Genomic DNA, 72,089 nt, shown 5'->3' with positions numbered 1-72,089 from the left:
CATGTTGGCTGAAGTGCCCAATGATCTTTGGGCTAAGAGCAAATATGATGTGGGGTTGATAAAAGGCTGTGAACCAGTAATTGTCACCCCTAAATCAGACTTTTGTCCATGTAAAAAACAATACCCTTTTAAGCCTGAAGCAATTAAAGGGATTAAACCTGTTTTTCAATCTTTTCAGAAAACAGGCGTTATTGTTCCTTTTGAAAATTCACCTGTGCTTACTCCATTGTTTCCTGTTAAAAAGATTAAAGATGCTGGCCAGCCAGATGAATGGCGTTTTGTACAGGACCTCCAAGCGGTGAATGCTGCAGTTCAGCCACATGCTCCTACTGTGCCCAACCCACACACTATTTTGTCTCAAATTACATCAGATGCACAGTTTTTCTCAGTGGTTGACTTGTCGCCAGTGCACCCTGATAGCCCATTTTGGTTTGCTTTTTAGTTTGAAGGGAGATCTTGGACTTTTACCCGGTTATGCCAGGGGTACTGTGAAAGTCCCACTATTTACAATGCTGCCCTCAAAGCTAGTCTGGATTAACTTCAATCAACCACAGGCTCTGCTCTTTTGCAGTATGTGGATGACATCCTTTTATGTGGTCCATCTAAACAACAGTGTGAAAAAGACAGTGAATCTGTTGAAACATCTTCCTTCTTATGGCCATAAAGCCAGCCTTTCTAAGTTACAGTTTGTACAGGACGAAGTCACCTTTTTGGGTCATGTGATTTCTAAGGATGGGCGCTCACTTTCTCCTAAACGTGTTGCTGCAGTTCAGATCATTCCTAAACCGGTTACTAAAAAACAGCTTATGTCATTCTTAGGTATAACATCTTACTGCAGGAACTTTATTCCTAACTACTCTTTTCTCGAAGCTCTCTTAGGTGCTCTTATCCATGGTAAAGGCAGCTGCAGTTCTGACATGCAGCTCCAGCCTTTAGTCAGCTTAAGCTGGCTCTTCAAACAGCACCAACACTTGGCATTCCAGATCCTCATAAACCTTTCATACAGGCAGTTGATGAGAAGCATGGTTGTATGACATCTGTTCTTATGCAGGAACATGGGGCAGGCAAAGGCCAGTGGCTCATTTCTCAGCAAAACTGGACTCTGTGGCTGCAGGCCTGCCTGGTTGTCTTCGTGCTGTTGCAGCTGCAGAGAAAGCTGTCCTGGCCTCCCAAGATATTGTGGGCTACGCTAATTTGACTGTTTTGGTTCCTCATGCTGTTGCCTTTATTCTTCTCGAGCAGAAAACTTCACATCTTTCAACTGCTCGTTGGCTCAGATACACCTCTTTGATATGCCAAATGTCACTGTTAAACGTTGTACTGTTCTGAATCCTGCTACTTTGCTTCCGACTCCTGAGGATGGGGAGCCTCATGACTGTGAAGCTGTTTTGGAACAAGTTTGTACACCCCGACCTGATCTTTTAGAGACTCCTCTTCCAAACTCTGACATGATTCTTTTTGTAGATGGATCAGCTTTGCGTGATCCAGCCACAGGTACTAACTGTGTTTGGTTTGCAGTATGTTCTTCACATGACACTTTGTTGTCTGGTTCTCTTCCTAAACATTTCTCTGCTCAAACTACTGAGCTTATTGCACTTACTGAAGCTTGTAAGTTGGCAGCTGGTAAGTCTGTCACTATTTACACAGATTCCAGATATGCTTTTGGTGTTGTTCATGACTTTGGTGCGCTGTGGAAACACAGGCATTTCCTTAAATCAGATGGTAAAACTATTCTGAACTCCAAGCAGGTTTCTGATCTTCTTGATGCGATCCTTTTGCCTACAGCAATCTCGGTCTGTAAGTGTGCGGCTCACACTAACTCAGACAATCCTGTTGCTTGTGGCAATGCCAGAGCTGATGCTGCAGCTAAGCAAGCAGCTAAATCTTTTCCTGTTTTCGCTTCCCTCTCTTTGCAGGCAGAAGACTCCCTCACAGATCTCCATGCTTTGCAAACTTTTGCCTCTGCAGATGAAATTTGGTCCCCTGGACGCATTTGGTCCTCTGTGGGTGCAACTTATATGGATGGTGTTTGGATGGGACCTGATGGTAAACCCTGTCTACCTAAACATTTTTTTCCTCATTTTTCAAAATTGACACATGGGTTGGACCATGTGTCAAAAGGGGGGATGCTGAATGCACTCACTGCTCAGTGGTTCACAAAAGGGTTCAGTTCATATGCGCAAAAATACTGTCAGTCATGTATGGTTTGTGCCACACATATTGTAGGAAAGGCATTACACACATCGCAAGTTGCACACCCTCCATCAGAGAAACCTTTTGAACATTTGATGATGGATTTTGTTGAACTCACACCAGCTGAAGGAAAGAAATATGCACTAGTAATAGTGGACGTGTTTAGTAAATGGGTTGAAGTTTTCCCTGCAAAACATGCAAACAGTAATGCAGTGACTAAAGCACTGCTAAACAGAAATCATTCCTAGATGGGGCATTCCAGAGAAGATCAGCAGTGATAATGGCACACATTTTGTAAACACTGCATTGACTGAGGTTGGTAAATTCCTGGGAATAACCTTGCGCACACATTGTGCTTATCATCCACAGAGTGGAGGTGCTGTGGAAAGAGAAAATGGTACATTAAAGTCCAAGTTAGCCAAATGTTGTGAAGAAACAGGTCTGCCATGGAAAAAAACATTACCTATTGTGCTTACCTACATGAGAATGAGAATCAGAGCTCAAGTGAATCTCAGCCCATTTGAAATTTTATTTGGCAGACCTCCTAACCTGGGATTGGGACCTGTAACCAGACCCCTCCCTTCCACAACTGTTTGTGATGATGCTATGTTGTCTTACTGTCGAAACCTTTCCACTGTTCTATCTCAAGTTTCACAGACAGTAAAAGCAGCCCTTCCAGCCACAGAAAACACACCACTCCAACCAGATGACAGGTGGTGAAGGAACTTCGCAGGAAACATTGGAAGTCCAAACGTTGGCAAGGCCCGTTCCAGGTGCTACTGGTCACTCATACAGCTGTTAAAGTTGCAGAGAGAGCAACCTGGATTCATGCCAGTCACTGTAAGAAGGTACCAGAACCAGTAGATGACTTCCACCCTGACATACATCAGCCTAACCAACACGCCCGGAAGGACAAAGATAAGAGTCAGCAGTAAAAGCTGTACTCCACCGGTGTGTTAAGTGCTAGTAACCTCTGACACCGAAGATTGAAACATCCTTACTGAGACCTGTGATGAAGATGATCATACACATGCTGTGAACCATGGAAGAAACTGTTTGTTGTTTGTATTTTCTTATTTGTAACCAGCATGTGCACATTGTATCTTGATTTCACAGGAAGCAATAATACAGGGCTGCTGTATTTGTATGTGTGAAAGGCCTCATTGTATGTATCTCACCAAATGATTCAAATGACTCAAAGAACTTTTTTGCTTTCAAAATTTTTCCTCTAGTGACGCTGACTTAGAGAGGGATGAAGATAATCATATTTAATTGTTCATGTTTTGATTGTTTATCATTGGACCCTTTATCACTATGATGCCTGCATTTTAAACTCACGTTGTGTGCAAATGCAGGCTGATGTTTTACAGATAAAGTTATTATTTTCCTTGTTTCTTTTGGGTTGATTAATATAATGGTATTATTATAATCAAAAGGGAGGAATGTAATGGAAAATAATTCTTATATGCATTGCATTGAGTGTTACTGTGTATAACCTGCAAAACACTGAGCTGCAAGGTACCACCCTGCCCTGTTTTCTTAAATTCCTCTTTACAATGGTGGGCTTGTTATTATGAGATAGCTACACTTTAGGGGGGACAGGGTTAGGCTGGTATTTACGAGTGTGTCTGGGTAACCTCAACTAATGGTTGGGGAGGAAAGTTAGAAGAACAATCAACTATACCCAAAAACAGATGACGTGATGAGTGGGCAATATAACTGTGTGTTTTTGCTTCAGTGGTCAGAGCAACTCTGTATTCTGTACTGTGTTGTTCTCTCTTGCAAGATATTATTATTAAAGCCTCTTATCTCCTCAAAAGAAAATAACTGACTCCCCAAGTGCAAGTGTCAGGACAAATGATCAAACTTCTCCAAGCTTCAGTCTGCAGAGAGGTACAAGACAGGGTTGCCCACTTTCGCCCTCACTTTTTGCTATTTTCATCGAACCTTTAGCAGCTGCTATCAGACAAGATAGAAATATTAAAGGCATCCAACCCCAAAATATTGAGCATAAAATAAGTCTTTATGCTGATAATGTATTACTTTTCCTTCAGAACTCACAAACGTCTCTCACTCACACGATCACACTCATAAATAAATTCTCAGCACTTTCTGACTACTCTATCAATTGGTCTAAGACCACAGTTCTGCCCATTAACTATAGGGACCAGAATATACCTGCGATCACTCTACAGTCAGGAAATATTAGATATTTAGGAATAAACATTTCCTCCAGGCTCTCAGGGCTAACAAAGCTAAATTATGTGCAATTATTAAAGACAGTAGAGGACGATCTCTCTCGTTTGAAGTCCTTACCTATATCACTTATGGGGAGAGTTACAACCATTAAAATGATGATACTACCAAAAGTTAACTATTTGTTCTCAATGATCCCCATAAAACCATCTGCTACTTGGTTTAAGTCACTAGGTTCATGCATCTCCAAATTTCTGTGGAAAAACAAACCACCACGTATTAGTTTAAAAACCCTACAGAAGACCAAGGACAGGGTGGATTAGATTTACCTAATTTTCAGCACTATTCCTTAGCCAATAGGTTACAGTATATATCAAAATGGTTTAAACCTAGCCCAATAGATGAACCATGGATAAATATAGAACAAGCATTGTGTGATAATCTGGAAATCTCTGACCTGCCACTTATTAGTCAAAACGTAAAAAATCACAAATGTTTCAAAAGCATTAACATCAGCACCTCTCTGACAGCCTGGTGGGAATTTCTTAAAATAACATAGTCTTCACTTGTCCCGTGTAAGCTTACACCCATCTGGAACAATCCTGACATCCTGCAAAACAAAAAAATGCTAAACTTTACTCTCTGGAAGATCAAAGGAATCAAACATCTGGAACATATAATCCAAAATGGACATTTTATTTTATTTGATGAGCTCATATCACAACATGAGATAGGCAGCAATAAATTCCTAGAATATCAACAACTTAAGTCTATAATAAAAAAGAAATATATCCTCCACCAACCAGACTTACAACTCCCGATTAGGGTAGTAGAATTTCTAAGCATCTGCACCCCAAAACTACTATCAAAAATATATAAATTATTGTCTAAGATAGATGACACAATGTCTCTACCGTCCTCAAAATGGGAGGCAGATTTATCCATCAGTTCTAGTCATAGCTTCTGGCCACATATATGTTTGAACACCTTCAGAATGACTCGAAATCCTAATTTACAGCTCATACAATACAAAATTCTTCATAGAACACACTATACAGGACAAAGGATGTTCAGGATGGGTTTAACACACTCAAACATCTGCTCACATTGCACAGATAACACACCTGATGATTATGCACACGCTTTGTGGTTTTGTGCGCCTGTCCAGAAGTTCTGGCTTGAAGTCTGTGCGGACCTATCAACATGACTAAAGTGTAGCATTCCTGCATGCCCCACACTGTGCATACTGGGTGACTTAGACAACATCAATGTGGAATTTAGCTTAGCACACATGATCCTCACAGTGTTATGTATAGCAAAGAAAACTATTCTCATGAACTGGAAAGCGAAGAACAATCTGTGTATTAACCAGTTTAGAAATTTTCTTTTAGATTATATTAGCATGGAAACAATGTCTGCTTCCTCAAAACATCAATTGGCTGAATTTAATTCTCTCTGGTCCCTTCTGATTAGCTTGATCACATAGTGGTGGTGGTGGGTTGCTGTCCCGTCGCTCTGGGCGGTTGGGTGTGTGCTGGGGGGGGCTGTGTGGCTTCGGGCGTCTGGTGGTCTCTCGGGTCGTGGGGAAATACAGCAGCCCTGTATTATTGCTTCCTGTGAAATCAAGATACAATGTGCACATGCTGGTTACAAATAAGAAAATACAAACAACAAACAGTTTCTTCCATGGTTCACAGCATGTGTATGATCATCTTCATCGCTGGTCTCAGTAAGGATGTTTCAATCTTCGGTGTCAGAGGTTACTAGCACTTAACACACCGGTGGAGTACAGCTTTTACTGCTGACTCTTATCTTTGTCCTTCCGGGCGTGTTGGTTAGGCTGATGTATGTCAGGGTGGAAGTCATCTACTGGTTCTGGTACCTTCTTACAGTGACTGGCATGAATCCAGGTTGCTCTCTCTGCAACTTTAACAGCTGTGTGAGTGACCAGTAGCACCTGGAACGGGCCTTGCCAACGTTTGGACTTCCAATGTTTCCTGCGAAGTTCCTTCACCACCTGTCATCTGGTTGGAGTGGTGTGTTTTCTGTGGCTGGAAGGGCTGCTTTTACTGCCTGTGAAACTTGAGATAGAACAGTGGAAAGGTTTCGACAGTAAGACAACATAGCATCATCACAAACAGTTGTGGAAGGGAGGGGTCTGGTTACAGGTCCCAATCCCAGGTTAGGAGGTCTGCCAAATAAAATTTCAAATGGGCTGAGATTCACTTGAGCTCTGATTCTCATTCTCATGTAGATAAGCACAATAGGTAATGCTTTTGTCCATGGCAGACCTGTTTCTTCACAACATTTGGCTAACTTGGACTTTAATGTACCATTTTCTCTTTCCACAGCACCTCCACTCTGTGGATGATAAGCACAATGTGTGCGCAAGCTTATTCCCAGGAATTTACCAACCTCAGTCAATGCAGTGTTTACAAAATGTGTGCCATTATCACTGCTGATCTTCTCTGGAATGCCCCATCTAGGAATGATTTCTGTTTAGCAGTGCTTTAGTCACTGCATTACTGTTTGCATGTTTTGCAGGGAAAACTTCAACCCATTTACTAAACACGTCCACTATTACTAGTGCATATTTCTTTCCTTCAGCTGGTGTGAGTTCAACAAAATCCATCATCAAATGTTCAAAAGGTTTCTCTGGTGGAGGGTGTGCAACTTGCGATGTGTGTAATGCCTTTCCTACATTATGTGTGGCACAAACCATACATGACTGACAGTATTTTTGCGCATATGAACTGAACCCTTTTGTGAACCACTGAGCAGTGAGTGCATTCAGCATCCCTCCTTTTGACACATGGTTCAACCCATGTGTCAATTTTGAAAAATGAGGAAAAAAATGTTTAGGTAGACAGGGTTTACCCTCAGGTCCCATCCAAACACCATCCGTATGAGTTGCACCCACAGAGGACCAAATGCGTCCAGAGGATCAAATTTCATCTGCAGAGGCAAAAGTTTGCAAAGCATGGAGATCTGTGAGGGAGTCTTCTGCCTGCAAAGAGAGGGAAGCAAAAACAGGAAAAAAATTAGCTGCTTGCTTAGCTGCAGCATCAGCTCTGGCATTACCACAAGCAACAGGATCGTTTGAGTTAGTGTGAGCCGCACACTTACAGACCGAGATTGCTGTAGGCAAAAGGATCGCATCAAGAAGATCAGAAACCTGCTTGGAGTTCAGAATAGTTTTACCATCTGATTTAAGGAAATGCCTGTGTTTCCACAGCGCACCAAAGTCATGAACAACACCAAAAGCATATCTGGAATCTGTGTAAATAGTGACAGACTTACCAGCTGCCAACTTACAAGCTTCAGTAAGTGCAATAAGTTCAGTAGTTTGAGCGGAGAAATGTTTAGGAAGAGAACCAGACAACAAAGTGTCATGTGAAGAACATACTCTAAACCAAACACAGTTAGTACCTGTGGCTGGATCACGCAAAGCTGATCCATCTACAAAAAGAATCATGTCAGAGTTTGGAAGAGGAGTCTCTAAAAGATCAGGTCGGGGTGTACAAACTTGTTCCAAAACAGCTTCACAGTCATGAGGCTCCCCATCCTCAGGAGTCGGAAGCAAAGTAGCAGGATTCAGAACAGTACAACGTTTAACAGTGACATTTGGCATATCACGGAGCACAGAGGTGTATCTGAGCCAACAAGCAGTTGAAAGATGTGAAGTTTTCTGCTCGAGAAGAATAATGGCAACAGTATGAGGAACCAAAACAGTCAAATTAGCGTAGCCCACAATATCTTGGGAGGCCAGGACAGCTTTCTCTGCAGCTGCAACAGCACGAAGACAACCAGGCAGGCCTGCAGCCACAGAGTCCAGTTTTGCTGAGAAATGAGCCACTGGCCTTTGCCTGCCCCATGTTCCTGCATAAGAACAGATGTCATACAACCATGCTTCTCATCAACTGCCTGTATGAAAGGTTTATGAGGATCTGGAATGCCAAGTGTTGGTGCTGTTTGAAGAGCCAGCTTAAGCTCACTAAAGGCTGATTCTGCCTCAGGAGTCCATGGAACACGATCAGCTGACTGGAGCTGCATGTCAGAACTGCAGCTGCCTTTACCATGGATAAGAGCACCTAAGAGAGCTTCGAGAAAAGAGTAGTTAGGAATAAAGTTCCTGCAGTAAGATGTTATACCTAAGAATGACATAAGCTGTTTTTTAGTAACCGGTTTAGGAATGATCTGAACTGCAGCAACACGTTTAGGAGAAAGTGAGCGCCCATCCTTAGAAATCACATGACCCAAAAAGGTGACTTCGTCCTGTACAAACTGTAATTTAGAAAGGCTGGCTTTATGGCCATAAGAAGGAAGATGTTTCAACAGATTCACTGTCTTTTTCACACTGTTGTTTAGATGGACCACATAAAAGGATGTCATCCACATACTGCAAAAGAGCAGAGCCTGTGGTTGATTGAAGTTAATCCAGACTAGCTTTGAGGGCAGCATTGTAAATAGTGGGACTTTCACAGTACCCCTGGCATAACCAGGTAAAAGTCCAAGATCTCCCTTCAAACTAAAAAGCAAACCAAAATGGGCTATCAGGGTGCACTGGCGACAAGTCAACCACTGAGAAAAACTGTGCATCTGATGTAATTTGAGACAAAATAGTGTGTGGGTTGGGCACAGTAGGAGCATGTGGCTGAACTGCAGCATTCACCGCTTGGAGGTCCTGTACAAAACGCCATTCATCTGGCTGGCCAGCATCTTTAATCTTTTTAACAGGAAACAATGGAGTAAGCACAGGTGAATTTTCAAAAGGAACAATAACGCCTGTTTTCTGAAAAGATTGAAAAACAGGTTTAATCCCTTTAATTGCTTCAGGCTTAAAAGGGTACTGTTTTTTACATGGACAAAAGTCTGATTTAGGGGTGACAATTACTGGTTCACAGCCTTTTATCAACCCCACATCATATTTGCTCTTAGCCCAAAGATCATTGGGCACTTCAGCCAACATGGGTATCGAAGACAAATCTGTTTCAGATAAAAAACATGCTTCAAAATGTGATTCTGTGGTAGGAATTAAGTCCACAGTTCTTTGACAATGCATTGTACTCAAAAATGTTTTTTTGTATGCTGACAATCGTTCAGAAAACATCAAATTTGGATCAGCAGGTGAAACAGTCCACTCCATTTATTTCTGACATGTAGCAACAAACTCTCCCACACCTTGTCACTGCCAGTGTGTACGTTTGGCCAAGGAAATGTGAGGGCGAGTACCACAAACATTAAAAAAATCGAAGTGCTCTGGAGTGAGCGACACAGCCAATAAAGTAGGCGCACATATTTTTTCACTTCTTCTCATAGTCATTGTCAGGCCCCAAAGAAATGTGTGATGTGCAGTGCAAATCAGTAGGTTGCATGAAATCAGAAAGGGGTGAAACTAACACTTTTGCTTCTTCCACTAGTTGTTGTGAAAAAGGAGAGCTGGGAAGTTTCCACTCATAAGCATATGTAAGTGCCGATGAATCAAACTGCACTGCTGTGAAAACTTTGTCAGGCTGTAACATAACGTTAACACCCTCTGGTGTAGAAGTTAAAATAATGCCTAATTTAAATATTCGGATCATAGCTCTGATCCCACACGTCCCCGTCTTCGACTTCGGCCTCGTCCTCTGTTTACACCAACTGCGTAATACATGGTCATGGCTGCCAAATGCAGCTCCTTTTCACACTTGTCCCTTTTGGTTGTCTTACGCGTCTCAACTTGGTTATGAGCATGGCGAGCATATCGGCGAACGTCAGCCAAACGAGGACCCTCACACCATCCCACGTAAATGTTCTTTACTTCAGTGGCGACATCTGGCATGAGGCCTTTAATTATTGCATTGCATGCAATACTCTCCCATGGTCCTGATTCATTACCCAAATCCCTTGGTCTCTGATGACCGCTGTGCTTGCTGACTTCCTCAAGGATGCGGTGTACAAAATCATCAGTCCCTTCACCAGGTTTCTGTTTGCAGGTGTAAATGTGGGACATATTGATTTTGGTTGGAAATTGAGTGGTGATGGCTTGACACAGTCTTTGGTTGGCTGCTTCATATTGAGCGTTATCATTATGTCCTCGTTCACTGTTGGTAGGTCGCAAATCCAGTTGTAGCATACTGGCCTCTATTTCGCAGAGGTCGGACGGTTTGAACTTTTTTGCCAATATGCGACGCAATTCAACCCCAGTCGGGCAGAATTGTGCGCAGAAATCTCGCAACTCGTCAGCAAAATGGGGTCCAGAAATCTCTGGATCTGGTAAGCATTGTTATGCTTCCATGATGTCAGTCTCAGTCCAGGGTCGATAAACCAGTAATGGTCCAGTGGGAACTGCAACTTTAACCATAGGCATGGTTTGAATCTGGTTTTGTTTTTTCTCACGTTTAGATCTCTGAAGTCCAGATTGTGGGTAAAGGATTTTTGTCACTTGCGTTAAAAGTTCTTGGGCAGGTACGCTGGAGAACCAAACGTCTTCCTTTTCCTCATCATCAGACCTATGTAGCTGATGTTGTGAGAATGATGGAATTTCTTCCCGAGGGAGGATGGAAGAAGTCCCTTCTTCCCGAGAGCCAGAGGCTTGTGGCAGGGCTGGCTGTTGTTGTTGCAGGCGTTGTGGAGGGCAGGAGTCCAGGTCTGGATCCGGCACAGCTAATACTAAATTATTATCATCATTCCGTCATGGCATTTGTTTAACATTTTCCTTTCTTTCTCTTAATACACTTTATTTTTTCCAAAATTCTATACCTTTCTTACTTCTTATTTAAACTTAATTTTCTTTTTTTTTGCTTCATCTCTTTCTCATATTTGCAAAACTTTTCTTCTAATTTTCTTATTTCTAACATACTAAAAGAACCTTCTGGTGGAAAACCTCTTGACCATATGTCTTTTTCATTTCATCATGCTTAGGTCCCCCGGTAGGGTCAAAAGTCTGAGACCTACTGTTTCCCATTGTCAGACTTGGAATGGGGAAATATATTCCTTCACTCAAAGGACGTCTCCAATGAGGACCTTAATCTGTACTCACACTTCTTCGGAGTACTTCACACTTCTTCGGACTGCTTCAAAAGTTTCACTTACCCATGAAATCTCTGTCTCACTAATGACACAACCGGGAAACCCTCTTTTATTCAAATAAAAACTAAAAAGCAGTCCTATCGTCTCAGACTATCATGTCTGTTTTATGAATTTAAGGGGCTAAAAAGTTTTGTTCTCGTTTTTCTATGATTAACCGAATGTATGTGAGAGTCCAAACAGACAGAAGGGTTACGGCCGAGCGCTGGACCTTCCTACCCGGCTGGGGTATATGTTCTTGTATGTTGTCTGACTGTTTGATTTGAATGTGTTGTGTAAGTGTCCTGTTGAATGTTACATGTTTGGGCTTTGACACGCTTCACTGTGGTTGTTAACTCTGTGGTGTGTCCTGAAATGTTATATGTTTGGGCTGTGTGACATGCTTAATGCTTTTCAGTAGCAACCCACTTATTCATATATAGCAACTGACAACATAAGAAGTCCGGACATACTTTGATAGTAGTTGTAGAAGTATCCTTATTGATAATAGATAAACTAATTCATAGTGATAGAACAGTAGATGAACAGGTGCCTGCACATGTCTCATGAAAATAAAATGGGTGTATGATTGCTGACGGCAGAGCAATACTGCCAAACTTATGAGTTCTTGTGGCAAACTTGATTCAGTGTCTTGACGTGTATACGCTGTTTCGCTGACTTGTCACAAGAAACAAAGTGTGTTTGATAAGATCCGACCATTTTATTACGGGAGGATCAGTATGTATGGATTCTGATGTGACTGATAAACCCATTCGTATCTTAAGCATAATCTAATACGTGAGACAACGCCCTGGCACACAATCAAAAAAAAAAAGAGAGAGAGCGGTTTTGTGTCCCCACAGTCCATAATGTAGAAAAGAGAGAAAAAAGCCTTTCTGATTTGGTGTGTGTGCTCACAGTGCAGAGTGTAGAGAAAAGAGAGAAAAGAAAGCCGTTTTGGTGTCACGGGTGTTGTGACTTACACACACATTTCTGAATTGAGAAAGGAAATTATTTTAGAGAAAGCACTAGAGTTTAGATCCCACATTTGTTGATAGGCATTCATTTAATTTTTCTTTTAATCAGTTTTAAAGTGAATACTAACTGAGAAATGAAAAAGGTGAAGAGTTTAGAAGCTTGGTTCAAGAGCAAAACTTGGTTTATGATCAGCTGAGTCTCTAAACAGAACAGAAAAGGGCTTCATCGAACATTTAAAAAAGATTCAGATTGTTAGAATATCCAGAATTTATAGGAATGGTGGTGATTACTCTTATTTTCTAGAATGGAAATAACTGCACCATGTCTGTTTTATGAATTTAAGGGGCTAAAAAGTTTTGTTCTCGTTTTTCTATGATTAACCGAATGTATGTGAGAGTCCAAACAGACAGAAGGGTTACGGCCGAGCGCTGGACCTTCCAAAAAAGATGAGACAGGCTGGACCTGTGCCATACTAGTTAAGACCTGCCTGTGGATAACAGGTTCTTTAAACTCTCACACACACAAACTCACACATGTTCGCACACATACACCCATACACACACACATTCTTGAACTTGCTGCAAGATTAAACATTTGCATTAACTGACTCCAGCAACTCTGAGTCTCATTGAGAGACTTTTCTCAACAATTGGGTCCTCAAACCAGATCTCAACGTTTTTTCCGCTTTCCAGGGTCGGAGCTGAAACCGTGCACGGGGGAGTCCAGTACTCCTAATGAAAGACCCCCTGCTGAATTGCAAAATTAGGGGCCAGTGTCCACTGAAAGGGGGAAAAAGGGACGAGATCGTACTTTTGAATCAATGGCCAGAAGCCATTGGCAGTGCAGGCATCAACAATAATGGTGTTATTTCACCCATTAACACTTAAGGTACCTCATGCAGTGGCTGTGATATGGTTACTTAACAAAATATCTTTAGCAGACATCTCTCCTACATAACAGTTCTTCTTTCACAGCCACACCTTGTTGTCGAGAGATGTGCTACACTTAATCCATCCACACTGCTACCTACCCCACAGATGGAAAGCCTCATGATTGCATGTCAGAAATAACCATCAGTGTTTTACCCAGGCCAGACTTAACTGATATACGTTATGAAAATGCAGAAATAACTATATTTATTCAACAGGTCAAGCAAAAAACCCTGATGGCACAAATGCTACAGGATTTGCAGTAGTAACAGAAACTGAAGTTTTCTTAAAACAACCACTACCAAAAAATTACTCTGTTCAAGCAGTCGAATTGGTAGCTTTAACTGAAGCTTGTAAATTAAATAACAAAAAGGTTGTTAACGTTTACACTGACAGTCAGTATGCCTTCTCAACTGTACATGTGTTAACACAGCATTGGAAAAACAGGTATGTTGACATCCACAGCTAAATGTATAAACTACAAATATTTTAGCATTATTAGATGTTATTCAATTGCCATCTACAATAGACTCGTATGAATGACCGGAAGGAAAACCATACTGCCAAAGAATTTGTTTAAATATGCTGCAGTATTGAGCCACGGACCATGTCATGTCTCAACAGGAGGGATAGAAGCAATAATGAACAAGGTTTTTACAGCATATGGTTTTACTAATTATTGAATTTTTTTTTTTAGAATAAATAAATGAATAAAGTTTTGTCTAGCAGGTCAAATATGTGCAAAATACATTCCACAGGGCAATCTAAGACCAAAACGAAGATAACTCCCTAAGCCAGTGTATCTTTTTCAACATATTTGTTTGTATTTCATTATTTCATTATTGTGTAGATTTCATTGAACTAAATTAATGTTAAGGGAAACGATTCTGCTCAGTGACAACAGAGGTTTTTACCAAATGGTCTGAAATATTTCCATGTGCACAAGCAGATGCACTCTCAGTAGCAAAATCACGCGTAAAATAACTCATTTCTAGATTTGAAATTCCTGAAAAGATCTTCAGTGATAATTTGACACACTTTGTAAACTATGTCATCTCACTGATGGCAAAGAACTTAAAATAGATCTTAGAAACCACTGTGATATAGAAGGTTTCGCTAACACATTGGAATTGTTTTACTATTTACATATGCATGTGCAGTGAAGAATTGCTTGCTGCTGATAAATGCAAAGAAGAACAGCTTACACATAGATGCTCACATATAGGCTGCTGAATGCAATGAAGACCTGCTTATCCAGTAAAGTTCAATGTCAATGTGTAATATTCAATTAGGATTTGCAAAACAGTGAAGTTAAACAATGAATGGGTCCATAGTCGGTATGAGAAGACTACAGGAATATTTACCTGGGTGTACGTTCAAACAGAGATGAGAAAATTGCGATAAATTATTGTTTGTTTGTTTGTTAGTATGTATATGAATGTTATGTGTATAAACTGTGTTGAGTTGTAGTTACTCAGTAGTGTCTCAGTGAAACAACCGACGGGGGAAGCCTTGCGGTGACAACAAAAGCAGTGTTTTACTGATCAGTCAAGTTGCTCCAGTGTACTCCATACAAACTGGTTGGCTACTGAAGGGATAGAAAATGGGGAATACTTGTTTTAAAGCAAACAAGGAATTAGATGGGAAAAATACATGTTTTAACGGGACCCAGACAATATTAAATACTCAGACAGATGGGAGAAGAAGTGTAGTTTTGTAGGAAATCACAAAATTATTACATAAAATTAGTGAAATCAATTGAAGAATGCCTTTCTGAAGAGCTGTTTACCACAGATGAGCAGCTTTGCGACCAAGCACATTGTAGATCGCTTTACTGCCAAAATGATCTAGTTTAATGGATTGGTTTAGACATGCATAACAGCATTTTAAGAACAAAGAGAGAAACAAAAAGGGACAACACTTCATGGTGGAAGGTGATGTATAAATAACTGTGTATATGATGAAGGAGAGACCATTTGAGCAGCACAGCCATTTCGCAGCACAGGGACAGCAGTCCAAGTTAAAGGATCTCCCACGTGGTATCACCTGTCACACTGTGTCAAGGCATCAAAAGAAGAAAAAATCACCAAACTCAAGGACAAAGAGACGAAGACTCCGGTGAACGAAGAGAGAGGACTTACAAACCAGAAATACAAAAGGATGCTCGATATCAAGATCCAGAAGAAGAGGCTAACAATGCCACGAACACTTACGATGCTGGGAATGATGCCAGCAATGAACAGAGAAGAAGATTCAGTGTCATCAATCTGCAACACGTGCCTCTAATGAGGGGGTGAATATAGAATCCTCAACGATTACAACGTCTCTGGGAACTGTGACAACAACAAGGTTTAAACCATTTTGATATATATTGTAACCTATTGGCTAAGGAATAGTGCTGAAAATTAGGTAAATCTAATCCACCACTGTCCTTGGTCTTCTGTAGGGTTTTTAAACTAATACGTGGTGGTTTGTTTTTCCACAGAAATTTGGAGATGCATGAATCTAGTGACTTAAACCAAGTAGCAAATGGTTTTATGGGGATCATTGAGAACAAATAGTTAACTTTTGGTAGTATCATCATTTTAATGGTTGTAACTCTCCCCATAAGTGATATAGGTAAGGACTTCCAACGAGAGAGATCGTCCTCTACTCTCTTTAATAATTGCACATAATTTAGCTTTGTTAGCTCTGAGAGCCTGGAGGAAATGTTTATGCCTAAATATCTAATATTTCCTGACTGTAAAGTGATCGCAGGTATATTCTGGACCCTACAGTTAATGGGCAGAACTGTGGTCTTAGACCAATTGATAGAGTAGTCAAAAAGTGCTGAGAATTTATTTATGAGTGTGATCGTGTGAGTGAGAGACGTCTGTGAGTTCTGAAGGAAAAGTAATACATCATCAGCATAAAGACTTATTTTATGCTCAATATTTTGGGGTTGGATGTCTTTAATATTTCTATCTTGTCTGATAGCAGCTGCTAAAGGTTTGATGAAAATAGCAAAAAGTGAGGGAGAAAGTGAGCAACCCTGTCTTGTACTTCTCTGCAGACTGAAGCTTGGAGAAGTTTGATCATTTGTCCTGACACTTGCATTTGGGGAGTCAGTTATTTTCTTGTGAGGAGATAAGAGGCTTTAATAATAATATCTTGCAAGAGAGAACAACACAGTACAGAATACAGAGTTGCTCTGACCACTGAAGCAAAAACACACAGTTATATTGCCCGCTCATCACGTCATCTGTTTTTGGGTATAATTGATTGTTCTTCTAACTTTCCTCCCCAACCATCAGTTGAGGTTACCCAGACACACTCGTAAATACCAGCCTAACCCTGTCCCCCCTAAAGTGCACCTATCTCATTATAACAAGCCCACCATTGTAAAGAGGAATTTAAGAAAACAGGGCAGGGTGGTACCTTGCAGCTCGGTCATTTGCAGGTTATACACAGTAACACTCAATACAATGCATATAAGAATTATTTTCCATTACATTCCTCCCTTTTGATTATAATAATACCATTATATTAATCAACCCAAAAGAAACAAGGAAAATAATAACTTTATCTGTAAAACATCAGCCTGCATTTGCACACAACGTGAGTTTAAAATGCAGGCATCATAGTAATAAAGGGTCCAATGATAAACAATCAAAACATGAACAATTAAACATGATTATCTTCATCCCTCTCTAAGTCAGCGTCACTAGAGGAAAAATTTTGAAAGCAAGAAAGTTATTTGAGTCATTTGGTCTTTTTCACACTGTTGTTTAGATGGACTACATAAAAGGATGTCATCCACATACTGCAAAAGAGCAGAGCCTGTGGTTGATTGAAGTTAATCCAGACTAGCTTTGAGGGCAGCATTGTAAATAGTGGGACTTTCACAGTACCCCTGGCATAACCGGGTAAAAGTCCAAGATCTCCCTTCAAACTAAAAAGCAAACCAAAATGGGCTATCAGGGTGCACTGGCGACAAGTCAACCACTGAGAAAAACTGTGCATCTGATGTAATTTGAGACAAAATAGTGTGTGGGTTGGGCACAGTAGGAGCATGTGGCTGAACTGCAGCATTCACCGCTTGGAGGTCCTGTACAAAACGCCATTCATCTGGCTGGCCAGCATCTTTAATCTTTTTAACAGGAAACAATGGAGTAAGCACAGGTGAATTTTCAAAAGGAACAATAACGCTTGTTTTCTGAAAAGATTGAAAAACAGGTTTAATCCCTTTAATTGCTTCAGGCTTAAAAGGGTATTGTTTTTTACATGGACAAAAGTCTGATTTAGGGGTGACAATTACTGGTTCACAGCCTTTTATCAACCCCACATCATATTTGCTCTTAGCCCAAAGATCATTGGGCACTTCAGCCAACATGGGTATCGAAGACAAATCTGTTTCAGATAAAAAACATGCTTCAAAATGTGATTCTGTGGTAGGAATTAAGTCCACAGTTCTTTGACAATGCATTGTACTCAAAAATATTTTTTTGTATGCTGACAATCGTTCAGAAAACATCAAATTTGGATCAGCAGGTGAAACAGTCCACTCCATTTCTTTCTGACATGTAGCAACAAACTCTCCCACACCTTGTCACTGCCAGTGTGTACGTTTGGCCAAGGAAATGTGAGGGCGAGTACCACAAACATTAAAAAAATCGAAGTGCTCTGGAGTGAGCGACACAGCCAATAAAGTAGGCGCACATATTTTTTCACTTCTTCTCATAGTCATTGTCAGGCCCCAAAGAAATGTGTGATGTGCAGTGCAAATCAGCAGGTTGCATGAAATCAGAAAGGGGTGAAACTAACGCTTTTGCTTCTTCCACTAGTTGTTGTGAAAAAGGAGAGCTGGGAAGTTTCCACTCATAAGCATATGTAAGTGCCGATGAATCAAACTGCACTGCTGTGAAAACTTTGTCAGGCTGTAACATAACCTTAACACCCTCTGGTGTAGAAGTTAAAATAATGCCTAATTTACACATGAGATCACAGCCCATCAGGTTAATGGGACACAACTCTGATAACAAAAATGAGTGTTTGAAGGAGAGCTCATCGGGAGTGACAACACGCAATGGGCATTGTCATTTTCTCCTTCACAACCTGGCCTGATGCAGACATACAGTAAACGTGGTTTCCACTTAATTTTGGAGGACAATCAAACTCCCCTGACGTCACTACTGATGAACATAAGTTCCTATATTCTGAGAGAAATATCTTTGCTCTAGGACGGAAATAGCATGCAAAACTTTACTACGTGAATCACAGTCGGCAAGCGTTGCTTCACTACACAGAGCAGGAAAAATGTGTGAGTGTGTTTGTGCTATCACCCATTAGTGGAGGCTGCGCTGCCGTGTGACGTCCAGAACCTGCCTCCCACCCTCAGTCAGCCTTTTGCCCAATTTCATCACTTTTTAGCTGTGGACAGTCCTTCTTCCAGTGTCCAGTCTGGCCACAGTAAAAACAAATATTCGGATCATAGCTCTGGCGTGGCCCATTTTGACCTCCTCTCCCACACGTCCACGTCTTCGACTTCGGCCTCGTCCTCTGTTTACACCAACTGCGTAATACATGGTCATGGTTGCCAAATGCAGCTCCTTTTCACACTTGTCCCTTTTGGTTGTCTTACGCGTCTCAACTTGGTTCTGAGCATGGCGAGCATATCGGCGAACGTCAGCCAAACGAGGACCCTCACACCATCCCACGTAAATGTTCTTTACTTCAGTGGCGACATCTATATAATATTGTCTGGGTCCCGTTAAAACATGTATTTTTCCCATCTAATTCCTTGTTTGCTTTAAAACAAGTATTCCCCATTTTCTATCCCTTCAGTAGCCAACCAGTTTGTATGGAGTACACTGGAGCAACTTGACTGATCAGTAAAACACTGCTTTTGTTGTCACCGCAAGGCTTCCCCCGTCGGTTGTTTCACTGAGACACTACTGAGTAACTATAACTCAACACAGTTTATACACATAACATTCATATACATACTAACAAACAAACAAACAATAATTTATCGCAATTTTCTCATCTCTGTTTGAACGTACACCCAGGTAAATATTCCTGTAGTCTTCTCATACCGACTATGGACACATTCATTGTTTAACTTCACTGTTTTGCAAATCCTAATTGAATATTACACATTGACATTGAACTTTACTGGATAAGCAGGTCTTCATTGCATTCAGCAGCCTATATGTGAGCATCTATGTGTAAGCTGTTCTTCCTTGCATTTATCAGCAGCAAGCAATTCTTCACTGCACATGCATATGTAAATAGTAAAACAATTCCAATGTGTTAGCGAAACCTTCTATATCACAGTGGTTTCTAAGGTCTATTTTAAGTTCTTTGCCATCAGTGAGATGACATTGTTTACAAAGTGTGTCAAATTATCACTGAAGATCTTTTCAGGAATTTCAAATCTAGAAATGAGTTATTTTACGCGTGATTTTGCTACAGAGAGTGCATCTGCTTGTGCACATGGAAATATTTCAGACCATTTGGTAAAAACCTCTGTTGTCACTGAGCAGAATCGTTTCCCTTAACATTTATTTAGTTCAATGAAATCTACACAATAATGAAATAATGAAATCCAAACAAATATGTTGAAAAAGATACACTGGCTTAGGGAATTATCTTCGTTTTGGTCTTAGATTGCCCTGTGGAATGTATTTTGCACATATTTGACCTGCTAGACAAAACTTTATTCATTTATTTATTCTAAAAAAAAAAATTCAATAATTAGTAAAACCATATGCTGTAAAAACCTTGTTCATTATTGCTTCAATCCCTCCTGTTGAGACATGACATGGTCCGTGGCTCAATACTGCAGCATATTTAAACAAATTCTTTGGCAGTATGGTTTTCCTTCCGGTCATTCATACGAGTCTATTGTAGATGGCAATTGAATAACATCTAATAATGCTAAAATATTTGTAGTTTATACATTTAGCTGTGGATGTCTACATACCTGTTTTTCCAATGCTGTGTTAACACATGTACAGTTGAGAAGGCATACTGACTGTCAGTGTAAACGTTAACAACCTTTTTGTTATTTAATTTACAAGCTTCAGTTAAAGCTACCAATTCGAGTAATTTTTTGGTAGTGGTTGTTTTAAGAAAACTTCAGTTTCTGTTACTACTGCAAATCCTGTAGCATTTGTGCCATCAGGGTTTTTTACTTGACCTGTTGAATAAATATAGTTATTTCTGCATTTTCATAACGTATATCAGTTAAGTCTGGCCTGGGTAAAACACTGATGGTTATTTCTGACATGCAATCATGAGGCTTTCCATCTGTGGGGTAGGTAGCAGTGTGGATGGATTAAGTGTAGCACATCTCTCGACAACAAGGTGTGGCTGTGAAAGAAAAACTGTTATGTAGGAGAGATGTCTGGTAAAGATATTTTGTTAAGTAACCATATCACAGCCACTGCATGAGGTACCTTAAGTGTTAATGGGTGAAATAACACCATTATTGTTGATGCCTGCACTGCCAATGGCTTCTGGCCATTGATTCAAAAGTACGATCTCGTCCCTTTTTCCCCCTTTCAGTGGACACTGCCCCCTAATTACCGCAATTCAGCAGGGGGTCTTTCTTTAGGAGTACTGGACTCCCCCGTGCACGGTTTCAGCTCCGACCCTGGAAAGCGGAAAAAACGTTGAGATCTAGTTTGAGGACCCAATTGTTGAGAAAAGTCTCTCAATGAGACTCAGAGTTGCTGGAGTCAGTTAATGCAAATGTTTAATCTTGCAGCAAGTTCAAGAATGTGTGTGTGAATGGGTGTATGTGTGCGAACGTGTGTGAGTTTGTGTATGTGAGAGTTTAATGAACCTGTTATCCACAGGCAGGTCTTAACTAGTATGGCACAGGTCCAGCCTGTCTCATCTTTTTTGGAAGGTCCAGCGCTCGGCCGTAACCCTTCTGTCTGTTTGGACTCTCACATACATTCGGTTAATCATAGAAAAACGAGAACAAAACTTTTTAGCCCCTTAAATTCATAAAACAGACATGGTGCAGTTATTTCCATTCTAGAAAATAAGAGTAATCACCACCATTCCTATAAATTCTGGATATTCTAACAATCTGAATCTTTTTTAAATGTTCGATGAAGCCCTTTGCGGTTCTGTTTAGAGACTCAGCTGATCATAAACCAAGTTTTGCTCTTGAACCAAGCTTCTAAACTCTTCACCTTTTTCATTTCTCAGTTAGTATTCACTTTAAAACTGATTAAAAGAAAAATTAAATGAATGCCTATCAACAAATGTGGGATCTAAACTCTAGTGCTTTCTCTAAAATAATTTCCTTTCTCAATTCAGAAATGTGTGTGTGTAAGTCACAACACCCGTGACACCAAAACGGCTTTCTTTTCTCTCTTTTCTCTACACTCTGCACTGTGAGCACACACACCAAATCAGAAAGGCTTTTTTCTCTCTTTTCTACATTATGGACTGTGGGGACACAAAACCGCTCTCTCTCTTTTTTTTTTTGATTGTGTGCCAGGGCGTTGTCTCACGTATTAGATTATGCTTAAGATACGAATGGGTTTATCAGTCACATCAGAATCAATACATACTGATCCTCCCGTAATAAAATGGTCGGATCTTATCAAACACACTTTGTTTCTTGTGACAAGTCAGCGAAACAGCGTATACACGTCAAGACACTGAATCAAGTTTGCCACAAGAACTCATAAGTTTGGCAGTATTGCTCTGCCGTCAGCAATCATACACCCATTTTATTTTCATGAGACATGTGCAGGCACCTGTTCATCTACTGTTCTATCACTATGAATTAGTTTATCTATTATCAATAAGGATACTTCTATAACTACTATCAAAGTATGTCCGGACTTCTTATGTTGTCAGTTGCTATATATGAATAAGTGGGTTGCTACTGAAAAGCATTAAGCATGTCACACAGCCCAAACATATAACATTTCAGGACACACCACACAGTTAACAACCACAGTGAAGCATGTCAAAGCCCAAACATGTAACATTCAACAGGACACTTACACAACACATTCAAATCAAACAGTCAGACAACATACAAGAACATATACCCCAGCCGGCATTGCTCCCTGCCTATTTTCCTACAACTCACTATGTGTGCGCACACCTTTATTCACAAACTCTTCAACTTATACTCTTTTACCGAAGCTGCTACAGCTCGATTGGCCAAATACCCTTAGATCCTATTTCGGTGAATTTGACATCTGCCTTGTATGTAACAGATTAGCGGTTTAGCAGTTCTAATTTAGTTTGAGTGAAGGAAATCATTTTATAGCAAAATCCAAAATCGTGAAGAACTCATGAAAGTAAGCTTATTCTCGGATTCTTGAAACTTTAGATTTGCTCTTTCTTTTACTGCAAAGTACAACGTTGAGCAGCACTAATGAGTTGTTTCTATTTTTGGCAGGCTTTACCTTTGCGGGTGAAGCCCTTTCTGTCTGTGCAAAAGAAATCTTGTTACTGTGCAGAGTGACTTCTCTGAGTAGAGTCGCCTTACTTGTTGCGACTGTGCCGATGTTCGAAGCTGGAGTGCAAAGTTGTTGCTTGAATGGTGCTCGCTGGAGCGTGTGGTAGTGTAAAGTTATACCATTTAAAAGGGCTGAAGAGTGCTCAGTGCAGCGGGTGGGCGGAGGTGCAAAGTGACACTATGGCCATAAAAGAACACCGCTACAAGTGCGCATTGTGCCAGGAAGGGCCCTCGGACGTGAACCAGTGGACAGTTATCGCTTCTCGGCCTTTTGGCTAAGATCAAGTGTAGTATCTGTACTTATCAGTTTAATATGTGATATGTCTATGCAAGGACTACATATTAAATGGATTTTTATCAATAGGAGTTGAAAAAGGAGCTTGCTCCGTTCACTCCAAGCATCGACCCGGTACTGCAGTGCCGCTGGGAACGGTGCGCTCTCCTCTGCTCTTGTGAAAAAGCAAACAGCGGTGCAGGATGGAAGTTTCTTTAATCTGCTGAGAAAAGAGAGTGAATGCGAAGCAGACTTTAACACGGCTCTGGGAGCGAGCCGAGTGCGGGCTAACCAGGAGAATTGCTTGAAAGAAACGCGACACCGAATGAGCGGTCAGAACAAAGCCTCAATACGGTGTTCCTGTGGTGTTTTTATAAAATGCGGTGTAAAAAAAGGTGTGAATGCCCCATAGAAAACTAAAAGGTGGAGCGGAAGTGTTCGGCTGCAAGAAGGTGTGAATGTCCGACTATATTTGGTGAAAAGCAGGTGAAGCAAGGTCTGAATGCCCAACCTTACATCATCAAAAGCGAGATCAGAGGTTTTTGGCTGCAAGAAGGCCATAGTTTGCCAAAAGCGGGTAAGGTGCGAATGATCGGCTAAATATCAACAAAAGTGGGGGCGGAGGTCTTCGGATGCAAGTGGGTGTGAATATCCCACCATACAAGTATGGTGGAGAGGAAGCTGTGAATGGCCGACCATAGTTTGCAAAAAGCGGGTGAGAAAAGGTGCGAATGTCCAACCATACATGATCAAAACAGGGAGCGAATGGAAAGCTATAGGCCGATCACGTTGCTCTGTGTGGACTACAAAATTGTGGCTCGAGTCCTAGTTGGTCGTCTTCGGAAGGCTCTACCTCATGTAATCCATGAGGATCAGACGTGTGGGGTGGAGGGAAGGCTAATACAGTGGAATCTGGGATTGGTGAGGGACTGTATTCATTGGGTGGAGGAGCGGGGGATCAATATGAGTTTGGTGGGGTTAGATATGGAGAAAGCGTTTGACAGGGTGAACCACAGGTTTCTTTTTGCAGTTTTGGAGAGGATGGGATTTGGGCCCCGTTTTATAGAGTGGTTGGAGATCATGTACAAGGGGGTGGGGAGCAGAGTTATGGTGAACGGGCACTTGGGTACAGTGGTGGCACAGAGAACTGGGGTGAGGCAGGGATGCCCACTCTCCCCGCTGCTCTTTGTGGCTTACATGGAGCCGCTGGGTTCGGTGGTGCGGGGGGACCCGGGTGTGGTGGGTCTGCACCTTCCTGGAGCAGGTCCGGACAAGTTGACAGTGATGCAGTATGCGGATGACATGACCTTTTTTTTGACAACAGAGAGGTCGGTCACACGGCTGTTGAAAGTGGTGGAGAGTTTTTCAATAGTGTCGGGGGCCAAGGTGAACTTAGGGAAGTCCACCATTAAGTTTTTTGGACCATGGGCTGGTAGGGTGGGAGGCCTAGCTGGTCTGCCCCAGTGCCAGGGCCCAGTGAGAGTCCTGGGGGTAGAGTTTCAGGGAGAAGGGAGTGCAGCATTAAATTGGGGAAGGCGTCTGGCTGCAGCCCGTTCGCGGATGGGGCTGTGGAAATCCCGGCAACTTTCCTTAAGTGGTAGAGTGCTGGTTTTGAAGGCTGATATTTTGCCATTTTTGGTATACCTAGCGTATGTTTTTCCTTTACCTCCTCAATATAGGAGAAGTTTCATGAGAGATGTTTTTTCCTTTGTATGGGGGGGGTATGAATATGTGAGAAGGGAGTGGATGTACCAGGAAGTTCGGATGGGAGGGAGGGGTGTGCCGGACATCCCACTTAAGTTGGATGTGGTTTTCTTTTCCTTTTTGTGCAGGTCTGTGCAACAGACCAGTGGCCATCATTTTCAGGCACTTTTGCTGTTTTGGTTGTCATTCCCCTTCAGGAGATTGGTGTTATGGGACAATCGAAAGCCAAAGGGGGATGTCTTACCCCCGTATTATAGGCAGGTGGTATGCTGGGGGAAAAAGCACCCAGAGTGTCAGGAGGGGGACCTGTGCTTCAGTCACCGGCGCCTGTACAGGGCTCTGGTGGAAAAAAGGGGGCCGGTGGGGGTGTATGGGGTGGGGCAACAAGGGTGGGTTTTCACACAGCAGAAAGGTCTCACAAACAGGGCGAGGGATATAAATTGGCTCGCCTTACACAGGAGGTTGCCAGTCAGGGAAGTTTTAAATAGACACGGGTTGACACGGGGGAGTTTGTGCCCAAGGGAGGGGTGTGGGGCTGATGAGACAATTGAGCATGTGTTTTGGGAATGTGGGTTTGCAACAAAAGTGTGGGTTGAGTTGGTTCTTTTTTTTCCAAGATTGGGGTCTTTAAAGTATGACATGATAATGCTGGGCTTGGGTTTAAGGGGGAAAGGTAGGGAGGGTTTTCTGTTATGGTTGGTTCTGTCTATGGGAAAGGTGGCGCTGTGGGATGCAAGGACGGCGTTGATTAAAAACAATGTGGACTGGCAGGTGGGAAGGGTGGTGGCAAGGGTGAGGGCAGAGATTGGACGCATGAGAAGAATGGAGGAGGAAAAGTACGGGTATCACGCTGCAAGAGAGCGATGGAAGACTTTATTTTCATGAGCGGGTAGTGTTTCTTTGTGGTTGTTTCTTATGTTTGTATGGTTTTTGTGTCGGACATGTAAAGCATTGCTTTGATTGGTTTGTCATGTTGTTCTAAATGTTTCTTGGAAGTTTTGTAATAAAAAATAAAAAAAAAAAAAATCTGTTCTTATCAGTTTAATGTCTGATATGTCCTCTATGCGAGGACTACATATTAAATGGATTTTTATCAATAGGAGTTGAAAAAGGAGCTTGCTCCATTCACTCCAAGCATCGACCCGGTACTGCAGTGCCGCTGGGAACGGTGCGCTCTCCTCTGCTCTTGTGAAAAAGCAAACAGCGGTGCAGGATGGAAGTTTCTTTTAATCTGCTGAGAAAAGAGAGTGAATGCAAAGCAGACTTTAACACGGCTCTGGGAGCGAGCCGAGTGCGGGCTAACCAGGAGAATTGCTTGAAAGAAACGCGACACCGAATGAGCGGTCAGAACAAAGCCTCAATACGGTGTTCCTGTGGTGTTTTTATAAAATGCGGTGTAAAAAAAGGTGTGAATGCCCCATAGAAAACTAAAAGGTGGAGCGGAAGTGTTCGGCTGCAAGAAGGTGTGAATGTCCGACTATATTTGGTGAAAAGCAGGTGAAGCAAGGTCTGAATGCCCAACCTTACATCATCAAAAGCGAGATCAGAGGTTTTTGGCTGCAAGAAGGCCATAGTTTGCCAAAAGCGGGTAAGGTGCGAATGATCGGCTAAATATCAACAAAAGTGGGGGCGGAGGTCTTCAGATGCAAGTGGGTGTGAATATCCCACCATACAAGTATGGTGGAGAGGAAGCTGTGAATGGCCGACCATAGTTTGCAAAAAGCGGGTGAGAAAAGGTGCGAATGTCCAACCATACATGATCAAAACAGGGAGCGGAGGTGTTTGGCTGCGACAAGGTGTGAATGTCCACCCATAATTAATGAAAAGCGGGCAACAAGTAGGTTCGAATGCCCAACCATACATCATCAAAAGCAGGAGTGGATGTGTTCGGCTACAAGAAGGTTTGAATGTCCGAGCATAGTTTGTAAAAAGCGGGTAAGAAAAGGTTCGAATGCCCGAACATACACCATCAAAAGAGGGAGCGGAGGTGTTCCGCTGTAAGACGGTGTGAATGTCCGACCATAGTTGGTAAAAAGTGGGTATGAAAAGGTTCGAATGCCCAAATTCGGCTGCAAAAAACTGTGTTCGACTGCAAAAAGGTGTGAATGTTCGACTAAATTTTGTAAAAAGCGGGTAAGACAAGGTGCGAATGCCTGACAATGTATGATCAAAAGCGGGAGCGGAGGTGTTCAGCTGCAAGAAGGTCTAAATGTCCATTTTTAATTAATAGAAAACATGAAAGAAAATTTTCGAAAATCAATTCGCACATGATCATAAGTGGGAGAGGAGGTGTTCAGCTGCAAGAAGGTGTGAATGTCCTACCATAATTGCTGAAAAATGTGTTAGAAACGGTAAGAATGCCGGACCATACATCATCAAAAGAGGGAGCGGAGGTGTTCCGCTGTAAGACGGTGTGAATGTCCGACCATAATTGGTAAAAAGCGGGTAAGAAAAGGTTAAAATACCCGACTGTACACAATCAATAGCGGGAGCGGAGTTGTTCAGCTACAAGAAGGTGTGAAAGTCCGACCATGGTTTGTAAAACGCGGGTAAGACAAGGTGCGAATGCCCGACAATGTATGATCACAAGAGGGAGCGTAGGTGTTCGGCTGCAAGGTCTGAATTTCCAACCATAATTTGTAAACACCGTTGAAGAAAAGCCTCGAAAGCCCGACTATACACCATCAAAAGCGGGAGCAGAGGTGTTCAGCTGCACACAATCAGGTTTTTGCAAATTATGATCTGACATTCACACATGCTTTTGATGATGTATGGTTGGGCATTCGCACCTTTTTTTACCCATTTTTCAGGAATTATGGGTGGACATTCACACCTTCTTGCAGCTGAACACCTCCTCTCCCACTTATGATCATGTGCGGTTGGATATTCGAAAATTTTCTTTCATGTTTTCTAGCAATTATTGATGGAAATTCAGACCTTCTTGCAGCTGAACCCCTCTGCTCCCGCTTTTGATGGTGTATAGTCGGGCTTTCGAGCCTTTTCTTCCCCGGTTTTTACAAATTATGGTTGGAAATTCAGACCTTCTTGCAGCTGAACCCCTCTGCTCCCGCTTTTGATGGTGTATTGTCGGGCATTCGCACCTTTTCTTACCCGCTATTTACAAAAAATGGTCGGCCATTCACACCTTCTTGTAGATGCTTGGAGTGAACGGAGCAAGCTCCTTTTTCAACTCCTATTGATAAAAATCCATTTAATATGTAGTCCTTGCATAGACATATCACATATTAAACTGATAAGTACAGATACTACACTTGATCTTAGCCAAAAGGCCGAGAAGCGATAACTGTCCACTGGTTCACGTCCGAGGGCCCTTCCTGGCACAATGCGCACTTGTAGCGGTGTTCTTTTTATGGCCATAGTGTCACTTTGCACCTCCACCCACCCGCTGCACTGAGCACTCTTCAACCCTTTTAAATGGTATAACTTTACACTACCGCACGCTCCAGCGAGCACCATTCAAGCAACATCGGCACAGTCGCAACAAGTAAGGTGACTCTACTCAGAGAAGTCACTCTGCACAGTAACAAGATTTCTTTTGCACAGACAGAAAGGGCTTCACCCGCAAAGGTAAAGCCTGCCAAAAATAGAAACAATTCATTAGTGCTGCTCTCCACGGAAGTCTTTAGTAAAAGGCGAAAGACTTGTACATTATGAAGAGAAACCAGTGTACTGCGGGGCAGGGCATCAGGCTAGTTGGCATAGCCACCTTCCCCATGGTGAGCTTTGCTTGGTTGAGACGCTTGCTCCCCCCCCTTGCTCCTCGGCTGACCAAGTAGGAACAATCGGGCCCTATTCGATGGCTGCCTTGTCTTTTACTCTGTGCAAAAGACAAGGCAGCCACAAACAACACGGGAACACCGTATTGAGGCTTTGATCTGACTGCTCATTCGGTGTCGCGTTTCTTTCAAGCAATTCTCCCGGTTAGCCCGCACTCGGCTCGCTCCCAGAGCCGCGTTAAAGTCTGCTTCGCATTCACTCTCTTTTATCAGCAGATTAAAAGAAAGTTTCATCTTAGGCTCCCTGAAACTTCCATCCTGCACCGCTGTTTGCTTTTTCACAAGAGCAGCGGAGAGCGCACCGTTCCCAGCGGCACTGCAGTACCGGGTCGATGCTTGGAGTGAACGGAGCAAGCTCCTTTTTCAACTCCTATTGATACAAATCCATTTAATATGTAGTCTCGCATAGAGGACATATCAGACATTAAACTGATAAGAACAGATACTACACTTGATCTTAGCCAAAAGGCCGAGAAGCGATAACTGTCCACTGGTTCACGTCCGAGGGCCCTTCCTGGCACAATGCGCACTTGTAGCGGTGTTCTTTTTATGGCCATAGTGTCACTTTGCACCTCCGCCCACCCGCTGCACTGAGCACTCTTCAGCCCTTTTAAATGGTATAACTTTACACTACCACACGCTCCAGCGAGCACCATTCAAGCAACAACTTTGCACTCCAGCTTCGAACGTCGGCACAGTCGCAACAAGTAAGGCGACTCTACTCAGAGAAGTCACTCTGCACAGTAACAAGATTTCTTTTGCACAGACAGAAAGGGCTTCATTCGCAAAGGTAAAGCCTGCCAAAAATAGAAACAACTCATTAGTGCTGCTCAACGTTGTACTTTGCAGTAAAAGAAAGAACAAATCTAAAGTTTCAGGAATCCGAGAATAAGCTTACTTTCATGAGTTCTTCACGATTTCGGATTTTGCTATAAAATGAATTCCTTCACTCAAACTAAATTAAAACTGCTAAACCGCTAATCTGTTACATACAAGGCAGATGTCAAATTCACCGAAATAGGATCTAAGGGTATTTGGCCAATCGAGCTGTAGCAGCTTCGGTAAAAGAGTATAAGTTGAAGAGTTTGTGAATAAAGGTGTGCGCACACATAGTGAGTTGTAGGAAAATAGGCAGGGAGCAATGCCGGCTGGGGTATAGGTTCTTGTATGTTGTCTGACTGTTTGATTTGAATGTGTTGTGTAAGTGTCCTGTTGAATGTTACATGTTTGGGCTTTGACATGCTTCACTGTGGTTGTTAACTGTGTGGTGTGTCCTGAAATGTTATATGTTTGGGCTGTGTGACATGCTTAATGCTTTTCAGTAGCAACCCACTTATTCATATATAGCAACTGACAACATAAGAAGTCCGGACATACTTTGATAGTAGTTGTAGAAGTATCCTTATTGATAATAGATAAACTAATTCATAGTGATAGAACAGTAGATGAACAGGTGCCTGCACATGTCTCATGAAAATAAAATGGGTGTATGATTGCTGACGGCAGAGCAATACTGCCAAACTTATGAGTTCTTGTGGCAAACTTGATTCAGTGTCTTGACGTGTATACGCTGTTTGGCTGACTTTTCACAAGAAACAAAGTGTGTTTGATAAGATCCGACCATTTTATTACGGTAGGATCAGTATGTATGGATTCTGATGTGACTGATAAACCCATTCGTATCTTAAGCATAATCTAATACGTGAGACAACGCCCTGGCACACAATCAAAAAAAAAAAAAGAGAGAGCGGTTTTGTGTCCCCACAGTCCATAATGTAGAAAAGAGAGAAAAAAGCCTTTCTGATTTGTTGTGTGTGCTCACAGTGCAGAGTGTAGAGAAAAGAGAGAAAAGAAAGCCGTTTTGGTGTCACGGGTGTTGTGACTTACACACACACATTTCTGAATTGAGAAAGGAAATTATTTTAGAGGAAGCACTAGAGTTTAGATCCCACATTTGTTGATAGGCATTCATTTAATTTTTCTTTTAATCAGTTTTAAAGTGAATACTAACTGAGAAATGAAAAAGGTGAAGAGTTTAGAAGCTTGGTTCAAGAGCAAAACTTGGTTTATGATCAGCTGAGTCTCTAAACAGAACAGCAAAGGGCTTCATCGAACATTTAAAAAAGATTCAGATTGTTAGAATATCCAGAATTTATAGGAATGGTGGTGATTACTCTTATTTTCTAGAATGGAAATAACTGCACCATATCTGTTTTATGAATTTAAGGGGCTAAAAAGTTTTGTTCTCGTTTTTCTATGATTAACCGAATGTATGTGAGAGTCCAAACAGACAGAAGGGTTACGGCCGAGCGCTGAACCTTCCAAAAAAGATGAGACAGGCTGGACCCGTGCCATACTAGTTAAGACCTGCCTGTGGATAACAGGTTCTTTAAACTCTCACACACACAAACTCACACACGTTCGCACACATACACCCATACACACACACATTCTTGAACTTGCTGCACTAGAATTGTAGTCTGAATACCTTTATGCCAAACAGATTTGCTTTGCCAAGGGAAGTTTTATAAATGTTTATTGTTTATGTTTACAATATATAAACTAGCAGAATAATTAATTCATCCTCCTTGTCCCTCCCACCCCAGAGAGGGCAGCCAGAGACTGGCTGCAATAGGCATCCCCGCTACCTGGGACCCAACACAGGGCAGGAGGGACTGATGTCCACCAGGCTCGGGGCCTGCAGTCACCATATTCCGGGAGCTACTGTACCCCCAGAAGGAACCCATCCCGCCCCACCCCACTCAACCCAACCCCATCCCGGAGGACCTCTACAAAAACAAACAAACAACAACAAAAATCAAACAAACAAACAAACAAATCACCCGGTTACACCAGTCGCAGCAGCCCGGGCCTGAGACCCACCATCACCCAGAACCCCCCAGGCCCCCCCCAACTGGGGAAAAGCACACCCCCATACAGACCCCCTCCTCCTCACCGCACGCCCCAACACCCTAAAAAAAACAACCACCTGCGGACACCTTGGAGTTCCCAGAGCAACAAGGCCGGCACCAGGACCTGCACCAACCCACGCATACTGTGGCATGTCCAGGGCAACCCAGACCCCCCAGGCACAGGCAGGGCCCCGCCCCGGGCGCAAGGCAGCGGCAAGCCACCAGGTCCAGGCCCAGCTCCACCACCCACGCCAGAGCGGCCCGGTCACCCGGTACAGAGCCAGCAGCCACCACCCCAAGGCCCCTAAGGGACCCCGCCCCACACCGCAAGACAGCCCCACTCGCAAGCCCCCAAAACTGCCCTCCAAGCCCGACACACAGTCCCCCCCAACAATGACCAACCCGGTCCCCACGACCCGAGAGACCACCAGACGCCCGAAGCCACACAGCCCCCCCCAGCACACACCCAACCGCCCAGAGCGATTTCTAAACTGGTTAATACACAGATTGTTCTTCGCTTTCCAGTTCATGAGAATAGTTTTCTTTGCTATACATAACACTGTGAGGATCATGTGTGCTAAGCTAAATTCCACGTTGATGTTGTCTAAGTCACCCAGTATGCACAGTGTGGGGCATGCAGGAATGCTACACTTTAGCCATGTTGACAGGTCCGCACAGACTTCAAGCCAGAACTTCTGGACAGGCGCACAAAACCACAAAGCGTGTGCATAATCATCAGGTGTGTTATCTGTGCAATGTGAGCAGATGTTTGAGTGTGTTAGACCCATCCTGAACATCCTTTGTCCTGTATAGTGTGTTCTATGAAGAATTTTGTATTGTATGAGCTGTAAATTAGGATTTTGAGTCATTCTGAAGGTGTTCAAACATATTTGTGGCCAGAAGCTATGACTAGAACTGATGGATAAATCTGCCTCCCATTTTGAGGACGGTAGAGACATTGTGTCATCTATCTTAGACAATAATTTATATATTTTTGATAGTAGTTTTGGGGTGCAGATGCTTAGAAATTCTGCTACCCTAATTGGGAGTTGTAAGTCTGGTTGGTGGAGGATATATTTCTTTGTTATTATAGACTTAAGTTGTTGATATTCTAGGAATTTATTGCTGCCTATCTCATGTTGTGATATGAGCTCATCAAATGAAATAAAATGTCCATTTTGGATTATATGTTCCAGATGTTTGATTCCTTTGATCTTCCATAGAGTAAAGTTTAGCATTTTTTTGTTTTGCAGGATGTCAGGATTGTTCCAGATGGGTGTAAGCTTACACGGGACAAGTGAAGACTTTGTTATTTTAAGAAATTCCCACCAGGCTGTCAGAGAGGTGCTGATGTTAATGCTTTTGAAACATTTGTGATTTTTTACGTTTTGACTAATAAGTGGCAGGTCAGAGATTTACAGATTATCACACAATGCTTGTTCTATATTTATCCATGTTCATCTATTGGGCTAGGTTTAAACCATTTTGATATATACCGTAACCTATTGGCTAAGGAATAGTGCTGAAAATTAGGTAAATCTAATCCACCACTGTCCTTGGTCTTCTGTAGGGTTTTTAAACTAATACGCGGTGGTTTGTTTTTCCACAGAAATTTGGAGATGCATGAATCTAGTGACTTAAACCAAGTAGCAGGTTGGTTTTATGGGGATCATTGAGAACAAATAGTTAACTTTTGGTAGTATCATCATTTTAATGGTTGTAACTCTCCCCATAAGTGATATAGGTAAGGACTTCCAACGAGAGAGATTGTCCTCTACTGTCTTTAATAATTGCACATAAATTAGCTTTGTTAGCTCTGAGAGCCTGGAGGAAATGTTTATGCCTAAATATCTAATATTTCCTGACTGTAAAGTGATCGCAGGTATATTCTGGACCCTACAGTTAATGGGCAGAACTGTGGTCTTAGACCAATTGATAGAGTAGTCAGAAAGTGCTGAGAATTTATTTATGAGTGTGATCGTGTGAGTGAGAGACGTCTGTGAGTTCTGAAGGAAAAGTAATACATCATCAGCATAAAGACTTATTTTATGCTCAATATTTTGGGGTTGGATGTCTTTAATATTTCTATCTTGTCTGATAGCAGCTGCTAAAGGTTTGATGAAAATAGCAAAAAGTGAGGGAGAAAGTGAGCAACCCTGTCTTGTACTTCTCTGCAGACTGAAGCTTGGAGAAGTTTGATCATTTGTCCTGACACTTGCATTTGGGGAGTCAGTTATTTTCTTGTGAGGAGATAAGAGGCTTTAATAATAATATCTTGCAAGAGAGAACAACACAGTACAGAATACAGAGTTGCTCTGACCACTGAAGCAAAAACACACAGTTATATTGCCCGCTCATCACGTCATCTGTTTTTGGGTATAATTGATTGTTCTTCTAACTTTCCTCCCCAACCATCAGTTGAGGTTACCCAGACACACTCGTAAATACCAGCCTAACCCTGTCCCCCCTAAAGTGCACCTATCTCATTATAACAAGCCCACCATTGTAAAGAGGAATTTAAGAAAACAGGGCAGGGTGGTACCTTGCAGCTCGGTCATTTGCAGGTTATACACAGTAACACTCAATACAATGCATATAAGAATTATTTTCCATTACATTCCTCCCTTTTGATTATAATAATACCATTATATTAATCAACCCAAAAGAAACAAGGAAAATAATAACTTTATCTGTAAAACATCAGCCTGCATTTGCACACAACGTGAGTTTAAAATGCAGGCATCATAGTAATAAAGGGTCCAATGATAAACAATCAAAACATGAACAATTAAACATGATTATCTTCATCCCTCTCTAAGTCAGCGTCACTAGAGGAAAAATTTTGAAAGCAAGAAAGTTATTTGAGTCATTTGGTCTTTTTCACACTGTTGTTTAGATGGACTACATAAAAGGATGTCATCCACATACTGCAAAAGAGCAGAGCCTGTGGTTGATTGAAGTTAATCCAGACTAGCTTTGAGGGCAGCATTGTAAATAGTGGGACTTTCACAGTACCCCTGGCATAACCGGGTAAAAGTCCAAGATCTCCCTTCAAACTAAAAAGCAAACCAAAATGGGCTATCAGGGTGCACTGGCGACAAGTCAACCACTGAGAAAAACTGTGCATCTGATGTAATTTGAGACAAAATAGTGTGTGGGTTGGGCACAGTAGGAGCATGTGGCTGAACTGCAGCATTCACCGCTTGGAGGTCCTGTACAAAACGCCATTCATCTGGCTGGCCAGCATCTTTAATCTTTTTAACAGGAAACAATGGAGTAAGCACAGGTGAATTTTCAAAAGGAACAATAACGCCTGTTTTCTGAAAAGATTGAAAAACAGGTTTAATCCCTTTAATTGCTTCAGGCTTAAAAGGGTATTGTTTTTTACATGGACAAAAGTCTGATTTAGGGGTGACAATTACTGGTTCACAGCCTTTTATCAACCCCACATCATATTTGCTCTTAGCCCAAAGATCATTGGGCACTTCAGCCAACATGGGTATCGAAGACAAATCTGTTTCAGATAAAAAACATGCTTCAAAATGTGATTCTGTGGTAGGAATTAAGTCCACAGTTCTTTGACAATGCATTGTACTCAAAAATATTTTTTTGTATGCTGACAATCGTTCAGAAAACATCAAATTTGGATCAGCAGGTGAAACAGTCCACTCCATTTCTTTCTGACATGTAGCAACAAACTCTCCCACACCTTGTCACTGCCAGTGTGTACGTTTGGCCAAGGAAATGTGAGGGCGAGTACCACAAACATTAAAAAAATCGAAGTGCTCTGGAGTGAGCGACACAGCCAATAAAGTAGGCGCACATATTTTTTCACTTCTTCTTCATTGTCAGGCCCCAAAGAAATGTGTGATGTGCAGTGCAAATCAGTAGGTTGCATGAAATCAGAAAGGGGTGAAACTAACGCTTTTGCTTCTTCCACTAGTTGTTGTGAAAAAGGAGAGCTGGGAAGTTTCCACTCATAAGCATATGTAAGTGCCGATGAATCAAACTGCACTGCTGTGAAAACTTTGTCAGGCTGTAACATAACCTTAACACCCTCTGGTGTAGAAGTTAAAATAATGCCTAATTTACACATGAGATCACAGCCCATCAGGTTAATGGGACACAACTCTGATAACAAAAATGAGTGTTTGAAGGAGAGCTCATCGGGAGTGACAACACGCAATGGGCATTGTCATTTTCTCCTTCACAACCTGGCCTGATGCAGACATACAGTAAACGTGGTTTCCACTTAACTTTGGAGGACAATCAAACTCCCCTGACGTCACTACTGATGAACATAAGTTCCTATATTCTGAGAGAAATATCTTTGCTCTAGGACGGAAATAGCATGCAAAACTTTACTACGTGAATCACAGTCGGCAAGCGTTGCTTCACTACACAGAGCAGGAAAAATGTGTGAGTGTGTTTGTGCTATCACCCATTAGTGGAAGCTCCGCTGCCGTGTGACGTCCAGAACCTGCCTCCCACCCTCAGTCAGCCTTTTGCCCAATTTCATCACTTTTTAGCTGTGGACAGTCCTTCTTCCAGTGTCCAGTCTGGCCACAGTAAAAACAAATATTCGGATCATAGCTCTGGCGTGGCCCATTTTGACCTCCTCTCCCACACGTCCACGTCTTCGACTTCGGCCTCGTCCTCTGTTTACACCAACTGCGTAATACATGGTCATGGTTGCCAAATGCAGCTCCTTTTCACACTTGTCCCTTTTGGTTGTCTTACGCGTCTCAACTTGGTTCTGAGCATGGCGAGCATATCGGCGAACGTCAGCCAAACGAGGACCCTCACACCATCCCACGTAAATGTTCTTTACTTCAGTGGCGACATCTATATAATATTGTCTGGGTCCCGTTAAAACATGTATTTTTCCCATCTAATTCCTTGTTTGCTTTAAAACAAGTATTCCCCATTTTCTATCCCTTCAGTAGCCAACCAGTTTGTATGGAGTACACTGGAGCAACTTGACTGATCAGTAAAACACTGCTTTTGTTGTCACCGCAAGGCTTCCCCCGTCGGTTGTTTCACTGAGACACTACTGAGTAACTATAACTCAACACAGTTTATACACATAACATTCATATACATACTAACAAACAAACAAACAATAATTTATCGCAATTTTCTCATCTCTGTTTGAACGTACACCCAGGTAAATATTCCTGTAGTCTTCTCATACCGACTATGGACCCATTCATTGTTTAACTTCACTGTTTTGCAAATCCTAATTGAATATTACACATTGACATTGAACTTTACTGGATAAGCAGGTCTTCATTGCATTCAGCAGCCTATATGTGAGCATCTATGTGTAAGCTGTTCTTCTTTGCATTTATCAGCAGCAAGCAATTCTTCACTGCACATGCATATGTAAATAGTAAAACATTTCCAATGTGTTAGCGAAACCTTCTATATCACAGTGGTTTCTAAGGTCTATTTTAAGTTCTTTGCCATCAGTGAGATGACATTGTTTACAAAGTGTGTCAAATTATCACTGAAGATCTTTTCAGGAATTTCAAATCTAGAAATGAGTTATTTTACGCGTGATTTTGCTACTGAGAGTGCATCTGCTTGTGCACATGGAAATATTTCAGACCATTTGGTAAAAACCTCTGTTGTCACTGAGCAGAATCGTTTCCCTTAACATTTATTTAGTTCAATGAAATCTACACAATAATGAAATAATGAAATCCAAACAAATATGTTGAAAAAGATACACTGGCTTAGGGAATTATCTTCGTTTTGGTCTTAGATTGCCCTGTGGAATGTATTTTGCACATATTTGACCTGCTAGACAAAACTTTATTAATTTATTTATTCTAAAAAAAAAATTCAATAATTAGTAAAACCATATGCTGTAAAAACCTGGTTCATTATTGCTTCCATCCCTCCTGTTGAGACATGACATGGTCCGTGGCTCAATACTGCAGCATATTTAAACAAATTCTTTGGCAGTATGGTTTTCCTTCCGGTCATTCATACGAGTCTATTGTAGATGGCAATTGAATAACATCTAATAATGCTAAAATATTTGTAGTTTATACATTTAGCTGTGGATGTCTACATACCTGTTTTTCCAATGCTGTGTTAACACATGTACAGTTGAGAAGGCATACTGACTGTCAGTGTAAAGGTTAACAACCTTTTTGTTATTTAATTTACAAGCTTCAGTTAAAGCTACCAATTCGAGTAATTTTTTGGTAGTGGTTGTTTTAAGAAAACTTCAGTTTCTGTTACTACTGCAAATCCTGTAGCATTTGTGCCATCAGGGTTTTTTGCTTGACCTGTTGAATAAATATAGTTATTTCTGCATTTTCATAACGTATATCAGTTAAGTCTGGCCTGGGTAAAACACTGATGGTTATTTCTGACATGCAATCATGAGGCTTTCCATCTGTGGGGTAGGTAGCAGTGTGGATGGATTAAGTGTAGCACATCTCTCGACAACAAGGTGTGGCTGTGAAAGAAGAACTGTTATGTAGGAGAGATGTCTGGTAAAGATATTTTGTTAAGTAACCATATCACAGCCACTGCATGAGGTACCTTAAGTGTTAATGGGTGAAATAACACCATTATTGTTGATGCCTGCACTGCCAATGGCTTCTGGCCATTGATTCAAAAGTACGATCTCGTCCCTTTTTCCCCCTTTCAGTGGACACTGGCCCCTAATTACCGCAATTCAGCAGGGGGTCTTTCATTAGGAGTACTGGACTCCCCCGTGCACGGTTTCAGCTCCGACCCTGGAAAGCGGAAAAAACGTTGAGATCTGGTTTGAGAACCCAATTGTTGAGAAAAGTCTCTCAATGAGACTCAGAGTTGCTGGAGTCAGTTAATGCAAATGTTTAATCTTGCAGCAAGTTCAAGAATGTGTGTGTGAATGGGTGTATGTGTGCGAACGTGTGTGAGTTTGTGTATGTGAGAGTTTAATGAACCTGTTATCCACAGGCAGGTCTTAACTAGTATGGCACAGGTCCAGCCTGTCTCATCTTTTTTGGAAGGTCCAGCGCTCGGCCGTAACCCTTCTGTCTGTTTGGACTCTCACATACATTCGGTTAATCATAGAAAAACGAGAACAAAACTTTTTAGCCCCTTAAATTCATAAAACAGACATGGTGCAGTTATTTCCATTCTAGAAAATAAGAGTAATCACCACCATTCCTATAAATTCTGGATATTCTAACAATCTGAATCTTTTTTAAATGTTCGATGAAGCCCTTTGCTGTTCTGTTTAGAGACTCAGCTGATCATAAACCAAGTTTTGCTCTTGAACCAAGCTTCTAAACTCTTCACCTTTTTCATTTCTCAGTTAGTATTCACTTTAAAACTGATTAAAAGATAAATTAAATGAATGCCTATCAACAAATGTGGGATCTAAACTCTAGTGCTTTCTCTAAAATAATTTCCTTTCTCAATTCAGAAATGTGTGTGTGTAAGTCACAACATCCGTGACACCAAAACGGCTTTCTTTTCTCTCTTTTCTCTACACTCTGCACTGTGAGCACACACACCAAATCAGAAAGGCTTTTTTCTCTCTTTTCTACATTATGGACTGTGGGGACACAAAACCGCTCTCTCTCTTTTTTTTTTTGATTGTGTGCCAGGGCGTTGTCTCACGTATTAGATTATGCTTAAGATACGAATGAGCAGTCAGAACAAAGCCTCAATACGGTGTTCCCGTGTTGTTTGTGGCTGCCTTGTCTTTTGCACAGATTAAAAGACAAGGCAGCCATCGAATAGGGCCTGATTGTTCCTACTTGGTCAGCCGAGGAGCAAGGGGGGGGGGCAAGCGTCTCAACCAAGCAAAGCTCACCATGGGGAAGGTGGCTATGCCAACTAGGCTGATGCCCTGCTCCTGCAGTGATGGATAATCATACACTGGTTTCTCTTCATAATGTACAAGTCTTTCGCCTTTTGCTAAAGACTTCCGTGGAGAGCAGCACTAATGAGTTGTTTCTATTTTTGGCAGGCTTTAACTTTGCGGGTGAAGCCCTTTCTGTCTGTGCAAAAGAAATCTTGTTACTGTGCAGAGTGACTTCTCTGAGTAGAGTCGCCTTACTTGTTGCGACTGTGCCGATGTTTGAAGCTGGAGTGCAAAGTTGTTGCTTGAATGGTGCTCGCTGGAGCGTGTGGTAGTGTAAAGTTATACCATTTAAAAGGGCTGAAGAGTGCTCAGTGCAGCGGGTGGGCGGAGGTGCAAAGTGACACTATGGCCATAAAAAGAACACCGCTACAAGTGCGCATTGTGCCAGGAAGGGCCCTCGGACGTGAACCAGTGGACAGATATCGCTTCTCGGCCTTTTGGCTAAGATCAAGTGTAGTATCTGTTCTTATCAGTTTAATATGTGATATGTCTATGCAAGGACTACATATTAAATGGATTTTTATCAATAGGAGTTGAAAAAGGAGCTTGCTCCGTTCACTCCAAGCATCGACCCGGTACTGCAGTGCCGCTGGGAACGGTGCGCTCTCCTCTGCTCTTGTGAAAAAGCAAACAGCGGTGCAGGATGGAAGTTTCTTTTAATCTGCTGAGAAAAGAGAGTGAATGCAAAGCAGACTTTAACACGGCTCTGGGAGCGAGCCGAGTGCGGGCTAACCAGGAGAATTGCTTGAAAGAAACGCGACACCGAATGAGCGGTCAGAACAAAGCCTCAATACGGTGTTCCTGTGGTGTTTTTATAAAATGCGGTGTAAAAAAAGGTGTGAATGCCCCATAGAAAACTAAAAGGTGGAGCGGAAGTGTTCGGCTGCTAGAAGGTGTGAATGTCCGACTATATTTGGTGAAAAGCAGGTGAAGCAAGGTCTGAATGCCCAACCTTACATCATCAAAAGCGAGATCAGAGGTTTTTGGCTGCAAGAAGGCCATAGTTTGCCAAAAGGGGGCGGAGGTCTTCGGATGCAAGTGGGTGTGAATATCCCACCATACAAGTATGGTGGAGAGGAAGCTGTGAATGGCCGACCATAGTTTGCAAAAAGCGGGTGAGAAAAGGTGCGAATGTCCAACCATACATGATCAAAACAGGGAGCGGAGGTGTTTGGCTGCGACAAGGTGTGAATGTCCACCCATAATTAATGAAAAGCGGGCAACAAGTAGGTTCGAATGCCCAACCATACATCATCAAAAGCAGGAGTGGATGTGTTCGGCTACAAGAAGGTTTGTATGTCCGAGCATAGTTTGTAAAAAGCGGGTAAGAAAAGGTTCGAATGGCCGAACATACACCATCAAAAGAGGGAGCGGAGGTGTTCCGCTGTAAGACGGTGTGAATGTCCGACCATAGTTGGTAAAAAGTGGGTATGAAAAGGTTCGAATGCCCAAATTCGGCTGCAAAAAACTGTGTTCGGCTGCAAAAAGGTGTGAATGTTCGACTAAATTTTGTAAAAAGCGGGTAAGACAAGGTGCGAATGCCTGACAATGTATGATCAAAAGCGGGAGCGGAGGTGTTCAGCTGCAAGAAGGTCTAAATGTCCATTTTTAATTAATAGAAAACATGAAAGAAAATTTTCGAAAATCAATCCGCACATGATCATAAGTGGGAGAGGAGGTGTTCAGCTGCAAGAAGGTGTGAATGTCCTACCATAATTGCTGAAAAATGTGTTAGAAACGGTAAGAATGCCGGACCATACATCATCAAAAGCTAAAGAGGTGGTGTTCGGCTGCAAGTAGGTGTGAATGTCTGACTAAAGTTCAAATATATTAACAAAAGCGGGAGGAGAGGTCTTCGGATGAGTGGTCGAGAATTTCCAACCATAATCTATAAAATGCGGTGAAAAAAAAAGGTGTGATAGATACCTAAAAGGTGGAGCGGAAGTGTTCGGCTGCAAGAAGGTGTGAATGTTATATATATAGTTGGTGAAAAGCAGGAAAAGCAAGGTCTGAATGCCCAATCTTACATAATCAAAAGCGAGATCAGAGGTGTTTGGCGGCAAGAAAACGGGTAAGGTGTGAATGACCGACTAAATATCAACAAAAGTGGGGGCGGAGGTCTTCGGATGCAAGTGGGTGTGAATATCCCACCATACAAGTATGGTGGAGAGGAAGCTGTGAATGGCCGACCATAGTTTGCAAAAAGCGGGTGAGAAAAGGTGCGAATGTCCAACCATACATGATCAAAACAGGGAGCGGAGGTGTTTGGCTGCGACAAGGTGTGAATATCCACCCATAATTAATGAAAAGCGGGCAACAAGTAGGTTCGAATGCCCAACCATACATCAACAAAAGCAGGAGTGGATGTGTTTGGCTACAAGAAGGTTTGAATGTCCGAGCATAGTTTGTAAAAAGCGGGTAAGAAAAGGTGCGAATGCCTGAACATACACCATCAAAAGAGGGAGCGGAGGTGTTCCGCTGAAAGACGGTGTGAATGTCCGAACATAGTTGGTAAAAAGCGGGTAAGAAAAGGTTCGAATGCCCGAATATATACCATCAAAAGCGGAAGCGGAGGTGTTCGGCTGTAAGAAGTTGTGAACGTCCGACCAAAGTTTGTAAAAAGCAGTTAAGAAAAGGTTCGAATATCCAACCAAACATAATCAAAAGTGGGAGCAGAGCTGTTCGACTGCAAGTAGGTGTGAATGTCCACCCATAATTCCTGAAAAATGGGTAAGAAAAGGTGCGAATGCCCAACCATACATCATCAAAAGAAGAAGTGGATGTGTTCTGCTACAAGAAGGTTTGAATGTCCGACCATAGTTTGTAAAAAGTTGGTAAGAAAAAGTTCGAATGCCCGAACATACACCATCAAAAGAGGGAGCGGAGGTGTTCCGCTGTAAGATGCTGCGAATGTCCGACCATAGTTGGTAAAAAGCGGGTAAGAAAAGGTTAAAAAACCCGACTGTACACAATCAATAGCGGAAGCGGAGTTGTTCGGCTACAAGAAGGTGTGAAAGTCCACCAATAATTACTGAAAAATGGGTAAGAAAAGGTGTGAATGCCCAACTATACATCATCAAAAGCAGAAGTGGATGTGTTCGGCCACAAGAACGTTTGAATGTCCGAGCATAGTTTGTAAAAGGCAGGTAAGAAAAGGTTCGAATGCCTGTACATACACAATCAAAAGAGGGAGCGGAGGTGTTTCGCTGCAAGAAGGTGTGAATGTCCACCCATAATTAATGAAAAGCGGGCAACAAGTAGGTTCGAATGCCCAACCATACATCATCAAAAGTAGGAGTGGATGTGTTCGGCTACAAGAAGGTTTGTATGTCCGAGCATAGTTTGTAAAAAGCGGGTAAGAAAAGGTTCGAATGCCCGAACATACACCATCAAAAGAGGGAGCGGAGGTGTTCCGCTGTAAGACGGTGTGAATGTCCGACCATAGTTGGTAAAAAGTGGGTATGAAAAGGTTCGAATGCCCAAATTCGGCTGCAAAAAACTGTGTTCGGCTGCAAAAAGGTGTGAATGTTCGACTAAATTTTGTAAAAAGCGGGTAAGACAAGGTGCGAATGCCTGACAATGTATGATCAAAAGCGGGAGCGGAGGTGTTCAGCTGCAAGAAGGTCTAAATGTCCATTTTTAATTAATAGAAAACATGAAAGAAAATTTTCGAAAATCAATCCGCACATGATCTTAAGTGGGAGAGGAGGTGTTCAGCTGCAAGAAGGTGTGAATGTCCTACCATAATTGCTGAAAAATGTGTTAGAAACGGTAAGAATGCCGGACCATACATCATCAAAAGCTAAAGAGGTGGTGTTCGGCTGCAAGTAGGTGTGAATGTCTGACTAAAGTTCAAATATATTAACAAAAGCGGGAGGAGAGGTCTTCGGATGAGTGGTCGAGAATTTCCAACCATAATCTATAAAATGCGGTGAAAAAAAAAGGTGTGATAGATACCTAAAAGGTGGAGCGGAAGTGTTCGGCTGCAAGAAGGTGTGAATGTTATATATATAGTTGGTGAAAAGCAGGAAAAGCAAGGTCTGAATGCCCAATCTTACATAATCAAAAGCGAGATCAGAGGTGTTTGGCGGCAAGAAAACGGGTAAGGTGTGAATGACCGACTAAATATCAACAAAAGTGGGGGCGGAGGTCTTCGGATGCAAGTGGGTGTGAATATCCCACCATACAAGTATGGTGGAGAGGAAGCTGTGAATGGCCGACCATAGTAAAAGGCGGGTGAGAGAAGGTGCGAATGTCAAACCATACATAATCAAAACAGGGAGCGGAGGTGTTCTGCTGTAAGAAGGTGTGAATGTCCAACCATAGTTGGTAAAAAGCGGGTAAGAAAAGGTTAAAATACCCGACTGTACACAATCAATAGCGGGAGCGGAGTTGTTTGGCTACTAAAAGGTGTTAAAGTCCGACCATGGTTTGTAAAAAGCGGGTAAGAAAAGGTGCGAATGTCCGACAATGTATGATCAAAAGAGGGAGTGGAAGTTTTCGGCTGCAAGAAGGTCTGAATGTCCAACCATAATTTGTAAAAACCGGGGAAGAAAAGGCTCGAAAGCCCGACTATACACCATCAAAAGTGGGAGCGGAGGTGTTCAGCTGCAAGACGGTCTGAATGTCCATCAATAATTGCTAGAAAACATGAAAGAAAATTTTCGAATATCAAACTGCACATGATCATAAGCGGGAGAGGAGGTGTTCAGCTGCAAGAAGGTGTGAATGTCTACCCATAATTACTGAAAAAAGGGTAAGAAAAGGTGCGAATGCCTAACCATACATCATCAAAAGAGGGAGCGGAGGTGTTCCGCTGTAAGACGGTGTGAATGTCCGACCATAGATGGTAAAAAGCGGGTAAGAAAAGGTTAAATTACCCGACTGTACACAATCAAAAGAGGGAGCGGAGTTGTTCAGCTAAGAGAAGGTGTGAAAGTCCAACCTTGGTTTGTAAAAAGCGGGTAAGAAAAAGTTCGTATGCCCGAATATACACCATCAAAAGCGGAAGCGGAGGTGTTCGGCTGCAAGATATTGTGAACGTCCGATCAAAGTTTGTAAAAAGCAGTTAAGAAAAGGTTCGAATATCTAACCAAACATAATCAAAAGCGGGAGCAGAGCTGTTCGACTGGAAGTAGGTGTGAATGTCAGATCATAATTTGCAAAAAGCTGATGAGAAAGGGTGAGAATGCCCGACTATACACCATCAAATGCGGTAGCGGAGTTGTTCGGCTGCACGTAGGTGTGAATCTCCAACCATAATTGCTGAAAAATGTGTTAGAAAAGGTAAAAATGCCGGTCCATACATCATCAAAATCGGGAGAGGTGGTGTTCAGCTGCAAGAAGGTCTAAATGTCCATCAATAATTGCTAGAAAACATGAAAGAAAATTTTCGAAAATCAAACCACACATGATCATAAGTGGGAGAGGAGGTGTTCAGCTGCAAGAAGGTGTGAATGTCCACCCATAATACCTGAAAAATGGGTAAAAAAAAGGTGCGAATGCCCAACCATACATCATCAAAAGCAGGAGTGCATGTGTTCGGCTACAAGAAGGTGTGAACGTCCAACCAAAGTTTGTAAAAAGCAGTTAAGAAAAGGTTCGAATATCCAACCATACATAATCAAAAGCGGGAGCAGAGCTGTTCGACTGCAAGTAGGTGTGAATGTCAGATCATAATTTGCAAAAAGCTGATGAGAAAGGGTGAGAATGCCCGACTATACACCATCAAATGCGGGAGCGGAGTTGTTCGGCTGTGAGTAGGTGTGAATCTCCGACCATAATTGCTGAAAAATGTGTTAGAAAAGGTAAGAATGCCGGTCCATACATCATCAAAAGCGAGAGAGGTTGTGTTCGGCTGCAAGTAGGTGTGAATGTCCAGCCATAATTACTCACAAACGGGTAAGAAAAGGTAGTATTGCCAGACCATATATGATCAAAACAGGGAGCGGAGGTGGTTCAGCTGCAAGAAGGTTTGAATGTCCGACTAAAGTTCAAATATATTAACAAAAGCGGGAGGAGAGGTCTTCGGATGAGAGTGGTTGAAAATTTCCAACCATAATGTATAAAATGCGGTGAAAAAAAGGTGTGATAGAACACTAAAAGGTGGAGCGGAAGTGTTCGGCTGCAAGAAGGTGTGAATGTCCGACTATATTTGGTGAAAAGCAGGTGAAGCAAGGTCTGAATGCCCAACCTTACATCATCAAAAGCGAGATCAGAGGTGTTTGGCTGCAAGAAGGCCATAGTTTGCCAAAAGCGGGTAAGGTGCGAATGTCCGACTAAATATCAACAAAATTTGGGGCGGAGGTCTTCGGATGCAAGTGGGTGTGAATATCCCACCATACAAGTATGGTGGAGAGGAAGCTGTGAATAGCCGACCATAGTTTGGAAAAAGCGGGTAAGAAAAGGTTTGAATGCCCGAACATACACCATCAAAAGAGGGAGCGGAGGTGTTCCGCTGTACGAAGGTGTGAATGTCCGACCATAGTTGGTAAAAAGCGGGTAAGAAAAGGTTAAAATACCCAACTGTACACAATCATTAGCGGGAGCGGATGTGTTCGGCTACAAGAAGGTGTGAAAGTCCGACCATGGTTTGTAAAAAGCGGGTAAGAAAAGGTGCGAATGTCCGACAATGTATGATCAAAAGAGAGAGCGGAGGTTTTCGGATACAAGAAGGTTTGAATGTCCGACCATAGTTTGTAAAAAGCGGGTAAGAAAAGCTTCGAATGCCCGACTATACACCATCAAAAGCTGGAGCAGAGGTGTTCCGCTGTAAGACGTGTGAATGTCCGACCATAGTTGGTAAAAAGCGGGTAAGAAAAGGTTAAAATACCCGACTGTACACAATCAATAGCGGGAGCGGAGTTGTTCGGCTACAAGAAGGTGTGAAAGTCCGACCATGGTTTGTAAAAAGCAGTTAAGAAAAGGTTCGAATATCCAACCAAACATAATCAAAAGCGGGAGCAGAGCTGTTCGACTGCAAGTAGGTGTGAATGTCCAGCCATAATTACTCACAAACGGGGGAAGAAAAGGTAGTATTGCCAGACCATAGATGATCAAAACAGGGAGCGGAGGTTCAGCTGCAAGGTGTGAATGTCTGACTATAGTTTGTAAAAAGCGGGTAAGACAAGGTGCGAATGCCCAACAATGTATGATCAAAAGAGAGAGCGGAGGTGTTCGGCTGCAAGGTCTGAATGTCCAACCATAATTTGTAAAAACCGGGTAAGAAAAGGCTCGAAAGCCCGACTATACATCATCAAAAGCGGGAGCGGAGGTGTTCAGCTGCAAGAAGGTGTGAATGTTCGACTAAAGTTTGTAAAAAGCTGGTAAGACAAGGAGCGATGTCCCGACATTGTATGATCAAAAGCGGGAGCGGAGGTGTCCAGCTGTGAGTAGGTGTGAATGTCCGACCATAATTGCTGAAAAATGTGTTAGAAAAGGTAAGAATACTGGACCATACATCATCAAAAGCGGGAGAGGTGGTGTTCGGCTGCAAGAAGGTGTGAAAGTCCGACAATGGTTTGTAAAAAGCGGGTAAAAAAAGGTTCGAATGCCCGAATATACATCATCAAAAGCGGAAGTGGAGGTGTTCGGATGCAAGAAGGTGTGAACGTCCGACCAAAGTTTGTAAAAAGCAGTGAAAAGCGAGAAAAAGCATTTCGTGAGTTCTGCATGATTTGGGATTTTGCTTATAAAATGCATTACTTCACTCAAACTATGTTAAAACTGCTTTGTCCTTCCATATTCATCAATGTCTAGATCGACTTCAACAAAGAAAAACATTGGACTTTGCAGTAGAAGAAGTTGAAATCCATCTACACATTGATAAATATGAAGGACAAAGCAGTTCCCACTTGCCCATAAGAAAATAAGCTTATTCTCGGATTCCTGATCCTTCAGTGTTGCTCTTTCTTCTACTGCAAAATACAATGTTGTTCTTTGTTGAAGTCGATCTAGACATTGATAAATATGAAGGAAAAAGCAGTTTTAACTTGGTTTAAGTGAATGAATTCATTTTATACATAAAATCCGAAATCGTGCAGAACTCATGAAAATAAGCTTATTCTCGGATTCCTAAAACTTTTGATTGGCTCTTTCTTTTATTGCAAAGTACAACGTGTTTTTTTTTGTTTAAATCTATCGAGACATTGATAAATATGAAGGTAAAAGCCGTTTTAACATAGTTTGAGTGAAGGAATTAATTTTATAGATAAAATCCCAAATCATGCAGAACTCCTCAAAAGGGAGGTATGGCTTAATCACAAGTGTGGCTCTTTCTCATTCAGGGTAATATGAGGAAGTTTATGCTTGAAATATATGTAGAAATGGGTACATATGAAGGACAAAGCAGTGTTAACTTAGTTTGCGTGAAGAAATTCATTTTATACATAAAATCCGAAATCGTGCAGAACTCATGAAAATAAGCTTATTCTCGGATTCCTAAAACTTTTGATTTGCACTTTCTTTTACTGCAAAGTACAACGATGTTTTTTGTTGAAATCTATCTAGACATTGATAAACACCAGCCGAAACTCTGCTGCCGCTTTTGATAATTTATGGTTGGGCATTCTTACCTTTTCTTACCCGCTTTTTACAAATTATGATCTTACATTCACACCTACTTGCAGTCGAACAACTTCTCATCCACTTATGATCATGTGCGGTTGGGCTTTCGCACCTTTTCTTACCCATTTTTCAGTAATTATGGGTGGACATTCAGACCTTCTTGCAGCCGAAAACCTCCGCTCCTCTTTTGATCATACATTGTCGGAAATTGACACCTTGTCTTACCCGCTTTTTACAAACTTTAGTCGGACATTCAAACCTTCTTGCAGCTGAACCGCCTCCGCTCCCTGTTTTGATCATATATGGTCTGGTAATAGTACCTTTTCTTACCCGTTTGTGAGTAATTATGGCTGGACATTCACACCTTCTTGCAGCCGAACACAACCTCTCCCGCTTTTGATGATATATGGTCCGGCATTCTAGTCTTTTCTATCACATTTTTCAGCAATTATGATCTGATATTCACACCTACTTGCAGTCGAACAGCTCTGCTCCCGGTTTTGATTATGTTCGGTTGGATATTAAAACCTTTTCTTAACTGCTTTTTACAAACTTTGGTCGGACGTTCACACCTTCTTGCAGCCGAACACCCCCGCTTCCGCTTTTGATGGTATATATTCGGGTATTCGAACCTTCTCTTACCCGCTTTTTACAAACCATGGTTGGACTTTCATACCTTCTTGTAGCTGAACAACTCCACTCCTAATTTTGATGATTTATAGTTGGACATTCGCATCTTTTCCTATCCATTTTTCAGTAATTATGGGTGGATATTCACATCTTCTTGCAGCTGAACACCTCCTCTCCCGCTAATGATCATGTAAGGTTTGATATTCGAAAATTTTCTTTCATGTTTTAAAGCAATTATTAATGGACATTCAAACCTACTTGCAGCCGAACACCACCTCTCCCGCTTTTGATGATGTATGGACCGGCATTCTTACCTTTTCTAACACATTTTTCAGCAATTATGGTTGGAGAATCACACTTACTCACAGCCGAACAACTCCGCTACGGCATTTGATGGTGTATAGTCGGGCATTCTCACCCTTTCTCATCAGCTTTTTGCAAATTATGATCTGACATTCACACCTACTTGCAGTCGAACAGCTCTGCTCCCGCTTTTGATTATGTATGGTTGGATATTCGAACCTTTTCTTAACTGCTTTTTACAAACTTTGGTTGTACGTTCACACCTTCTTGTAGCTGAACACATGCACTCCTGCTTTTGATGATGTATGGTTGGGCATTCGCACCTTTTTTTTACCCAATTTTCAGGTATTATGGGTGGACATTCACACCTTCTTGCAGCTGAACACCTCCTCTCCCACTTATGATCATGTGTGGTTTGATTTTAGAAAATTTTCTTTCATGTTTTCTAGCAATTATTGATGGACATTTAGACCTTCTTTCAGCTGAACACCACCTCTCCCGATTTTGATTATGTATGGACCGGCATTTTTACCTTTTCTAACACATTTTTCAGCAATTATGGTTGGAGATTCACACCTACTCACAGCCGAACAACTCCGCTACCGCATTTGATGGTGTATAGTCGGGCATTCTCACCCTTTCTCATCAGCTTTTTGCTAATTATGATCTGACATTCACACCTACTTTCAGTCGAACAGCTCTGCTCCCGCTTTTGATTATGTTTGGTTAGATATTCGAACCTTTTCTTAACTGCTTTTTACAAACTTTGGTTGGACGTTCACAATATCTTGCAGCCGAACACCTCCGCTTCCGCTTTTGATGGTGTATATTCGGGCATACGAACCTTTTCTTACCCGCTTTTTACAAACCAAGGTCGGACTTTCACACCTTCTCTTAGCTGAACAACTCCGCTCCCTCTTTTGATTGTGTACAGTCGGGTAATTTAACCTTTTCTTACCCGCTTTTTACCATCTATGGTCGGACATTCACACCGTCTTACAGCGGAACACCTCCGCTCCCTCTTTTGATGATGTATGGTTAGGCATTCGCACCTTTTCTTATCCATTTTTCAGTAATTATGGGTAGACATTCACACCTTCTTGCAGCTGAACACCTCCTCTCCCGCTTATGATCATGTGCAGTTTGATATTTGAAAATTTTCTTTCATGTTTTCTAGCAATTATTGATGGACATTCAGACCGTCTTGCAGCTGAACACCTCCGCTTCCACTTTTGATGGTGTATAGTCGGGCTTTCGAGCCTTTTCTTCCCCGGTTTTTACAAATTATGGTTGGACATTCAGACCTTCTTACAGCCGAAAACTTCCACTCCCTCTTTTGATCATACATTGTCGGGCATTCGCACCTTTTCTTACCCGGTTTTTACAAACCATGGTCGGACTTTCACACCTTTTAGTAGCCGAACAACTCCGCTCCCGCTATTGATTGTGTACAGTCGGGTATTTTAACCTTTTCTTACCCGCTTTTTACCAACTATGGTTGGACATTCACACCTTCTTACAGCAGAACACCTCCGCTCCCTGTTTTGATTATGTATGGTTTGACATTCGCACCTTCTCTCACCCGCCTTTTACTATGGTCGGCCATTCACAGCTTCCTCTCCACCATACTTGTATGGTGGGATATTCACACCCACTTGCATCCGAAGACCTCCGCCCCCACTTTTGTTGATATTTAGTCGGTCATTCGCACCTTACCCGCTTTTGGCAAACTATGGCCTTCTTGCAGCCAAACACCTCTGATCTCGCTTTTGATGATGTAAGGTTGGGCATTCAGACCTTGCTTCACCTGCTTTTCACCAAATATAGTCGGACATTCACACCCACTTGCATCCGAAGACCTCCGCCCCAAATTTTGTTGATATTTAGTCGGACATTCGCACCTTACCCGCTTTTGGCAAACTATGGCCTTCTTGCAGCCAAACACCTCTGATCTCGCTTTTGATGATGTAAGGTTGGGCATTCAGACCTTGCTTCACCTGCTTTTCACCAAATATAGTCGGACATTCACACCTTCTTGCAGCCGAACACTTCCGCTCCACCTTTTAGTGTTCTATCACACCTTTTTTTCACCGCATTTTATACATTATGGTTGGAAATTTTCAACCACTCTCATCCGAAGACCTCTCCTCCCGCTTTTGTTAATATATTTGAACTTTAGTCGGACATTCAAACCTTCTTGCAGCTGAACCACCTCCGCTCCCTGTTTTGATCATATATGGTCTGGCAATACTACCTTTTCTTACCCGTTTGTGAGTAATTATGGCTGGACATTCACACCTACTTGCAGCCGAACACAACCTCTCTCGCTTTTGATGATGTATGGACCGGCATTCTTACCTTTTCTAACACATTTTTCAGCAATTATGGTCGGAGATTCACACCTACTCACAGCCGAACAACTCCGCTCCCGCATTTGATGGTGTATAGTCGGGCATTCTCACCCTTTCTCATCAGCTTTTTGCAAATTATGATCTGACATTCACACCTACTTGCAGTCGAACAGCTCTGCTCCTGCTTTTGATTATGTATGGTTGGATATTTGAACCTTTTCTTAACTGCTTTTTACAAACTTTGGTTGGACGTTCACACCTTCTTGTAGCCGAACACATGCACTCCTGCTTTTGATGATGTATGGTTGGGCATTCGCACCTTTTTTTTACCCATTTTTCAGGTATTATGGGTGGACATTCACACCTTCTTGCAGCTGAACACCTCCTCTCCCACTTATGATCATGTGTGGTTTGATTTTCGAAAATTTTCTTTCATGTTTTCTAGCAATTATTGATGGACATTTAGACCTTCTTGCAGCTGAACACCACCTCTCCCGATTTTGATGATGTATGGACCGGCATTTTTACCTTTTCTAACACATTTTTCAGCAATTATGGTTGGAGATTCACACCTACTCACAGCCGAACAACTCCGCTCCCGCATTTGATGATGTAAAGTCGGGCATTCTCACCCTTTCTCATCAGCTTTTTGCAAATTATGATCTGACATTCACACCTACTTGCAGTCGAAAAGCTCTGCTCCCACTTTTGATTATGTTTGGTTGGATATTCGAACCTTTTCTTAACTGCTTTTTACATATTTTGGTTGGACGTTCACACCTTTTTGTAGCCGAACACTTCCACTCCTGCTTTTGATGATGTATGGTTGGGCATTCACACCTTTTTTTTGCCCATTTTTCAGGAATTATTGGTGGACATTCACACCTTGCAGCTGAACACCTCCTATCCCACTTATGATCATGTGTGGTTTGATTTTCGAAAAGTTTCTTTCATGTTTTCTAGCAATTATTGATGGACATGTAGACCTTCTTGCAGCTGAACACCTCCGCTCCCGCTTTTGATCATACATTGTCAGGCATTCGCACCTTGTCTTACCCACTTTTTACAAACTTTAGTCGAACAGTCACACCTACTTGCAGCCGAACACAACCTCTCTCGCTTTTGATGATGTATGGACCGGCATTCTTACCTTTTCTAACACATTTTTCAGCAATTATGGTCGGAGATTCACACCTACTCACAGCCGAACAACTCCGCTCCCGCATTTGATGGTGTATAGTCGGGCATTTTCACCCTTTCTCATCAGCTTTTTGCAAATTATGATCTGACATTCACACCTACTTGCAGTCGAACAGCTCTGCTCCCGCTTTTGATTATGTTTGGTTGGATATTCGAACCTTTTCTTAACTGCTTTTTACAAACTTTGGTTGGACGTTCACACCTTCTTGTAGCCGAACACATGCACTCCTGCTTTTGATGATGTATGGTTGGGCATTCGCACCTTTTTTTTACCCATTTTTCAGGTATTATGGGTGGACATTCACACCTTCTTGCAGCTGAACACCTCCCCTCCCACTTATGATCATGTGTGGTTTGATTTTCGAAAATTTTCTTTCGTGTTTTCTAGCAATTATTGATGGACATTTAGACCTTCTTGCAGCTGAACACCACCTCTCCCGATTTTGATGATGTATGGACCGGCATTTTTACCTTTTCTAACACATTTTTCAGCAATTATGGTTGGAGATTCACACCTACTCACAGCCGAACAACTCCGCTACCGCATTTGATGGTGTATAGTCGGGCATTCTCACCCTTTCTCATCAGCTTTTTGCAAATTATGATCTGACATTCACACCTACTTCCAGTCGAACAGCTCTGCTCCCGCTTTTGATTATGTTTGGTTAGATATTCGAACCTTTTCTTAACTGCTTTTTACAAACTTTGGTCGGACGTTCACAATATCTTGCAGCCGAACACCTCCGCTCCCGCTTTTGATGGTGTATATTCGGGCATACGAACCTTTTCTTACCCGCTTTTTTACAAACCAAGGTCGGACTTTCACACCTTCTCTTAGCTGAACAACTCCGCTCCCTCTTTTGATTGTGTACAGTCGGGTAATTTAACCTTTTCTTACCCGCTTTTTCACCATCTATGGTCGGACATTCACACCGTCTTACAGCGGAACACCTCCGCTCCCTCTTTTGATGATGTATGGTTAGGCATTCGCACCTTTTCTTACCCATTTTTCAGTAATTATGGGTAGACATTCACACCTTCTTGCAGCTGAACACCTCCTCTCCCGCTTATGATCATGTGCAGTTTGATATTCGAAAATTTTCTTTCATGTTTTCTAGCAATTATTGATGGACATTCAGACCGTCTTGCAGCTGAACACCTCCGCTCCCACTTTTGATGGTGTATAGTCGGGCTTTCGAGCCTTTTCTTCCCCGGTTTTTACAAATTATGGTTGGACATTCAGACCTTCTTGCAGCCGAAAACCTCCACTCCCTCTTTTGATCATACATTGTCGGGCATTCGCACCTTTTCTTACCCGCTTTTTACAAACCATGGTCGGACTTTCACACCTTTTAGTAGCCGAACAACTCCACTCCCGCTATTGATTGTGTACAGTCGGGTATTTTAACCTTTTCTTACCCGCTTTTTACCAACTATGGTTGGACATTCACACCTTCTTACAGCAGAACACCTCCGCTCCCTGTTTTGATTATGTATGGTTTGACATTCGCACCTTCTCTCACCCGCCTTTTACTATGGTCGGCCATTCACAGCTTCCTCTCCACCATACTTGTATGGTGGGATATTCACACCCACCTGCATCCGAAGACCTCCGCCCCCACTTTTGTTGATATTTAGTAGGTCATTCGCACCTTACCCGCTTTTGGCAAACTATGGCCTTCTTGCAGCCAAACACCTCTGATCTCGCTTTTGATGATGTAAGGTTGGGCATTCAGACCTTGCTTCACCTGCTTTTCACCAAATATAGTCGGACAGTCACACCTTCTTGCAGCCGAACACTTCCGCTCCACCTTTTAGTGTTCTATCACACCTTTTTTTCACCGCATTTTATACATTATGGTTGGAAATTTTCAACCACTCTCATCCGAAGACCTCTCCTCCCGCTTTTGTTAATATATTTGAACTTTAGTCGGACATTCAAACCTTCTTGCAGCTGAACCACCTCCGCTCCCTGTTTTGATCATATATGGTCTGGCAATACTACCTTTTCTTACCCGTTTGTGAGTAATTATGGCTGCACATTCACACCTACTTGCAGCCGAACACAACCTCTCTCGCTTTTGATGATGTATGGACCGGCATTCTTACCTTTTCTAACACATTTTCCAGCAATTATGGTCGGAGATTCACACCTACTCACAGCCGAACAACTCCGCTCCCGCATTTGATGGTGTATAGTCGGGCATTCTCACCCTTTCTCATAAGCTTTTGGAAAATTATGATCTGACATTCACACCTACTTGCAGTCGAACAGCTCTGCTCCCGCTTTTGATTATGTATGGTTGGATATTCGAACCTTTTCTTAACTGCTTTTTACAAACTTTGGTTGGACGTTCACACCTTCTTGTAGCCGAACACATGCACTCCTGCTTTTGATGATGTATGGTTGGGCATTCGCACCTTTTTTTTTACCCATTTTTCAGGTATTATGGGTGGACATTCACACCTTCTTGCAGCTGAACACCTCCTCTCCCACTTATGATCATGTGTGGTTTGATTTTCGAAAATTTTCTTTCATGTTTTCTAGCAATTATTGATGGACATTTAGACCTTCTTGCAGCTGAACACCACCTCTCCCGATTTTGATTATGTATGGACCGGCATTTTTACCTTTTCTAACACATTTTTCAGCAATTATGGTCGGAGATTCACACCTACTCACAGCCGAACAACTCCGCTACCGCATTTGATGGTGTATAGTCGGGCATTCTCACCCTTTCTCATCAGCTTTTTGCAAATTATGATCAGACATTCACACCTACTTGCAGTCGAACAGCTCTGCTCCCGCTTTTGATTATGTATGGTTGGATATTCGAACCTTTTCTTAACTGCTTTTTACAAACTTTGGTTGGACGTTCACACCTTCTTCTAGCCGAACACATGCACTCCTGCTTTTGATGATGTATGGTTGGGCATTCGCACCTTTTTTTTACCCATTTTTCAGGTATTATGGGTGGACATTCACACCTTCTTGCAGCTGAACACCTCCCCTCCCACTTATGATCATGTGTGGTTTGATTTTCGAAAATTTTCTTTCATGTTTTCTAGCAATTATTGATGGACATTTAGACCTTCTTGCAGCTGAACACCACCTCTCCCGATTTTGATGATGTATGGACCGGCATTTTTACCTTTTCTAACACATTTTTCAGCAATTATGGTTGGAGATTCACACCTAGTCACAGCCGAACAACTCCGCTACCGCATTTGATAGTATATAGTCGGGCATTCTCACCCTTTCTCATCAGCTTTTTGCAAATTATGATCTGACATTCACACCTACTTCCAGTCGAACAGCTCTGCTCCCGCTTTTGATTATGTTTGGTTAGATATTCGAACCTTTTCTTAACTGCTTTTTACAAACTTTGGTCGGACGTTCACAATATCTTGCAGCCGAACACCTCCGCTTCCGCTTTTGATGGTGTATATTCGGGCATACGAACCTTTTCTTACCCGCTTTTTACAAACCAAGGTCGGACTTTCACACCTTCTCTTAGCTGAACAACTCCGCTCCCTCTTTTGATTGTGTACAGTCGGGTAATTTAACCTTTTCTTACCCGCTTTTTACCAACTATGGTTGGACATTCACACCTTCTTACAGCATAACACCTCTGCTCCCTTTTTTGATTATGTATGGTTTGACATTCGCACCTTCTCTCACCCGCCTTTTACTATGGTCGGCCATTCACAGCTTCCTCTCCACCATACTTGTATGGTGGGATATTCACACCCACTTGCATCCGAAGACCTCCGCCCCCACTTTTGTTGATATTTAGTCGGTCATTCGCACCTTACCCGCTTTTGGCAAACTATGGCCTTCTTGCAGCCAAACACCTCTGATCTCGCTTTTGATGATGTAAGGTTGGGCATTCAGACCTTGCTTCACCTGCTTTTCACCAAATATAGTCGGACATTCACACCCACTTGCATCCGAAGACCTCCGCCCCAAATTTTGTTGATATTTAGTCGGACATTCGCACCTTACCCGCTTTTGGCAAACTATGGCCTTCTTGCAGCCAAACACCTCTGATCTCGCTTTTGATGATGTAAGGTTGGGCATTCAGACCTTGCTTCACCTGCTTTTCACCAAATATAGTCGGACATTCACACCTTCTTGCAGCCGAACACTTCCGCTTTTAGTGTTCTATGAGGCATTCACATATTTTCTTTCACCGTATTTTATAGATTATGGTTGGAAATTCTCACCCACTCTCATCCGAAGACCTCTCCTCCCGCTTTTGTTAATATATAGTCGGGCATTCGAACCTTTTCTTACCCGCTTTTTACAAATTATGGTCAAACATTCACACCTACTTGCAGCTGAATACTTCCGCTCCACCTTTTAGGTATGTATGGTTGGCATTTGCACTTCTTTTTATACTGATTGCTGAAGATTAAGTTGTTCTTTCTCAAACTACAATTTTTTTTTAATTGTTGAAACTTGATTTGAAGTGGATAGATAAGGAGGACAAACAGTTTTAAGTCAGGCTGATAGAAGGAATTAATTTTATAGCAAAATCTGTATTTCGTCATATGTCGAGAGATGCTTATTGCTGAAGAAGTTCTTTCTCATTCTACAAAGTACAACGTTGTTTATCGTTGAAACTTGATTAGACATGAATAAATATGAAGGACAAAGCAGTCTTAACTTGGTTTGAGTTAATGAATTCGTTTTATAGGAGAATCCGAATTCGTGCATAACTCATAAAATAGAGCTTATTTTCGGATTCCTGAAGAATGAGTCTGGTTCTTTCTCATAATACAAAGTTTGTTGTTTATTGTTGAAACTTCATCAGAAGTGAAGAAATAAATGAATGCCTATCAACAAATGTGGGATCTAAACTCTACTGCTTCCTCTAAAATAATTTCCTTTCTCAATTTAGAAATGTGTGTGTGTAAGTCACAACACCCGTGACACCAAAACGGCTTTCTTTTCTCTACACTCTGCACTATGAGCACACACACCAAATCAGAAAGGCTTTTTTCTCTCTTTTCTACATTATGGACTGTGGGGACACAAAACCGCTCTCTCTCTTTTTTTTTTTTTATCGTGTGCCAGGGCGTTGTCTCACGTATTAGATTATGCTTAAGATACGAATGGGTTTATCAGTCACATCAGAATCCATACATACTGATCCTCCCGTAATAAAATGGTCGGATCTTATCAAACACACTTTGTTTCTTGTGACAATCAAGTCAGCGAAACAGCGTATACACGTCAAGACACTGAATCAAGTTTGCCACAAGAACTCATAAGTTTGGCAGTATTGCTCTGCCGTCAGCAATCATACACCCATTTTATTTTCGTGAGACATGTGCAAGCACCTGTTCATCTACTGTTCTATCACTATGAATTAGTGATCTATTATCAATAAGGATACTTCTACAACTACTATCAAAGTATGTCCGGACTTCTTATGTTGTCAGTTGCTATATATGAATAAGTGGGTAGCTACTGACAAGCATTAAGCATGTCACACAGCCCAAACATATAACATTTCAGGACACACCACACAGTTAACAACCACAGTGAAGCGTGTCAAAGCCCAAACATGTAACATTCAACAGGACACTTACACAACACATTCAAATCAAACAGTCAGACAACATACAAGAACATATACCCCAGCCGGCATTGCTCCCTGCCTATTTTCGTACAGCACACTATGTGTGCGCACACCTTTATTCACAAACTCTTCAACTTATACTCTTTTACCGAAGCTGCTACAGCTCGATTGGCCGAATACCCTTTGATCCTATTTCGGTGAATTTGACATCTGCCTTACATATAACAGATTAGCGGTTTAGCAGTTTTAATTTAGTTTGAGTGAAGGAATTCATTTTATAGCAAAATCCGAAATCGTGAAGAACTCATGAAAGTAAGCTTATTCTCGGATTCCTGAAACTTTAGATTTGCTCTTTCTTTTACTGCAAAGTACAACGTTGTTTTTTTTGTTTAAATCTTTCTAGACATGGTAAATATTAAGGACAAAGCAGTTTTCACATAGTTTGAGTGAAGGAATTAATTTTATAGATAAAATCCCAAGAGTCTGCTGAGAAAAGAGAGTGAATGCGAAGTAGACTTCAACACGGCTATGGGAGCGAGCCGAGTGTGGGCTAACCGGGAGAATTGCTTGAAAGAAACGCGACACCGAATGAGCGATCAGAACAAAGCCTCAATACGGGATTCTCGTGGTGTTTTTGTTGCTGCCTTGTCTTTTGCACAGAGTAAAAGACAAGGCAGCCATCGAATAGGGCCCGATTGTTCCTACTTGGTCAGCCGAGGAGCAAGGGGGGGGGGCAAGCGTCTCAACCAAGCAAAGCTCACCATGGGGAAGGTGGCTATGCCAACTAGCCTGATGCCCTGCTCCCGCAGTGACGGATAATCGTACTCTGGTTTCTCTTCATAACTCTTTCTCATAAGTCTTTCGCCTTTTACTAAAGATTTCTGTGGAGAGCAGCACTAATGAGTTGTTTCTATTTTTGGCAGGCTTTACCTTTGCGGGTGAAGCCCTTTCTGTCTGTGCAAAAGAAATCTTCTTACTGTGCAGAGTGACTTCTCTGAGTAGAGTCGCCTTACTTGTTGCGACTGTGCCGATGTTCGAAGCTGGAGTGCAAAGTTGTTGCTTGAATGGTGCTTGCTGGAGCGTGCGGGAGTGCAAAGTTATACCATTTAAAAGGGCTGAAGAGTGCTCAGTGCAGCGGGTGGGCGACACTTTGGCCACCTTGAAAACCGAGGTTACATCCACTACCAGGGGCAGCCCAAGTTCTGCCGCAAGTGTGGTGAGCATGGACACCTGGTTGAGGCTTGTACCAAGGTGTTATGTGGGAAGAGAAGAGAAATTGGGCAAACTTTTGGAGAGTGTCCAAATGGCAGGAAATGTAATCTCTGTGGAGAATTAAATCACCTCTTCAGAGATTGCCCTAAATCTTTTGCCAACAAATTAAAGACGGTAAAGCCACAGTCAAGCCAACAAAGAGAAGGACCAAAGGTGGCAGTTGGTGAACAAAGTGAAGAGGTTGACCCAATAAATTCAAACTTCCCGCCAAAAGCTTGGATTGGAAGTGAGGAGCAAAAAGGGGAGGGGCCTGTAGAGGCCTCACCACTCAGTGTTGAAGTCTGTGAGAATTCACAGGCAGAGGGTGGAGCTACGCTAAATGAGGAGGAAGAGCAGACAGGTGAGTCTAGTGAAGATACTCACCTCCCCGAAGGTCAACAGCCGAAGAGGACGGCATCTGAGCCTCTGATTCCCCAGTGGTATCAGAGAAGAGGGGAAGGGTTAGGTCCCTTTCAGACAGTTCTTCAGTGGAAGAACCTAGAGTCTTCCCCTCCGACTCACCAAATGAGGTCTCCTTTTTAACTTCAGCTCTGCAATCAACCCCCAGGGACTCAAAGTTAAATGCAACATTGCGTCAGAGGCCAACACCGAGAGTCCGAAAAGGAAATATAGATCACCCTACTCACTTTTCACCTAAAGAAATGAAGGAAGAGCTAGTTTCCCAAGAAATAACCTGTGTGTAATTTGTTTTGATAACTTAGAAAAACGAAAATGACATACCTACTTTCCTTTATGCTTTTAATGGTTCTCACCTTCTCAACACTAAATGTGAGAAGTGTGAAATCAAAGACAAGAGCCCAGAGTATTTTATCCTTCTTAGACTCCATAAAATCAGATGTGTTTTTAATACAAGAATGTGGACTACCTTTTTTAAAAAACCATAGACAATGGGAGGAAATGTGGCCCCATTTATCGATATGGAGTGGCTCAAATCAAAATAAAAATGATGGTGTGGCCATTCTAATTAAAAATCCGCATGTTCTGGTGAAAGGTAGCACAGTGGTGAGAGACGGACGGGCACTTTTAGCACACTTGAATTTTATGGGGCAAGACTTTAACCTCTTAAATATTTATGGTTTCAATGGAAAAAATGAAAGGTATGACCTTTTAGAAGATATACAGCTTTACATGCTAGGGCAAGTACCTTTAGTTGTAGGAGGGGATTTTAACTGTATCTTGAGCAGGAAAGATAGAAAAAGAGCAGGGGTAGATTTTAAAGTGGATAAGACTTCGATTTTATTTCAGGGCATATGCAGGGATTTTAAGCTTACTGACTGTTTTAAAACCATGCATCCCAGAGAGGAGGGCTTCACCTGGTTTAGTCATGATGGCACCAGAGCCTCTCGCATTGATTATTTCTTTACTAGAGATTGCCCACCCACTGATGTTAGATTAACCCCTGTTTTCTTTTCAGACCACCTTATGCTCTCCTGCACCCTTTCACCCCCTTCTGGTGTGACGGTAGGAAGTGGTCTGTGGAAACTCAACTGTTCCCTGTTGGAGGATGAAATCATAGTCAGTCAGTACAGGGAATGTTATAAAGAGTGGCAGACCCTTCAAGACCTCTACGAAACACATGCACAATGGTGGGAAATGGTGAAGGAAACGACCCAGACTTTTTTTAAACAGCAAGGTAAACGTAAAAAAAGGAAAGAGAATAGATGTATGATGGGACTACATAAACGCTTACAGCGCTACTTTAAACTAAATCAGTGTGGCATAGACTTTAAAGAAGAAATCAAAGATGTCAAAAAGGAAATGTCAGTTTTAGCAGAAATAAAGAGTAAAGGAATTTTTGTAAAAAGCAGGGAGCAGGAAATTGAGGAAGGTGAAAAAGAAAGAAAGTTATAAATAAAAAGGAGTGTATTCAAAATCTAAAAAGAGAAGATGGGTTTTTAACAAAATCCACACAAGAGATGATTGAAACTGTACATACCTTTTATAGTAACATGTACAAAGAGAAACCAGTGCACTTGGAAACATCGGCAGAAATCTTAAAATTCGTTGACAAAACCGTAAAAGAGAATGCACACTTGAAACAGAATTTTACTGCTTTAGAGTAAAAAAAATGCCTAACAGGTTTTAAGAGAAGTCGAGCTCCGGGTTTAGACGGGCTTCCTGCAGAATTCTATCTGACCTATTGGGACCTTTTATCATCAGACATTTTAGATGTTTTTAAAGATTTTGAAAAACTCGACCGACTGCCTGATAGTTTTAGAGTGGGACACAAAACCGCTCTCTCTCTTTTTTTTTTTTATCGTGTGCCAGGGCGTTGTCTCACGTATTAGATTATGCTTAAGATACGAATGGGTTTATCAGTCACATCAGAATCCATACATACTGATCCTCCCGTAATAAAATGGTCGGATCTTATCAAACACACTTTGTTTCTTGTGACAATCAAGTCAGCGAAACAGCGTATACACGTCAAGACACTGAATCAAGTTTGCCACAAGAACTCATAAGTTTGGCAGTATTGCTCTGCCGTCAGCAATCATACACCCATTTTATTTTCGTGAGACATGTGCAAGCACCTGTTCATCTACTGTTCTATCACTATGAATTAGTGATCTATTATCAATAAGGATACTTCTACAACTACTATCAAAGTATGTCCGGACTTCTTATGTTGTCAGTTGCTATATATGAATAAGTGGGTAGCTACTGACAAGCATTAAGCATGTCACACAGCCCAAACATATAACATTTCAGGACACACCACACAGTTAACAACCACAGTGAAGCGTGTCAAAGCCCAAACATGTAACATTCAACAGGACACTTACACAACACATTCAAATCAAACAGTCAGACAACATACAAGAACATATACCCCAGCCGGCATTGCTCCCTGCCTATTTTCGTACAGCACACTATGTGTGCGCACACCTTTATTCACAAACTCTTCAACTTATACTCTTTTACCGAAGCTGCTACAGCTCGATTGGCCGAATACCCTTTGATCCTATTTCGGTGAATTTGACATCTGCCTTACATATAACAGATTAGCGGTTTAGCAGTTTTAATTTAGTTTGAGTGAAGGAATTCATTTTATAGCAAAATCCGAAATCGTGAAGAACTCATGAAAGTAAGCTTATTCTCGGATTCCTGAAACTTTAGATTTGCTCTTTCTTTTACTGCAAAGTACAACGTTGTTTTTTTTGTTTAAATCTTTCTAGACATGGTAAATATTAAGGACAAAGCAGTTTTCACATAGTTTGAGTGAAGGAATTAATTTTATAGATAAAATCCCAAGAGTCTGCTGAGAAAAGAGAGTGAATGCGAAGTAGACTTTAACACGGCTATGGGAGCGAGCCGAGTGTGGGCTAACCGGGAGAATTGCTTGAAAGAAACGCGACACCGAATGAGCGATCAGAACAAAGCCTCAATACGGGATTCTCGTGGTGTTTTTGTTGCTGCCTTGTCTTTTGCACAGAGTAAAAGACAAGGCAGCCATCGAATAGGGCCCGATTGTTCCTACTTGGTCAGCCGAGGAGCAAGGGGGGGGGGGGGGGGGGGGGGGCAAGCGTCTCAACCAAGCAAAGCTCACCATGGGGAAGGTGGCTATGCCAACTAGCCTGATGCCCTGCTCCCGCAGTGACGGATAATCGTACTCTGGTTTCTCTTCATAACTCTTTCTCATAAGTCTTTCGCCTTTTACTAAAGATTTCTGTGGAGAGCAGCACTAATGAGTTGTTTCTATTTTTGGCAGGCTTTACCTTTGCGGGTGAAGCCCTTTCTGTCTGTGCAAAAGAAATCTTCTTACTGTGCAGAGTGACTTCTCTGAGTAGAGTCGCCTTACTTGTTGCGACTGTGCCGATGTTCGAAGCTGGAGTGCAAAGTTGTTGCTTGAATGGTGCTTGCTGGAGCGTGCGGGAGTGCAAAGTTATACCATTTAAAAGGGCTGAAGAGTGCTCAGTGCAGCGGGTGGGCGACACTTTGGCCACCTTGAAAACCGAGGTTACATCCACTACCAGGGTCAGCCCAAGTTCTGCCGCAAGTGTGGTGAGCATGGACACCTGGTTGAGGCTTGTACCAAGGTGTTATGTGGGAAGAGCAGAGAAATTGGGCAAACTTTTGGAGAGTGTCCAAATGGCAGGAAATGTAATCTCTGTGGAGAATTAAATCACCTCTTCAGAGATTGCCCTAAATCTTTTGCCAACAAATTAAAGACGGTAAAGCCACAGTCAAGCCAACAAAGAGAAGGACCAAAGGTGGCAGTTGGTGAACAAAGTGAAGAGGTTGACCCAATAAATTCAAACTTCCTGCCAAAAGCTTGGATTGGAAGTGAGGAGCAAAAAGGGGAGGGGCCTGTAGAGGCCTCACCACTCAGTGTTGAAGTCTGTGAGAATTCAAAGGCAGAGGGTGGAGCTACGCTAAATGAGGAGGAAGAGCAGACAGGTGAGTCTAGTGAAGATACTCACCTCCCCGAAGGTCAACAGAAGGTCAATTTGTTGATAGGCATTCATTTATTTCTTCACTTCTGATGAAGTTTCAACAATAAACAACAAACTTTGTATTATGAGAAAGAACCAGAATCATTCTACAGGAATCCGAAAATAAGCTCTATTTTATGAGTTATGCACGAATTCGGATTCTCCTATAAAACGAATTCCTTAACTCAAACCAAGTTAAGACTGCTTTGTCCTTCATATTTATTCATGTCTAATCAAGTTTCAACGATAAACAACGTTGTACTTTGTAGAATGAGAAAGAACTTCTTCAGCAATAAGCATCTCTCGACATATGACGAAGTACAGATTTTGCTATAAAATTAATTCCTTCTATCAGCCTGACTTAAAACTGTTTGTCCTCCTTATTTATCCACTTCAAATCAAGTTTCAACAATTAAAAAAAATTTGTAGTTTGAGAAAGAACAACTTAATCTTCAGCAATCAGTATAAAAAGAGGTGCAAATGCCAACCATACATACCTAAAAGGTGGAGCGGAAGTATTCAGCTGCAAGTAGGTGTGAATGTTCGACCATAATTTGTAAAAAGCGGGTAAGAAAAGGTTCGAATGCCCGACTATATATTAACAAAAGCGGGAGGAGAGGTCTTCGGATGAGAGTGGGTGAGAATTTCCAACCATAATCTATAAAATACGGTGAAAGAAAATATGTGAATGCCTCATAGAACACTAAAAGCGGAAGTGTTCGGCTGCAAGAAGGTGTGAATGTCCGACTATATTTGGTGAAAAGCAGGTGAAGCAAGGTCTGAATGCCCAACCTTACATCATCAAAAGCGAGATCAGAGGTGTTTGGCTGCAAGAAGGCCATAGTTTGCCAAAAGCGGGTAAGGTGCGAATGTCCGACTAAATATCAACAAAATTTGGGGCGGAGGTCTTCGGATGCAAGTGGGTGTGAATGTCCGACTATATTTGGTGAAAAGCAGGTGAAGCAAGGTCTGAATTCCCAACCTTACATCATCAAAAGCGAGATCAGAGGTGTTGGGCTGCAAGAAGGCCATAGTTTGGAAAAAGCGGGTAAGAAAAGGTTCGAATGCCCGACTATACACCATAAAAAGCGGGAGCGGAGGTGTTCCGCTGTAAGACGGTGTGAATGTCCGACCATAGTTGGTAAAAAGCGGGTAAGAAAAGGTTAAAATACCCGACTGTACACAATCAATAGCGGGAGCGGAGTTGTTCGGCTACAAGAAGGTGTGAAAGTCCGACCATGGTTTGTAAAAAGCAGTTAAGAAAAGGTTCGAATATCCAACCAAACATAATCAAAAGCGGGAGCAGAGCTGTTCGACTGCAAGTAGATGTGAATGTCCAGCCATAATTACTCACAAACGGGGGAAGAAAAGGTAGTATTACCAGACCATACATGATCAAAACAGGGAGCGGAGGTTCAGCTGCAAGGTGTGAATGTCTGACTATAGTTTGTAAAAAGCGGGTAAGACAAGGTGCGAATGCCCAACAATGTATGATCAAAAGAGAGAGCGGAGGTGTTCGGCTGCAAGGTCTGAATGTCCAACCATAATTTGTAAAAACCGGGTAAGAAAAGGCTCGAAAGCCCGACTATACATCATCAAAAGCGGGAGCGGAGGTGTTCAGCTGCAAGAAGGTGTGAATGTTCGACTAAAGTTTGTAAAAAGCTGGTAAGACAAGGAGCGATGTCCCTTCATTGTATAATCAAAAGCGAGAGCGGAGGTGTCCAGCTGTGAGTAGGTGTGAATGTCCGACCATAATTGCTGAAAAATGTGTTAGAAAAGGTAAGAATACTGGACCATACATCATTAAAAGCGGGAGAGGTGGTGTTCGGCTGCAAGAAGGTGTGAAAGTCCGACAATGGTTTGTAAAAAGCGGGTAAAAAAAGGTTCGAATGCCCGAATATACATCATCAAAAGCGGAAGCGGAGGTGTTCGGATGCAAGAAGGTGTGAACGTCCGACCAAAGTTTGTAAAAAGCAGTGAAAAGTGAGAAAAAGCATTTCGTGAGTTCTGCATGATTTGGGATTTTGCTTATAAAATGCATTACTTCACTCAAACTATGTTAAAACTGATTTGTCCTTCATATTTACCATGTCTAGAAATATTTAAACAACGTTGTTTTTTTGTTTAAATCTATCGAGACATTGATAAATATGAAGGTAAAAGCCGTTTTAACATAGTTTGAGTGAAGGAATTGATTTTATAGATAAAATCCCAAATCATGCAGAACTCCTCAAAAGGGGCGTATGGCTTAATCACAAGTGTGGTTCTTTCTCATTCAGGGTAGTATGAGGAAGTTTATGCTTGAAATATATGTAGAAATGGGTACATATGAAGGACAAAGCAGTGTTAACTTAGTTTGAGTGAAGGAATTCATTTTATACATAAAATCCCAAATCATGCAGAACGTATGAAAAGAAGCTTATTCTCGGATTCCTGATCCTTCAGTTTTGCTCTTTCTTCTACTGCAAAATACAATGTTGTTCTTTGTTGAAGTCAATCTAGACATTGATAAATATGAAGGAAAAAGCAGTTTTAACTTGGTTTGAGTGAATGAATTCATTTTATACATAAAATCCGAAATCGTGCAGAACTCATGAAAATAAGCTTATTCTCGGATTCCTAAAACTTTTGATTGGCTCTTTCTTTTATTGAAAAGTACAACGTGGTTTTTTTGTTTAAATCTATCGAGACATTGATAAATATGAAGGTAAAAGCCGTTTTAACATAGTTTGAGTGAAGGAATTAATTTTATAGATAAAATCCCAAATCATGCAGAACTCCTCAAAAGGGAGGTATGGCTTAATCACAAGTGTGGCTCTTTCTCATTCAGGGTAATATGAGGAAGTTTATGCTTGAAATATATGTAGAAATGGGTACATATGAAGGACAAAGCAGTGTTAACTTAGTTTGCGTGAAGAAATTCATTTTATACATAAAATCCGAAATCGTGCAGAACTCATGAAAATAAGCTTATTCTCGGATTCCTAAAACTTTTGATTTGCACTTTCTTTTACTGCAAAGTACAACGTTGTTTTTTGTTGAAATCTATCTAGACATTGATAAATACCAGCCGAAACTCTGCTGCCACTTTTGATAATTTATGGTTGGGCATTCTTACCTTTTCTTACCCGCTTTTTACAAATTATGATCTTACATTCACACCTACTTGCAGTCGAACACCTTCTCATCCACTTATGATCATGTGCGGTTGGGCTTTCGCACCTTTTCTTACCCATTTTTCAGTAATTATGGGTGGATATTCAGACCTTCTTGCAGCTGTAAACCTCCGCACCTCTTTTGATCATACATTGTCGGGCATTCACACCTTGTCTTACCCGCTTTTTACAAACTTTAGTCGGACATTCAAACCTTCTTGCAGCTGAACCACCTCCGCTCCCTGTTTTGATCATATATGGTCTGGCAATAGTACCTTTTCTTACCCGTTTGTGAGTAATTATGGCTGGACATTCACACCTTCTTGCAGCCGAACACAACCTCTCCCGCTTTTGATGATATATGGTCCGGCATTCTTACCTTTTCTAACACATTTTTCAGTATTCGAACCTTCTCTTACCCGCTTTTTACAAACCATGGTTGGACTTTCATACCTTCTTGTAGCTGAACAACTCCACTCCTGCTTTTGATGATTTATGGTTGGACATTCGCATCTTTTCCTACCCATTTTTCAGTAATTATGGGTGGATATTCACATCTTCTTGCAGCTGAACACCTCCTCTCCCGCTAATGATCATGTAAGGTTTGATATTCGAAAATTTTCTTTCATGTTTTAAAGCAATTATTAATGGACATTCACACCTACTTGCAGCCGAACACCACCTCTCCCGCTTTTGATGATGTATGGACCGGCATTCTTACCTTTTCTAACACATTTTTCAGCAATTATGGTTGGAGAATCACACCTACTCACAGTCGAACAACTCCGCTACCGCATTTGATGGTGTATAGTCGGGATTTCTCACCCTTTCTCATCAGCTTTTTGCAAATTATTCTCTGACAGTCACACCTACTTGCAGTCAAACAGCTCTGCTCCCGCTTTTGATTATGTTTGGTTAGATATTCGAACCTTTTCTTAACTGCTTTTTTACAAACTTTGGTCGGACGTTCACACCTTCTTGCAGCCGAACACCTACGCTTCCGGTTTTGATAGTGTATATTCGGGCATACGAACCTTTTCTTACCCGCTTTTTACAAACCATGGTCGGACTTTCACACCTTCTCTTAGCTGAACAACTCCGCTCCCTCTTTTGATTGTGTACAGTCGGGTATTTTAACCTTTTCTTACCCGCTTTTTACCAACTATGATCGGACATTCACACCGTCTTACAGCGGAACACCTCCGCTCCCTCTTTTGATGGTGTATGTTCGGGCATTCGAACCTTTTCTTACCCGCTTTTACAAACCAGGGTCGGACTTTCACACCTTTTAGTAGCCGAACAACTCCGCTCCCGCTATTGATTGTGTACAGTCGGGTATTTTAACCTTTTCTTACCCGCTTTTTACCAACTATGGTCGGACATTCAGACCGTCTTACAGCGGAACACCTCCTCTCCCGCTTATGATCATGTACGGTTTGATATTCGAAAATTTACTTTCTTGTTTTAAAGCAATTATTGATGGACATTCAAACCTTCTTTTTGATTGTGTATAGTCGGGCTTTCGAGCCTTTTCTTCCCGGTTTTTACAAACCATGGTGTGACTTTCACACCTTCTTGTAGCCAAACAACTCCGCTCCCGCTATTGATTTTGTACAGTCGGGTATTTTAACCTTTTCTTACCCGCTTTTTACCAACTATGGTCGGACATTCACAACGTCTTACAGCGGAACACCTCTGCTCCCGCTTTTGATGGTGTATAGTCGGGCTTTCGAACCTTTTCTTACCCGCTTTTTACAAACTATGGTGGGACATTCAAACCTTCTTGTATCCGAAAACCTCCGCTCTCTCTTTTGATCATATATTGTCGGACATTCGCACCTTTTCGTACCCGCTTTTTACAAACCATGGTCGGACTTTCACACCTTTTAGTAGCCAAACAACTCCGCTCCCGCTATTGATTGTGTACAGTCGGGTATTTTAACCTTTTCTTACCCGCTTTTTACCAATTATGGTCGGACATTCACACCTTCTTTCGGCGGAACACCTCCGCTCCCTGTTTTGATCATTTATGGTCTGGCAATACTACCTTTTCTTACCCGTTTTTAGGTAATTATGGCTGGACATTCACAGCTTCTTGCAGCCGAACACCTCTTCTCCCGCTTTTGATGATGAATTGTCCGGCATTCTTACCTTTTCTAACACATTTTTCAGCAATTATTGTCGGTCATTCACACCTTTCTCATCAGCTTTTTGCAAATTATGATCTGACATTCACACCTACTTGCAGCCGAACACCTCGGCTTCCGCTTTTGATGGTGTATATTTTGGCATTCGAACCTTTTCTTACCCGCTTTTTACAAACCATGGTCGGACTTTCACACCTTCTTTTAGCCGAACAACTCCGCTCCTGCTATTGATTGTGTAGAGTCGGGTAATTTAACCTTTTCTTACCCGCTTTTTACCAACTATGGTCGGACATTCACACCTTCTTACAGCGAAACACCTCCGCTCCCTCTTTTGATTGTGTATGTTCGGGCATTCGAACCTTTTCTTACCCGCCTTTTACAAACTATGGTCGGACATTCAAACCTTCTTGTGGCCGAACACATCCACTTCTGCTTTTGATGATGTATAGTTGGGCATTCATACCTTTTCTTACCCATTTTTCAGTAATTATTGGTGGACATTCAGACCTTCTTGCAGCTGAATACCTCCGCTCTCGCTTTTGATGGTGTATAGTCGGGCTTTGGAGGCTTTTCTTCAACGGTGTTTACAAATTATGGTTGGAAATTCAGACCTTGCAGCCTAAAATCTCCGCTCCCTCTTTTGATCATACATTGTGGGGCATTCGCACCTTGTCTTACCCGCGTTTTACAAACCATGGTCGGACTTTCACACCTTCTTGTAGCCGAACAACTCCGCTCCCGCTATTGATTGTGTACAGTCGGGTTTTTTAACCTTTTCTTACCCACTTTTTACCAACTACGGTCGGACATTCACACCTTCTTATGGCGGAACACCTCCGCTGCCTCTTTTGATGGTGTATGTTCGGGCATTTCAACCTTTTCTTACCCGCTTTTTACAAACTATGGTCGGACATTCACACCTACTTGCAGCCGAACACCTCGGCTTCCGCTTTTGATGGTGTATATTTTGGCAATCGAACCTTTTCTTACCCGCTTTTTACAAACCATGGTCGGACTTTCACACCTTCTTTTAGCCGAATAACTCCGCTCCCGCTATTGATTGTGTAGAGTCGGGTATTTTAACCTTTTCTTACCCGCTTTTTACCAACTATGGTCGGACATTCACACCTTCTTACAGCGGAACACCTCCGCTCCCTCTTTTGATGGTGTATGTTCTGGCATTCGAACCTTTTCTTACCGACTTTTTACAAACTATGCTCGGACATTCACACCTTCTTGCAGCGAAACACCTCCGCTCCCTCTTTTGATTGTGTATGTTCGGGCATTCAAACCTTTTCTTACCCGCCTTTTACAAACTATGGTCGGACATTCAAACCTTCTTGTGGCCGAACACATCCACTTCTGCTTTTTATGATGTATAGTTGGGCATTCACACCTTTTCTTACCCATTTTTCAGTAATTATTGGTGGACATTCAGACCTTCTTGCAGCTGAACACCTCTGCTCCCGCTTTTGATGGTGTATAGTCGGGCTTTCGAGGCTTTTCTTCAACGGTGTTTACAAATTATTGTTGGAAATTCAGACCTTGCAGCCGAACACCTCCGCTCCCTCTTTTGATCATACATTGTCGGGCATTCGCACCTTGTCTTACCCGCGTTTTACAAACCATGGTCGGACTTTCACACCTTCTTGTAGCCGAACAACTCCGCTCCCGCTATTGATTGTGTACAGTCGGGTATTTTAACCTTTTCTTACCCGCTTTTTACCAATTATGGTCGGACATTCACACCGTCTTACAGCGGAACACCTCCGCTCCCTCTTTTGATGGTGTATGTTCGGGCATTCGAACTTTTTCTTACCCACTTTTTACAAACTATGGTCGGACATTCAAACCTTCTTGTAGCAGAACACATCCACTTCTTCTTTTGATGATGTATGGTTGGGCATTCGCACCTTTTCTTACCCATTTTTCAGGAATTATGGGTGGACATTCACACCTACTTGCAGTCGAACAGCTCTGCTCCCACTTTTGATTGTTTGGTTGGATATTCGAACCTTTTCTTAACTGCTTTTTACAAACTTTGGTCGGACATTCACACCTTCTTGCAGCCGAACACCTCCGCTTCCGCTTTTGATGGTATATATTCGGGCATTCGAACCTTTTCTTACCCGCTTTTTACCAACTATGGTCGGACATTCGCACCATCTTACAGCGGAACACCTCCGCTCCCTCTTTTGATGGTGTATGTTCGGGCATTCGCACCTTTTCTTACCTGCTTTTTACAAACTTTGGTCGGACGTTCACACCTTCTTGCAGCCGAACACCTCCGCTTCCGCTTTTGATGGTATATATTCGGGCATTCGAACCTTTTTTTACCCGCTTTTTACCAACTATGGTCGGACATTCGCACCATCTTACAGCGGAACACCTCTACTCCCGCTTTTGATGATGAATGGTCTGGCATTCTTACCTTTTCTAACACATTTTCCAGCAATTATTGTCGGTCATTCACACCGTCATTGGAGACGTCCTTTGAGTGAAGGAATATATTTCCCCATTCCAAGTCTGAGAATGGGAAACAGTAGTGAAAAAATATGTGCGCCTACTTTATTGGCTGTGTCGCTCACTCCAGAGCAATTCGATTTTTTTAATGTTTGTGGTGCTCGCCCTCACATTTCCTTGGCCAAACCTACACACTGGCATTGACAAGGTGTGGGAGAGTTTGTTGCTACATGTCAGAAAGAAACAGATTGGACCGTTTCACCTGCTGATCCAAATTTGATGTTTTCTGAACGATTGTCAGCATACAAAAAAACATTTTTGAGTACAATGCATTGTCAAAGAACTGTGGAATTAATTCCTACCACAGAATCACATTTTTCAGCAACTTTTGTTGGTCATTCACACCTTTCTCATCAGCTTTTTGCAAATTATGATCTGACATTCACACCTACTTGCAGCCGAACACCTCGGCTTCCGCTTTTGATGGTGTATATTTTGGCATTCGAACCTTTTCTTACCCGCTTTTTACAAACCATGGTCGGACTTTCACACCTTCTTTTAGCCGAACAACTCCGCTCCCGCTATTGATTGTGTAGAG

General features: G+C 42.0%; 7 non-coding genes and 2 pseudogenes across 7 annotated transcripts; 6 read left to right on the top strand and 3 right to left on the bottom strand.

Moving 5' to 3' along the window:
- The first annotated feature begins 23,073 nt into the window (after positions 1 to 23,073).
- Positions 23,074 to 23,261, top strand: LOC140286194 (U2 spliceosomal RNA). Its single transcript, XR_011911071.1, has one exon. It is a non-coding gene; the product is annotated as a U2 spliceosomal RNA (small nuclear RNA).
- Positions 23,262 to 25,774: 2,513 nt separating this feature from the next.
- LOC140286202 (U2 spliceosomal RNA) lies at positions 25,775 to 25,975 on the top strand (annotated as a pseudogene).
- Positions 25,976 to 27,930: 1,955 nt separating this feature from the next.
- LOC140286198 (U2 spliceosomal RNA) lies at positions 27,931 to 28,098 on the bottom strand (annotated as a pseudogene).
- Positions 28,099 to 28,373: 275 nt separating this feature from the next.
- Positions 28,374 to 28,487, bottom strand: LOC140286218 (U5 spliceosomal RNA). Its single transcript, XR_011911081.1, has one exon. It is a non-coding gene; the product is annotated as a U5 spliceosomal RNA (small nuclear RNA).
- A 397-nt stretch (positions 28,488 to 28,884) lies between these two features.
- On the bottom strand, positions 28,885 to 29,074 carry LOC140286223 (U2 spliceosomal RNA). The gene has a single exon (XR_011911085.1). It is a non-coding gene; the product is annotated as a U2 spliceosomal RNA (small nuclear RNA).
- Positions 29,075 to 39,390: 10,316 nt separating this feature from the next.
- LOC140286217 (U5 spliceosomal RNA) lies at positions 39,391 to 39,504 on the top strand. Its single transcript, XR_011911080.1, has one exon. It is a non-coding gene; the product is annotated as a U5 spliceosomal RNA (small nuclear RNA).
- A 298-nt stretch (positions 39,505 to 39,802) lies between these two features.
- On the top strand, positions 39,803 to 39,990 carry LOC140286193 (U2 spliceosomal RNA). Its single transcript, XR_011911070.1, has one exon. It is a non-coding gene; the product is annotated as a U2 spliceosomal RNA (small nuclear RNA).
- An 18,849-nt stretch (positions 39,991 to 58,839) lies between these two features.
- Positions 58,840 to 58,959, top strand: LOC140286220 (U5 spliceosomal RNA). The gene has a single exon (XR_011911083.1). It is a non-coding gene; the product is annotated as a U5 spliceosomal RNA (small nuclear RNA).
- Positions 58,960 to 62,900: 3,941 nt separating this feature from the next.
- Positions 62,901 to 63,020, top strand: LOC140286219 (U5 spliceosomal RNA). Its single transcript, XR_011911082.1, has one exon. It is a non-coding gene; the product is annotated as a U5 spliceosomal RNA (small nuclear RNA).
- Positions 63,021 to 72,089: the final 9,069 nt, after the last annotated feature.

This window comes from Leuresthes tenuis, unplaced genomic scaffold (assembly GCF_036924035.1).
Source record: "Leuresthes tenuis unplaced genomic scaffold, fLeuTen1.0.hap1 SCAF_77, whole genome shotgun sequence".
NCBI lineage: Eukaryota > Metazoa > Chordata > Actinopteri > Atheriniformes > Atherinopsidae > Leuresthes > Leuresthes tenuis.
Note: the sequence above shows the minus strand (reverse complement) of the source record. Positions and strands in the feature narration are given on the sequence as shown.